The 71,791-nt window shown below is 50.2% G+C and overlaps 3 protein-coding genes across 3 annotated transcripts in view; 1 reads left to right on the forward strand and 2 right to left on the reverse strand.

The window, feature by feature from the left end:
• Positions 1-422: 422 nt before the first annotated feature.
• Positions 423-22,160, reverse strand: LOC119111460 (uncharacterized). Its single transcript, XM_037235277.1, has 6 exons — positions 22,046-22,160; positions 3,281-3,874; positions 3,102-3,237; positions 2,546-2,768; positions 1,137-1,799; positions 423-471 (listed from the first exon to the last, which is right to left on the reverse strand). The coding sequence occupies exons 1-6, from the start codon at positions 22,046-22,048 to the stop codon at positions 423-425; spliced, it is 1,668 nt and encodes a 555-aa protein (XP_037091172.1). The 5' UTR covers positions 22,049-22,160.
• Positions 22,161-35,190: 13,030 nt separating this feature from the next.
• On the reverse strand, positions 35,191-55,476 carry LOC119112361 (ATPase family AAA domain-containing protein 2). Its single transcript, XM_037236518.1, has 12 exons — positions 55,298-55,476; positions 54,256-54,711; positions 53,647-53,789; positions 52,937-53,085; positions 52,005-52,148; positions 50,947-51,051; positions 50,036-50,233; positions 49,425-49,609; positions 48,591-48,753; positions 47,224-47,518; positions 35,814-35,959; positions 35,191-35,485 (listed from the first exon to the last, which is right to left on the reverse strand). The coding sequence occupies exons 1-12, from the start codon at positions 55,375-55,377 to the stop codon at positions 35,444-35,446; spliced, it is 2,106 nt and encodes a 701-aa protein (XP_037092413.1). The 5' UTR covers positions 55,378-55,476; the 3' UTR covers positions 35,191-35,443.
• A 13,444-nt stretch (positions 55,477-68,920) lies between these two features.
• LOC119111461 (cytosolic carboxypeptidase 6-like) overlaps positions 68,921-71,791 on the forward strand; it is a 10,732-nt gene continuing 7,861 nt past the window's right edge. Inside the window, exons 1-3 of the mRNA XM_037235278.1 lie at positions 68,921-69,032; positions 70,514-70,636; positions 71,357-71,481. Of these exons, the coding sequence (XP_037091173.1) occupies positions 69,026-69,032; positions 70,514-70,636; positions 71,357-71,481 (255 nt within the window). The 5' untranslated portion in view covers positions 68,921-69,025. The remainder of the gene's footprint in view (positions 69,033-70,513; positions 70,637-71,356; positions 71,482-71,791) is intronic.

Raw genomic sequence — 71,791 nt, forward strand, 5'->3', positions numbered from 1 at the left:
TCAGACTATCGCCCTTCAGACTTGGACGTGGGCCCGTGCGCCGCCCTCATGGGGCGCCCTACTTTACCGTGGGTCTACTACCGCTAGCCGAACGCGTGGCAGTTACACGCGCGTTGATTGGTCGTGGAGGTAGATTGTTGTACGTGGCCTCTGCAGTCGACTGAAGTGGCCCTTTGGCTCAAATTAAGCCCCCCCCCCCCCCCGCTATGCAGTACTCTACGGATATATGTACAAGTCATCGTATGTACAGAAAAACTACCTGCTCTACGCAGCCATCGATCGATGAACGCGCACTAAAATAGCTGAAATGAACCCCTGAGATCGTTGAATATACCTAAGGAGCATCATCACATCACTCACCCGTACTCTCGATTCCCCTCGCATTGTCCTCTCTGCCGCCACCGTCGCCAGCTGACGGTCGCCTACGCCGGCAGTAGCGTCAGGCGCAGTTCGGTCTTTTCCCGAAGCTCCCTGAAGACGGGCAGCACCACGAAGGCGGGCGCGATCGGCGGCTGCTGCCCCCTCCGCCGGCGACGACTGCATCAGGAACGACTGCATCGTGTAGCGGTCGCTGCCGCCGTCGCCGACCGTCAGCGGCAGCGCGTACAGGTAGGGGCAGCGCGGCGCCGTCCGGGGCCGCGCCGGTGGTGGCGGCGGACGTGCCGGCCCGCACCAGACTGCGCATGCGCGAGCTGAAAGCCGCAACGCGTGCAACGATAGTTGCGGTTGAGGTAGCCGCGCAGCAGGCTAGCCGCGTACGGCAGGCGGCTGTGACCGTGCTTCTGGTGCCAGTGGCTCAGGTAGCGGTGACGCTGCGGGAAACTCAGGCGACATGGCTTGCAGCGGTACCGCCGGCCGCCGGCGGGCAGCCGAGGCGTGTTTCGCGGCAAGCGCCGGCGGCTGGCTGGTGCCGTGGCGGCGGCAGCGGCGGGCAGCGGCAGCGGCAGCGGCGGCGGCGGCAGCACCGGGTGGTGGAGGCGGCGGCTCAGCGTCGCCCTCCCGCCAGCGGACCCACCAGGCCAGCCAGCTGGCGCGACAGCAGACTGGGCGGCAGGTCGAGCGGCGGCGCCGCGAAGGGCGAGCGCGCCGGCTCCAGCAGCGGCCCGGCCAGCTGCGGCAGAAGGCTCATGACGCGCTCCGGCGGCAGGAACGGCGGGAACGGGCCGGCGAACGGGCCGAACGGGTGCCGCAGCAGCTTCTCGCCCAGCTGGGCCGGTTCCAGTGGCGTCTCTTCGCCCGCCGTGCCGTTGTTCTCGCCCTTCTGCTCCGGCAGCGGGTGGGCCTGCATCGCGTGCAGTCGCAGCGACAGCAGGTCAGGGAAGCAGCGGCCGCACAGGCTGCAGGTTACGCCGATGCCGGGTGCGCTCCGCGGCACCGAGCTGGACTTGGGCTTCTTCTCCTTCGGTGCGCCGTGTTCACTTGCCATGTGCGACTCCAGGAGCTTGGCCGTTTTGAACTTGCCGCTGCAGACAGTGCACACCTCCAGGCCTTCCTCGTCTTTGATGACGGCATCGCTTGCCTTCAGCGCCTTGTCGTCTTCCGGATCGTAGATACCATGTGTGTTTTGCTTATGGACCTTTAAAAAGTACTTACTGCAGAGCTCCTTCTGACAGACATCACACTTGACGCCACCTTGAATCTGGTGGTTCTCCATATTGATTCCATGCATCTTGATCATGTGGGTCTTCATAAAATACTTGTTGCAGAGTTCTTTGTTGCAGATCTCGCAGTAGCTACGGCTGGTGCTGGCTGGCTTTGGTCGCTCCAACTTCTTCTGGCCCTCCACCTCCAGTCGAATCCTCGCGAGAAATGCGGTCTCGTTCATTGGCGACGCTTGGATTCCGTGGGCCGCTTGCATGTGCTGCTGGAGGAAGAATTTAGCATAGAAGTCCTTCTTGCAAACGCTGCAAACCGTCTCTGAGCCTTGGGGTGGGGGGCTCGAGGCTTCTCTGGAGTCCTTGTTGCTCTGAGGTTTGGAAGATGATAATGAGGTCGGGCGGCTTTGGAATGATCAACTCTTCTTGGTTGTGGAACACGCCATGCTCATTCATCAAATGGGTTTGCAGGGCCTGCCTGTCGACGTTCTTGCCACACACGTGACACGCAACCGCCGCGTGTCCGCCTTTCTTGTCGTTTAGGCCTTTGATCATTCCCTGCAGCTTCTGCAGATCGTCACTGAAGTGCGCCTTCTTTTTATGGTCGGCGGACGGGGAATTCTTAGCCGGCGCGTTCCCAGGGAGCGTAGGTGGCATCGAGCCGTGGCTGTTCGGGTGTCCCGAACCGTGAAAGTAGTACCGATGCATCTGCACTAGGTAGCTGCTCTGGAAGGTTCTCTGGCAGAGGTCGCACTCCTTCGGCTCGGAGTCTCCTTCAGAGGCGCGTCCAGCAGCTTCTCCAGGGGCGGACAAGCCATGGAATCGTGCCCGCCGGACGCGCCGTTGTGCCTGTCCATCTCCGGAGGAGGCGACCCGATGGCGTGCTTCCTGTACTTGTGCACCTTCAGGAAATATTTGTTGCAAAACTCCTTCCAGCAACGTTGCAGAACGCGTCAACATTGACGACACCAATCTCGCGGAGTTGTTCCTTGGTGAAATTCTTCGGCGACTCGCCGTTCGTCGCCAGCCTTTCCATGAGCTCATGGATCACCTTCTGGTGGTCGTGGGTTTCGCCTGTGTTCAGCTGCTGCAGCAGCGTCGGCGACACCACCGGCTCCAACAACTGCTGCGCGTCGTACGGGTCGGCGGCACCCTGGCCGGCGGCGCCTGCCTCTGGCGGAGCCCCGGGCGGCGGCGGTGGCGGTGGCGGTGGTGGCTCGCGCCCCTCCACGGAGTGCACGCGCTGCTTATGTCGACGCAGGTAGTAAGCGTCGCAGAACTCCTTCTGACAGAGCTCACAGAAGGCGTCCGGGTGGGCTGCGCCGGCCGGCCGCACAGCCTCCGCCTCGCTCGAGGGCCTACCCGAGTCTCGAGAGTCCGCGCTTGGTGAGTGGTGAGCGCCGGGCGGCGGCGGCAGCGGCGGCGGCGGCGGCGGCGGTCCGCCCACCCCCGCCGGTGCCGGGCCGCCTCCACCGGCGCCGCCGCTCGCCGGCTCCGAATACACACCGTGCTTGTTGGCCTTGTGCGTCTTCAGGAAGTACTTGTTGCAGAACTCCTTGTTGCACAGCTCGCAGTACGCCTCAGGGTTAAAGATCTTCAGCGGCGACTCGCCCGGAGTCGGAGTCGGCGGCGCGGCGCCCGCCTGCTGCGAGAGGAACGACAGCAGGAAAGGCGGCGGCCCGTACTGCAGGAACTCGGGAGCGGGGGAACTTGTCCTGAAACGATGGAGGCAGTGGCATGGCCGGCGGCAGGCTGTGCTCTGACCTGTAATTCTCCGCCTGGTGCTTGCTCTCCTGACCCCGCAGCCCGTCATGTCTCGGACCGGAGGACAGGTTCAGAGGCAGCTCCCGACCGAAGATCACGCTCTCTGCGGGCGCGTCGTCCGCCAGCGCCCTCCTCACGTGCTCCACCTCGATGTGATACTTGAACTGGACCTGGTGCGGGAACGCCTGCGGGCAGTAGGGGCAGCGGAGGGGCGGCGGCAGCTCTGCCTCGCCCGGCGGCGGCACCTCCGGCTCTGCCTCGCCGCCCGGCCCGATCTTCACCGGGTGCGACTGCTTGCGGCGCTTCTTGGCGCCGCTCAAGAGCGTCTCGCAAGACAGACGCTTCTCGGAGCCGCTGCCGTCCAGGTAGCCATCCTCTGAGCGGCTGGCCGAGCTGTCCGGGTAGCCGCGGCTCGCCTGGTCGCCCTCCTCGTCGTCATCGGGCGGCGGCGGCGAGCCAGGCCCGGCCGACATCAGCCCGCCCAGCACCGCCAGCGAAGCCATACTGGGGGCCGACTGGAACGCACGAGGCCGCGGATCAGCAGGGGCAGCTCGGTACTGTGGGCTCGGCTCGACGCCCAGGCACCAACGCAATGTTTCACCTTGCTGTGCGGTACGACAGTGCTCAAATAACTTATTGGGATTTCGGAGGACCGCAATAGTTAGTTTTATAAAAGAGATAAAGAAGATGCCAGAAAGTCGCAAGATCCTCAGCAGCGATGGTTTATGTCATGCGCACTACATGACCTATGTAGGGAATCATTTCCACTTTCTCGCTTTTCAATTATCAACTTGGTGTTGTTAAAGAATTCGCTTTCAGTGAAAGGGATTTACATCCCAAATGTCAGTTTTTAAAATTTCGCTCCTACGCTCCGAAGTCCGCATGTAAAGCTTTGTTGACGTCACCATGGTTTCATTCACATGTCATCTTGAAGTATGGCATAAAATGTTTTTACGCGTCTAGGATAACCCGCATTGGTTCTTAGGTTATCGGAGCTGTATAATTGTTTAATGCCTCACTGTGTGTGACTGTTGGTCACTGTTGCACACTGGTCGAGACGAATTTTGAGACAAATGGCCATATTCGAGGTGCAAATGTACAATATAACTTAGCCAAATTCCATGACAACACGCAGCGTTAGTTTGCGGGCAAAATTGCGCACGGTTGAGCACCAAGTCAGTATTTGGCGATACCAGTTCAAAACCATAAACAAAAGTGGAGCATTCCTCCAAGCAGAGTTCAAACAGCTACACTGGCCTGTGGAAACTTTTTGCGTTAGGTTCAACGCTGTGAGGGCACATCAACTGCTGGAGGCCCACTCACTTAAGGAGGCAGAATTGTCACACACACACAGCCTAACAGCCTGACCGGTGCACGAGCGGCAGCTGCACACCAGCTGAGAGCCTGCACCGTCAGGCCTGCACCTCCTGTCGGATGACACCCACCCCACACACTGAGCGCACATCCCACACTTTAGGCTAGTCGACAGTGGCCATATGTGCCGAGCGGTGACGAGTCACTTCAACTTCGCAAAGCCACTTGCACCTGTGGAACGGCGCTGGTGAAAAGAATTTCTTCACAACGACACATGTGCACAGTGGCCGCTTATCAAAAGTTGAATAGATTTCGGACTCATCACACCTGTGCGGGGATGGTTGACATGTCAAACGAACAGGAACCTCGATGCTCTATTGTTGCAGGTGTTTGGAGCGCGCGGTTGCAGTGATGCATTCTCAGCATTGTTACCAACGCACAACTGATGACATTTGGACACCAACGGATTTTCGTCTTCACTAACTTTATGGCGCGCATGCGTGGTAGCTCTCGGCTAGCCTCGATGACTTCACTACCTTCACCATAAAAAGTTCCCTCTTGGCAATGAACAGGATGAAAGCCTCGAACATCTTTTAGAACTGTTATCTGGGCATTTCAGTTATCCCTGATCGTGAGCCCACCAGGCTGGGATATCTGAGGTCAAATCGTATTTTGCTCTCATCTCTACACAGTATTTCCTATGTCCGCACAGCGTAGGTGGTTCAGGTCAGGACAGCTACCACGTCGCACGCTCACTCCACTCCATAAGGTGAAGGTCCTGAGGAGCACCAGACAGGAAGATGTATCACGTAGAAGACTGTCCGGCACAGACGGCTTTTTCATATAAGCAATGCACTGAAGACACTCAAAGCCCCGGTCAATCATGGAAGATCGACGCTGGCAGCTATTGCGCTTATGCCACAGAATAGTTCGCGACTCGTTTCCCTGAACGTGATGAAGCGCGCTCGCTACAAGATTGCGAAGGTCAGGCATGCACGCAGGCTCTCCAAACGCGTTGGTTGGTCCGCTGCCGCTGCGCATATTGCATATGGAGCCTTTTCATTCAGCTGGTTCAGAGAAACGGCTCCAATGGGCTGACGACATCTGCAGCCAGTGGTAGAGTCGAGCGTTGGGCCGTTCTCCCCGAATAAGAGGAGCACTAAGCGACCATTGCACAATAAGCGGTTCAGTAGTTACAATAGTCCGAACAGCATAGCTCATCTGGTAATTCGCAAGATAGTTACTTGTGCTTAAAGGTAGATCAACGGCTATCGCCATCGATCACTGATCACTGTATGCAGTGAGTTCGCATCACGGTCAGATTTGTACTCGATTAAGCTCTACATGAAATATGTCTTTCCTGACTCAACATATTTGGTGTACGAATCAAGATGGGAATCCCACCTACTTTTCAAACTCATGACTTAAATCAATTGTTGTTTTTAAGCAAACTGGCATGACGATTCTGACTCTGATCTCCATTTAAGCATGAATTCATGGCCAGGATCGTGAATCGATTCCAATTATTCGAATCAAAGCTGATATTTCTAACGCAAGAACGTATAACAACGACATCAGGATTTCAGATATTGGTGACATCCAATGTCTCAGCTGTCATCAATTTTAGAACATCTCAATACGGTGCATTTAGCAAACGCTCTTAAGTATCTGCCGAATGGCCAGAAGACCCGTTGAGCTGTCCAGAACAGTCTAACTAATTAGACGGAGTGCGCTGCAATGGTCGCCCAGTGCTCCGCGTCTTGTTGGGGCAGAACGGCGCGACGTTCGGCTGTTGGGGTAGAACGGCGCGACGTTCGGCTGTTGGGGTAGAACGGCGCGACGTTCGGCTGTTGGGGTAGAACGGCGCGACGTTCGGCTCTACCACTGGCTATCACTCTACCACTAACTGGCTGTAGCGGCCAGAGTAGCGCTCATCGGCCATGGCACGGCCGGGGTTTGAACCCGGGCCGTGCCATGGGAACAGAAGGCGCTAAGGAACACGTGGGAACAGAAGGCGCTAACCGCTCGGTCGTCATGCTCGTTTCACCCGCCCCCGTGCGAGACGGGTTCTCGTCGTTGGAGTAAATAAGGCGGTCGCTGTAATTAGAATATGAATGTGCGGGTACACCGATATCTAGATGCATATGTTTCGCTGCCGATTTGCAATTCAGCCGGAAAAACTATCGGCTTTCAGAAATATTGCCGATGGTTTTTTAAATAAATAAATAAATATATATATATATAAAATATACTAATGCTCCGTCTCCAGCCATAATGCTATGTACCAAGCCCGGTTATATTAAATGTAGGCGCGCAGGTGAGATTGGCAACGTGTGACGTATACCACTAAACCACTCAGGGTAACTGTTTATAAAAGTTGCTTTCAGCTGTAATTAGAGAATACACTTAAAATCAAACGGTTCTTAATTCTGCAGCTTTTTTCTGCTTCCTACACCACGTCATCGATGTTCCATGCATTCGTCCGGGAGAAATGAGCTTGGCCCTCCCTCCCCCCCCCCCCTAGTGGGAAACGTTATGGAGATGCTTTAGATATTGGGTGATTTTTAGTGGTCTTCTTCTCCATTCATGGCATATCATGACAACCAATTTTTCATTTCACGTGATCATTTCACCACAAATGCAAACATTTCGGTGTTTGATTACCCAAATGCCGTCATTAATATCATGGAAAATGAGATGAAACGCTCTGGAAGTCTAGTTGGTTCCATGGCTATATGAGCAATAAGTTCCTTCCTCGCATAAGCCTGCTATATTGTTTTGAACTTGACACTCCGAAAGTGCCCAAAATCTCACCACCATGTGGAGCGCGTCCCTTGGTATCGCATCTTTCCTAACTTCACAACTTTGTCCGAACGAGTGCAATGTAAAGGGACAATTCCTTATAAATAAAAGCATGCTATTAATCAGGAAAGTGAGCTAATTTCTCGACAATAGCCAATAAACAACTTTTTGATCGGTCCCTTAAAATCTTCGGGCATAATCAACACACACCATCATAAGCTGCTGTGATCGGTCATTGCTGCGACAAGGAGGGAACTGTTCTGTCGCAGCGAAATGACCACTTCGGATACTTGTGACGCCCAACTTGGAAGCGAGGTCAGCTCAGACCATAAGCTCTCTGAGAGACCGGGTGCAATGACCTCGGAGTGGCTTTGCCATCATAGCGCCATCAAGAAGTGAATTTGCCATCATAACGCCCTCAAGAAGCGCCGTGTACGCAAATCCTCTGAGACGATCCCTCGCTGTTGCTGCCAACCTCTCCACACATTTGGTGTCTACCCGGTGTGAACAGCTGAACAGCGCAGCATGCACGGCCCGTCCCGTGCCAGCCCCTGGGGTTCGCTCCGTCCGACGGCAGCTGTGAAATTACCGATCTCTATTAATTCATCGGGGCGGCACGCCAGCTGGGCCATCTTCACCTACACGCTGTGTGCCGTCGAGTAACCCCTGAGGGAGCAACCGGAGCATACACAGGTACGGTGTCGTGCAGACCCGGACTGCGACGATTATGGCACTGATGGATACCTATTTTGAAGTTGCAGATAAATCGGGCAATTACTGTATATATATATAGTTAGATATATATATATATATATATATATATATATATATATATATATATGTATATATATAAACTGTGAGGAAGAACATCAACCAACGTTCAGAACACTGTCCCACTGATAAGAGAGCCAGGTCCGCCAGTTTCACCCCACTGGTCTGGTTTGACTCGCTGAAAGCCGCTGGTGCTGATCGTCAGTGACGTTCATTCCGGCGCAGTTTCAGGGCGAGCAATCCGACGTCACTTCTCTCTTGGCTCCAGCATGTCCAGCATGTTGAAAGCTGGCAGCCCTGTCCAGTGAAGGCGAGAAGAACGCCAGTCCGGAGAGCGTGAAAGGCTTGGTATGTATATGTGCATCATAGCTCTACAACAACGTTTAACAAGCCATCGAAATGAGCACCGTCCCAAATCTAGATCTCTGCCATATAGGCAAGGTGCAGAAATGCTACTCATAATGTAGCACATAATGGATAAGGATGTAGCACATAAATCGATAGGCTATATGCAATGGTTGCGCCAAAAACCGCGGGGAGGGCGTCGGGAAATCCCGGACCCAGTGGTCACTGAAGCCTTCTGTACAGACCCGACGCGTGGCGCCGGGTCCCGCCGCTGAAGTTACCATCCCGCCGCAGCCATTCCAAGCGAGTAGCAGCCATACCCAGCCAGCAGAAAATAGCGCCCCGCCACACGGCGCTCCGGGTCCGCTCGTCTGAAATCCGCCGCTCCCCAGCGCGCGAGTTAAATATAAACCGTATGTTTGCCGGCGCCGGCCCGAAGGTTTAAAGGATGTTAAACTTGAATAGGCCCGGTAAACAGAGCAGGAAGAGGGGTGCGGGTGCGGGGAGCGACGTGACAAACAACACATGGCATCGAGGTGGCGCGCCGACTGCGGTGCGCAGAAGCCCTGCAGCAGCGCGCCGCCGCGCCGTGCCACCCGTCCCGCGTGGGGTCGCCAGCTGCCCTGCGCGCCGGTGACACTGGTTGGATCGCAGTGACATGATCGCTCCAGACTCTGGCTGCTCGTCACGTTTTTACAAGAGCGGTTGGTGTTGTCCAGGTGTGGCTTCCGTGTAGGCGTGGGCACTTGCGAAAAACTCTGCACGGTTTTTCCACTGATGTATTCTGGATGGATGCTATGCTTTTCAGTTCATGAATAGAGCCATGATGTTCATGTCGTAAGGGAAGAAGCCACTTAAACTCGGTTGTGAAATGGGCTGCAAGGACAAGCGATGCAACAAAGTAAGTTGAACGTTAAGATGGAGCGAAAGGCCAACTAAAGTAACTTAAAAGAGGTTCAGATCACTCTAGCGTTTTTCGTCCCCTTTGAGAACGGGATAAACACCATGCGCCTAAAAGGTTCCTTTTCAACTCCAGCCAATGCAGAACATAGATATATTCGAACATTTACACTGTTTTCTTTGGCAACCTTAGCATGTCTGCAGTCTGCATGTCTGACGCACTCTGGACAGTCTGCAGGTCAGTCTGACGCACTCTGGACAGTCTGCAGGCCAGTCTGACGCCCTCTAGGCGGTCTGTAGGTCAGTCTGTACAGCTGCCAAGATGTAGTGAGTCGGATGTAGGCGTCTGCGAGTGTGTACTGGGGACAACAGTCATCAGAACATAACATGAAACAGTGAGAGTGATAGTTATTTTTGTGAAATTATCATCGCCAACTTTTGTCCACCGCTGAGTATAAGGATGACCGTATCGATCAAGGAAACTGTGGAATGCAGTTGGATTTAAAAATGCTTCGTGCGTGCACTAACATGCTTAATTACGTTTTGGCGTCCCATGGCAATTGGCTGCCTTGCTGGCATCGTGTCTGTGACCGGTTGATATGGCGATGAAACTTGCTGAGAATTCTGATTTGTTTTCAGTTTAATACGCAGTTTTATACATGAAACTGCTATCCACTGCATACATCTCTTCTCATTGCTGTGGAAATATCTGTATACACTCTATAATATGGTGTACTCAGCTGCGTACATTGTCCTGGTAAATCCAGGCGTCCCAAAAACTACAATTATTACCTTTCCCATGGTCATGCCACTTGTCTGATCTATGCGATGCTTTAGGCTGTGCTTCCAAATTTATCTTATGACTGCATAGTGCTCCTTCCAACACATACAACATAGGTTTGTAAAAAAACTGGCCCACAAGAGCTTAGCGTGCCGAGGCCATGACCTGGCAAAAAAGCTTGCATGTCTCGGCTGGTCAAAAGGTGCGAAGCCGATAAGCTGTTGGTATCCGGATTTCCACTTCAAGATTTTGCCATGGGGGCCTTTTGAACTTTGTACTATTTCTGATGATGGTTCAGTATCGCATTCCTTTTTGTAACGACCCTCTGCTATCCGAGCTTTTTTCCTGTGGCGACCACATGCTTGCTTCCTAACGCTTCACATCATGTGCACCTCATGAGGATCGCGTTTCTCTGTGTTGCAGCTTACTTTAACAGGCCAGGCTGTAGATCTGAGGTGTCATCTGACCTGTGTCACCTTCATCTGGAGCGGTGCGGTCCGGCTTGGGCTGACCATCCTAGTGCCACGCTTTTGTCGCCAGCTATCTGCACCAAAAATTCGAATTCCCGTGCAATTTCGGCAACAAGTCACAACATTCCTTTAAATTTGTGCCGCTGTTGGTTAAAAAACCTATGCAAGTAAGTTGTTTCGTCAAAAGTGAGTTTTCCATAGTATTTCCATATGGCCACACTCATACCAGGGCCAAGAAGTCGTGAACTAATACTAAACCGGAAACATAACGGTTTTCAGTGACGTCTGATCATAAGTGAAGCAGCACAGGGCTGACTGGCAAAGATCGCCACAAAACCAGGCTAGGCTGTGACGTTAAGGGAGTGAACCACGCCGCGTTCAGTGCCAGAAGATAAAGCATAACGTTGGTGACGACGACGCTAGAGTACGAACCAAAACGAAGATCCTACACCAAACAATACACGCCACGAGGTGGGCAAAAACGGTGTCTTTATCGTCAGTTGTCGGAATACAATGGATCAAGCACCAGAACGTGGCATCAAAGGGGAGCTACGGCTGAAGTCTGGCCGGCACCGCGACAGGGACCCAACCAACCCCTGAACGGCGACTCTTCCAGAGCTGACCCGACGCCGCGGGGGCGACCCCGTCCCGGCCTCCCTGGGACGGCGGCTCCTCCAGAGCTGACCCGACGCCGCGGGGGCGACCCCGCCCCGGCCTCCCTGGGACGGCGACTCCTCCAGAGCTGACCCGACGCCGCGGGGGCGACCCCACCCCGGCCTCCCTGGGACGGCGACTCCTCCAGAGCTGACCCGACGCCGCGGGGGCGACCCCGCCCCGGCCTCCCTGGGACGGCGGCTCCTCCAGAGCTGACCCGACGCCGCGGGGGCGACCCCACCCCGGCCTCCCTGGGACGGCGACTCCTCCAGAGCTGACCCGACGCCGCGGGGGCGACCCCACCCCGGCCTCCCTGGGACGGCGACTCTTCCAGAGCTGACCCGACGCCGCGGGGGCGACCCCACCCCGGCCTCCCTGGGACGGCGACTCCTCCAGAGCTGACCCGACGCCGCGGGGGCGACCCCGTCCCGGCCTCCCTGGGACGGCGGCTCCTCCAGAGCTGACCCGACGCCGCAGGGGCGACCCCGCCCCGGCCTCCCTGGGACGGCGGCTCCTCCAGAGCTGACCCGACGCCGCAGGGGCGACCCCACCCCGGTCGCTCTGGGACGGCGACTCGGTCACCTGTCGAGAGCTGAGTCTGCAGCAGCTGAGTCTCCAGAGCTGAGTCTGCAGCAGCTGAGCCTGCGGAGCTGAGCCTGCAGCAGCCCCGCAGCACCGACCACACGCCAGCCGCAACTGATGCCGCCGTCTAGCCGGCGCTGTCGCTCTTCTGGCAGCTCGCGGCTCCCAGACGTCATTAAAGTTGAAGCCCACGAGGCTTTTTACCGCAAGGTCCAGGCCTCCTACCCGCCGCAACCATCAGCAAATGAAGCCAATACGCCCGGCGAATGATTTCCAGCCGCCTTCTCGCTCTCTCTCAATGTCGCGGCCTGAGGGAATCTGTCGTGGTCGCCGCCTGCTGCGTCACCAATGACGCAGCTGCGCAGCACGCAAGCCATTTCTGTAATGAGCCAGCTGAGACGAGCGCTGCTTGGAGCTGACAGCAATACCCACCAGTTGTTAACCATTCTTCCGCGAAGACCTGGCGGGTGTCACGCACTCTATCGCTGGCGTTAAACATCAGTACGTGAACGACTGCTCCGAAAACCAGCGGGACATGCTGACTGAAACTGACCCGGTAGACCTTTTCCATATACAGGACAGATTGTCCACACCCGAACAGAACGGCTGTTCAGCGGAAATGGCGCTGCTCGGAAGCCCGTCCGGGCTGTTTCTGCCAGGTTCGAACGTATTCGGTCCAGCTGTACTGATCAGAGCTGCCTGCGCAACGTGCAGCGGGCGCTCGGACGCGTTCAGCTCGTGCCAGGAGAGCTCGCGCACCCCAAACGCGCTCTTCCCGCCAGCCGCCCACCTTGGATTGTTTGGTTGGTCGCTTAGCGATGCCTCGTTGAGATTAAGCTATTAGCGTCGGTTTTACGACCAGCTGCAAAAATACGCGTGGATAATTGTAGGCCGCGGAACATGCCCATCGCGCCGAGAGCGGATGAGGACCGCCTGGCGCGCCCCCGACCTAAGGTCATGAAGCGACCGGGTGGCCTGCCGATGCAGGAGCTGCACCCCGACAACACCCGCTCGGCGTCTCCAACGGCAGCAAGTGCCGCACAGTCAACGCCGGTTTCAGCAACTATTTGACCCACGTCAGCCTCGGTGATTGCGCAATTTTCGACGGCATTCGGTGACACACCTCAGTGACCCCGACGGCGCGCTATCACAACAAAGCGCTGCCGCTCTGTTGGAGACCACTCCGACACTACTGACACCCATTCAGCGTTATCAATTTGCTGATGGCATTGCAAGCACTGAGCCGGGCAGCAATGCGCTGAACGGCTTCCGTCCCACGCGTCTGGTACCGAGAAGCCACAATGTGGTAATGCTGCTGCTACAAGTTATGGACTTTTTCGGAACGAACTGATTCATCTTTCCGAACAGTTCGCATGGCCAGCATAGCAATCACTTTTGACCATCGGCCCGACCAGCGTTAAGAGCATGTGTCTCACGATGCTGAACATGTAATGTTTCGTTATTAACTGTATTGGCACTGATTAAGGATCACATGGTTTAGTGCATAGGCGATTTGAACGTGGGCCATGTAAGACTTTGTGCAGTCATCAGTGCGTGAGCGGAAGCCCATGAAATGTAATTAAAATTGTTGTCGAACGACGTTCAGTGTTTTAGTGAGACCATCATTTGCCGCCCACCCTTTCCAAGAAAAACCACGGATGGAGAAACAACACGATAAACGCGTGGTCTAGACTCAACCTTATCGCGTGTGCGATGTTGTGTAGTAAGGTAGCGCACAGGGAAAGGACAGACCCCCCCCCCCCCCAAATCTCGAGTCGCTGCTTCGATTTCCCCTAAAAAAGAGATGATTGATTCATCATATTGTAGGCTACATATCTAAATAAGTCATTACGAGGACCGTAAGTACAAATTTGCTCTTATTATTTATTTTATGGCTATTTATTACATATAATTTATGTCTGCCTTTATATAACTGTCATACAAATGCTGCGGTTCAATGGTTCGTGTGCTCCTGCTGTACAAGTTGTACGGAGTTTTTTAAAGAAATTCTGAGTGGGGAGGAGCCCCAACCATACGTCGACCCCAAACATGGATTCACCTGGCAACGATATCTGACGGTGCAAGAACTGGGTTATATCGTGGTTAGAACACCTGAAAGGGTGTGCGTGTGTGCGGGGGGGGGGTCATATCTGGTCAGTGGAAGGCATTTTTGAAGAGTTTGGGACCATAGACTCCAGACGAGTTTAGGTCTTAAGAAGAACATGGCTGTGAACTGCACCGAATGATCTTCAAAGTGTCTATTTCAGCTCAAATTGTCATATCAATGTGAAACACCCCCTTTAAATTATTCGAATCCCTTTCTCGTTGCCCTCATAACTACTACAACTGCCCCAATTTCTTTAATATGTAGCACAAACGTATTTCGTGTTAGAGACTTGGGCTCAACGCATTATATTAGTTGTTAGCTAACTGTTGTCCGTTTTAGCCACGCATCCTGCTGACGTGCGCCAGACGCAGATAATTAGATGGTCATATTTTTCTGGACTTTGCACGCCTCATGGCCATTGGGATGGGACTATTCACATAACGTTTCTATACCGTCATGCATGCATCAGTGGCCTTGAAAAGGTCTGCGCGAAATAGTCTGCGCAAGCTCGCGTTCGTCAAGCTCAGAAACAAGAGGGGTTGGAGTCTGAAAAGGCATGGCTGTGAATTACGTGCCGCTACACAACACATATTCCAGACCTCGATGTGTGCGGACGTGCTCCGTTGCGGCGAGTGCGACGCATCTCACCTGGATTGAACAAAACGCAGTGATCTCGGTAAGGTTTGTATTAAGAGTCTAATCACAAATATTTTCGGGTAAACAACTCGCCAAATCTAACGTAACTTAACCAAACCAGTCCACTGGGGGTTCAGAGGGGAGGTGGAGCAAGTCAAGGATCTCGTAGCTGATGCATCTGGAAAAGGAAAGGACCTATTTAAACGCGGTTCAGCTTCACTGAAAGGTGAAACTCTGAAACTGAAACGGTAAAACTCTGAGCCTCGTGAAATGGTAAAGGATCTGGAGGCTGCTATCCATGAGACGGAGCAATACTCCCGTAAGTCTTGTCTCATTCTGAGTGGAGGTGGCATCCCTGAGCCAAAGGCAGATGAGGCCGCTGAGGAGACCAGAACTGTTGCCCTCAAGGTCATAAAATAAAAAATCAGGGTAGACGTGGGGGTGGTGTCGTGGCGTGCCACCGGTAGAAAAATCACATTGCATGATCTTCGAAATGACAATCTCAGTTCAAACCCCCACACAGATGTGGAACACGTCCTTAGAACTTTCATGGAACAGCTTGACAGATACAGGAATTCTGGGGTCAGAAAAACATCAGTTGTTCATGGGGACTGGGTGGTCCAAAATCATTGAAAACTTTCCCATTACATCCCGCAGATGGTCAGAGGTACTGACGAGGAGTTTCGCGAAAGATGGCGCGAGAGGTGTGTCGGCGCATGCGCGTGGCTGCGCCAGTTGGGTGTAGCATCACATCCACCAAGATGGACGTCATCCCAGTGAAGGTCTGCTTAACTGCATAATCTTCAGAAACGTATTTAAAAGAACGGAATGATTGCACTTGTTTGTAAAATGTTTGTAAAATTTCACGATAATCACCAGTCAACTTTTACATCTCTGCTTATGCCGCTTTTGGTATGATGCCACATTGAAGCCTCAAGATACCACCCTCAACATCTCCCACAGCGTTACAGAACTCTCAGTAATTCCCATCCCGGAAAGGTCTTTGTCAAATGTTTCAGTCTGATAGATCTTAGTTCACACCTTATACAAACAAGTTCTATTAAGCCATAAACGGGCAAAATGGCAGTTATGATCACGTTAACACGCACATCGACGGGCAGACGGTAAATTTCAGCAATTTTCCCTATATACATCAAAACCTAGATCTGCCCAGACCAAAGTTCGTCTTCCAGAGTCCGCCGATGTAGGGGCGTCATATAGTTTCAAGAACCTGTGATAAGTCGTTCAGAAATGGCGAAGGAAAAAAAAACATGGGGGGGGGCAGAATCTCTCCCTCTTGCGCGCATCAGCATTAAACCACACATGTGTGTTATGAACAGTTTTGACATGGTTAGGCGGCTTATGTACCATGACTGGTGATCTTTGCTGCATGCACTGCAGTTGCAGTCATCAACAAAAATTTGTTGGTTTTTAACGTTTGGTTTCAGCAGTAGCATCAAGCTTTACCTCCTGCGAACATTGCAGCGAATAGTTTAAATGATCCATATCGTTCCTATTTTGATTGGAAAGTCATAATTGTGTGGCATATTGGCCACGTCAGTACGCTACACTGGTTCACATGTACTAGTTCGCATTCACGTAACTAGTTCACATGTCAGGAGATATATTTTCTTTCCTTTTACTTTTGCCCGCATGCCATTAATGCATTTCTAGCGACAAGAGAAGCACTTTTGAGGAGCAAGGGACAAGACCTCGTGAGCTAGCTAGCTAGAGGCAGGATGAGCAGGAAGCGCTTGCCACAAGAGGAGCACAGTCAGACATATTAGTCGATTACGGATTCACCACCGATCGGGTAGCATCACGTTAAAAAGTCCCACCAAAGCACGGATTAAGACAGGGCCGGATTTGAAAATTGCCCAGCCAACAAGGGTTGATTAGACTGAAAACCAAGGCAGTTTAACTTCTTAACAATGGTTACTTGCCATGATGAATGAAGACACTGGTTCAGAAAAATTTAAATCAACGAAATACATTAGGTTCAATGCTAAGTCACGCCAGGATTAGAGTTCACATAATTCATCCACACATTTCCCGCGGAGAGTTTCCAATGAACAGGGAGCACTGTCAGACTCGTACCAACATAAGAACGTTGAATACAAAAAAACAGCTGAAAGCCTTCATTGCTCGTCCCAACATATATTTCTCTATATGGTCTGGTTTTCACTCCTCTCGCCTCTTGCAACTAGCAAGGTCGACTTCGATTAGCGCGCGGCAGTCGACACTCTTCGCTGCTCTGCACAATTTAAAATGACAGGGCGACTCGTGTCGGCCCGAACGATCATTCCACAGGAAAATACACTCAAAATATTTGCCACAATTTTTTATAGCTGGCGCGGGATAATCTGATTCCTGCCCTATTCAGCGGTACGAATGGCGGACCAGTACTGCAGAGGGGCTCGGAAAAAGGAAGACGTAATGTCATTAACTCGCTTGCGGCAGATCTCGGCAGATGATGCAAAACTTGTGGGACAGGGTTGCTCGTACCGCACCACGCGCATTGGCCTGAGCCGGGCCGGCGTTTCTTCCTCCCGTCACTCGCCGATTCAGATAATATACCGTTTGGGTGTTTACCACCAACGGTTTTCCTGTCATAAACAGCGAAGAGGCAAGATTTTTTAAATTGAGTCACGGTAAAAACCAGCAAAAAGACATTACTTCCGGTACCGCACTTATGGCCGCCTTTGATTAAAGCGACTGTTCCACATCTCGATCGGATTTTGAACTGAAACAGCCATCTTGAAGATCGCTCGGTGCATTTTACAACCAGCCCTTCTTAAGACCTAAGCCTCCCTAGTTTCTAAGCTACATGCCCGCAAAGATGTTCAGGCCATTTCGTGTGGACTATTTCAAGGCCACCCCGACTTTCATGACGCCATATCATTCAAATCCTGCCAGTCCATTGGCCATGCGGTGATCAAGATCAAGAACAATATTGTTGTCAAACCGTTCATATCTGGCGTTCCCGAGCAGGATTTCCAAATACACTGGCTGCTAGTTGGCTCTAACTCAAATTGGTGCAAGATACAACGGGGCATTCAAACATTGACCCATTGAGAAGCATATTTTCTGAACACAAAAATTGTGTTGACTAGAGCAGCTTTTCCCATTTGAAAGCATACCAGTAGTTATAATTCAGATCATCTCATGATATCTAATGTTTGTTTCAACATCTTAAAATATAGAACGTTCGCTCTACATATGTACTCGTGTCCGTGCCAGTACCAGCAGTATAGCCAGAGGGCGCGTGAGTCGCATTCCGGGAGCCCGTAAAAACGTTACAGGGCAACGATATAACTTTTGGCCTCTTTGCTTAAGTTTAACATTGTCATCACATGTTGATTACTTATCGTTCTGTTCAGAACCGTCCTACGCAATGATCTATTCAGGACCGTCCTAACTTTGATCCTCAATCTCGCCAGTTACCGAAGAAGGTGGCTGTCATCTTGCATGATGTCAACTAGCATCACTTTTGCGACCCATTATTCTATAGCTCCATACATCACCACTCAAAAAATTCGCGATGGTATGGTATATGGTACGAAATTATACCAGAATGGCGAATTACGGTATAACATTATGGTACGGTGTTGATGGCTTAAATCCACCATTAAGTGTTCAGGACTGCGGTCAGACGAGATGGCAGATTTATTGTTTCATTGGACAACGTTTTAGAATCGATTACACATGTCAGTGCTGAAACGCAATGCACAAAAGAAATGGATCACGATGAAACCAAGGCTACTAGAGAGATGAAAGCAGATTTATGGCACACAGTAACAAGCATACCAGTCTTATAAAAGTCGTTTGGGGTGAGTAATTATTAACATTGGTTAGTTTCGTCTTAAGTAGTTTCTTTCCAGTCATAAATTAAGACACACAATGGTGCAGCATACAAGTTTAATTTTCCGTAAAAACGTGTGGGAAAACACCGTGCGAGCGAGCAAAAGCTAAGTGTATGTGGACCGTGGATTTTGGTATCGGTGAAATTCAAGGTTGCAGCAACTGTTTGTGTTCCAGACGAGATAAGTACCCGACATCATTTAGAAAATAAAGCAAGCCAAGTACCAAAAATAGACATGAATAATGATATTCTGGAGGCAAGAACATGATTGTTTGCTGTCACTAGCAGCGGGCGGAGGTTTTCTTCTCAATGGTGACAAATTCGCAGTGGGCTGGGCTCTGCCGCCATTAGGTAAACCCACACAAGTTGGTCCACAGCACATTGCTGAGATCTGTGCAAGCTATGAACCTCGCTAACGGGTTTAGTCTGAGCATATTATTGTGATATAAGAGCACGAGCAGCAGCAGGAGCAGGCGCGCAACGCCAGCTGCGCGACTGCTCATGGATCTTATTCTCCCTCCCCCCCCCCCCCCCCCCCGACTGTCAAAAAAGGTCTGCTGGTAAGTGGCCGGGCAGGGTCAACTTGGCACGTGCAGCAGTTTAGGAGCTCTGGCCGACTGAAGAATAACGGACAGCTAGCAACTGGTCAGACCCGTGCAGCCATGCGGAAGTGATTTACATACAGCACGAACAACTAGCGGGTGTCCTGTCCCGCAAATAAATTTCAGATGAAAATTTACCACATAAACTGGATCGAGTTGCTTCGGTTGGATCGGCAAAATTTGTCCGCAAACTCTTGGGAGAACGACTTATTGTTCCTCTTCGGTAAACATTTTACAACATTTTCAGGATTCTTCCTCAATAACAAGAAATAGGAAATCATGTTATGATTTCTAATTCCATAAATCATTTCTACATCACTAAAATATCTGTGACATCATAAATGTAAAACAATGCTACAAAATGTGAGTACCATAACATTATTTGTACTCCTAGTAATAACCAAATTCAAAACAAGCAACATAGAGCGAGCGAACCTGGTGAAAAAGCAAACACGCGAACCAATCCAATCAAACAGGTTCAGATGACTGATAGTCGATGGGTCAATGGGTGCTTTGGGTTTTCTCACATCAAAAAGGTTGTTTTACGTATTAAACCACTACATCTTCAGGGTGGCATAACCGGAAGGTAAATCGTCTTATACCATACAGCCTTGTCAGTAAATAACATGAGAAATATAGGTCAACCATTCCCACCCAGCTCAGTAAGCAGCGAGCATACACCCACGTACGAATTTTTAAGCAAATCCTCTCCTTGAGGAAAGTGTGAATTTGCTAGAAATTAAAACGCACTTAGCGGGAGATATCTTTTTGACCACTGGTGAACCACACGTTCAGACGTTTCCATTTACAAACGGCACACACATGCACGGCCAACACTTCCCAGAACCCAGCCTAGGGCGGCGCTGAAATGCCAGCCGCTGCGACCAGACAAATAACCGTTTACCCACTCACAAAAATACACGCTATATGACGCGTCCGTCAGGCACAGCGCGAGCTGCTCGGTAAAGACATGCTGTTCAAAAGCAAACGATAAAGACATGTTGTTCAAAAGCAAACGGTACAGACATGCTGTTCAAAAGCAAACGGTAAAGACATGCTGCTCAAAAGCAAACTACGTGCCAGAATGTGAATTGCGAAGCGTCTTTACCATGTACATCGAAATAAATTGGGTGCATTTTACTATGGCCATTATTATACTGCCTCTCGATAGCTCTGTTTACCTCACACTGAGCTTGACACAGATCTCAATGCACTCAGTTTGAAACGACACTTGGCAAAAAACACTCAATTATTTCGAAGCGATAACCAAAAGGAATACCGGCCACAGTCCTTGGTTCTTAACACCACGAAAATAAGAAGACCTCAGAAGATGCCAGAGGTTTTCCAAAATAAACCTTAGATTCACATCACACGCGATGGTTGAAGTGCCTTTAGCTTGGTTTGAACATTTTTTTTGCGTGACATCTTGGGTCTTAAGAACCATATTTGACGCAGCTTGCCACGGGGGGGGGGGGGGGGGGGAACTTGTCGACGTCGTGGATAAGGTTGGCGACAAAAATGTTCACTTTCACGTGACGCTTGGTGCCAGAAATGCTTTTGACCGGTGGTGTTGGTGACGGGCACGCCAAAATATTACAGCGCGCATTCCGCAACCTTACATGAGCAATTGTAACACATTTTATCCCGCAACACCAGTAAGCCTCGACGTAAATACCCTTTACCGTACCCTGCAGTCCCTTGGTGTCTTTCTTAAGATCCATCCCATCCCGCGACAAAAAATATCCCATCGTTTTCAATTGGTTGCTCACCTTGGTGACCGGCCGACGACAAATCAGTGTATTTGCTATAGTCCGGCCGGTCGGCCGATGCGCTGTTTTTTACCAGCCTACTCCCAGTGTCCCAAACTAGACAGCGACAAATACCGTGAAAGATCTAGATAGTGGCAGGTAGCAATTAAATGGCAGGTGGCAATTTAGTGTCAGGTTGGGCTGAAAAAGACGAGACGGTTGACTCAAGAAGAGACACAATACTACGATGAGCGTTGTCCCAAAGCTTTTAAATTCGTAGGTGAAAATTAGCTTCGATTGAGCTAAATCACAATATGATTTCATGCAACGGACATATGTTTCGCAAACCGCGCGAAAAAGCTCCTTTCATTTTTGCACTCTTAAGAACCGCATCAGTTTCAGTAGGAGTGAAACTGACCCTACAACCCTTCTACTAAACGGACAAGAGATCCACATCAGTTTCAAGGCGGCTTAAACGGACCCTGCAGCTCCGCTTCCTCCCTCGACCATCGGCCTCAATCATAAAGTTAATAAAAAATTAAGCACCGCAAAATCAAAAGCACAGCTGTGCGTATGCGGCCCCTCTGTGGACTGCGATTCAAGTCAAGTTGCCACCTGTCGAGGGTTAACGAAACATCTTCGGCTAATCTACAAGAAGGCATTGTGTACCTTACAGTATACTAGCTCTGTCTTGCATCTTTTTTGTTGTACAGCAACATTTAGATCGAATATTCTATAGTGTCATCTTTCCAAACCCATGTACATGACCGAAATGCTTCGGCTCGCTTTAAAAACGAAGTTGTCACTGTGCAGAAACATAACTTGTAATTCTCCAAGCTAATATAGATTTCATCGCTAAAAAATCAGCAAAAATTGGATAGTTGCATTGTTGCACTCAGACAACTAAGTTGTGGCCTTATTGTGAGCCATCTCTCATGTGGATATCGGGAAGTTGTAAAACGGTGCTAAACATGTCTCTAATCACTCCTTTGAAATCGACATTTAGCAAAATCAAATGCAACTTATCTTCACTCCACAAAAGAGCAAACAACACAAGTCCGCATCCGCCAACACCGGATATGACTTCCGCAAACATTGCACTGTGAACTCACCATGCGTTGTCAGCGCCGCTGCCTTTCACCGCCCGGCGTCATGGGCACGACTGTGACGGTGCTGATCGAAATCCAACACCCGCGGAAAAAATGGTACTCCGCGCCGCGCCGCAGGCCCCGCCCCTGAACTCCTGCCGGCGTCGGCGGCGGCGCGCGAGCGTCGGCGGCGCGCGACCGCCCCACACTCCCGGGCCCGGCCGCCCCACCCCACGGCCGCCACGGCGCGCCCCGAGCCCGCCTATTGATTGGTCGCTGCCGGCCGGCGCTGCAAACACGGATAAAAATTCAATTTTACAGCGCCACCGTACGGTGAATAATTGAGGAATGCGCATGCGCGGCGCGCCGGCCCGACCCCACGAGTATTGGAAATGTCGATTTCTCGGCGGCCCGACGGCAGCGGCGGCGCAGGCGACGTCTCGTCAGCCGACGAACCCTTTACAAAAACAACGCCAATATTGAACGCTTGGACCGGGCCGGCCGCGCGGAGGGAAATAAATTGGTGCGGCCAGAGCCCCGCGGAAAATGGTCGGAGATGGGACAGAGCTGCGGCGCTGGAGATGGGAAGGACTGCTGCGCTAGAGATTGGAGATGGAGGCAGAGCTGTGGCAATGGAAGCGGGAACATTGCTGCAGTATTGGGGATGGAGTGAGAGCTGCGGCGTTGGAGGGGAAGCGAGGACTGCGATGTTGAAGGTGGAGCGAGGGCTTTGGCGTTGGGAATGGAGACACAGCTATGACGGGGAGATGGGAGCATATCGACGATGGAGATGGGATGGAGTGGCGGCGTTGGAGATAGGAAACGGAACTATGGTGCTGAATATAGGGACAGAGCCGTGACGTTGGGGACGGGGACAAGGCTGCGACGTTGGGAATGGAAACAAAGCCTTGGCGATGAGGATGGGACAGACCTCTTACACTGAAAGCGGGAACAGAGTGGTGACGTTGCAGACGGTGACAGGGCCGAAGCAGTGAAGATGGCAACTGAGCTCTTGCCATGAAAACACGGATAAAGCTGTGGTAGTGAAGAGCCGCCCGTCCTGTTAGCTCAGTTGGTTAGAACGGCTGTCGTACAATTTGGCTGCTCGTGGCGGGACGGGTTCGAGTTACTTCAGGCGCTCGCTATTTGCCCTCGTCTGGTGTAACCTGCGACCGGTGGCAGAAACCGCGCTAAAGGTCAGGTGACGTCAGAGGGCAGGACGGACCGTGTCGAACATTGCGGAATGTAAACGGAAAGTTTTCGCCGCAAAATTCCGTCACGAAGGCAGAATTTCACGATCGGATGGTAGGACGAGCGCTCACATGACACGCACCGCTTAGCGTAGGGGCTGATCCCAAAAATCTACTCGATGAAACGGCTTGGACGAAGTCTTAAAGAAGATGGCGGATACAGTTGTGACGATCAGGATGCCATCAGTGCTGTGACGATGATGACAGTGATGGACGCCATGGGGACACATGTCATGGTGATGAGCATTGAGACAGCTTACTGAGTTGTTGAAGACAGGACAGAGCTATGACGACGAAGACGGTTATGAAGACAGCCATGCTGACGGCCATGACGCTGAAGATGACCGCGGAGACGGGCTCAGAGTTGTGACGATGGAAACTGTGGCGGAGAAGTGGCGACGGAAGTGGTGACGGAAGTGGTGACGGAAGTGGTGACGTAAGTGGTGACGGAAGTGTGACGTAAGTGGTGACGGAGGTAGTGACGGAAGTGATGACGGAAGTGATGACAGAAGTGGGACAAAGCTTCCCCGACGGAAGCCGAGAACGGGAACGGGAGCATTTGCTATACGGTAATTCCCGTAGCAATCCAGGCGTTTTTGGCGCGTTACGAGCATTACCCGGCTTGGAAGAATGCTTTCAAAAGGCTCAGAATATAATCAAAAACGGTTTCACATGTGCCATTATTTGTTGATGTTCAAAACCCGCAACTTTATAAGATGTGTCAGAAAGAACAAAATATGAGACATGAAGCAAGCATCTTTGACTGATGATTGTTTGGATCCATTGGGCATCCCATTCGCAACTTGTTCCTTTTCCAAGCCACGTGTACTTCCAACCAGGCATACTAAATGCGGAAAGTAGGGCCAGCTCCCGGCCACAGGCCAGTGCTAGACAGTGTCATACGGCTGTCGTGGCCTGAATAAGACATTGGCCGAGCTTCTGGGCGTTCCGAAGACATCAGACTGACTGTGTACACACGAGCGTGAGAAAAGACAGTCCTGCTCTCTCCCTACAATTATCGATAAGACTCGGATTGAGACGCCTCTGTCACACATGCATGCCGTTGATTTCAAACAAGGTTTTTTCTTCCCTAACCTTTGCAATGTTTCCACACGATGTATCGCAACGCGGTGTTGCCCGAGGCCCTCTGATTGTAACATTTGGCTTGGCGTTGTGTTTTGTTACTTCGACAGATGATAGGCACCATAGTGGCCTCAGAGCGCTGGTGACGTCATGATGCTCGGCGTTTATAACCTTGTCACGCGCTGCACAAGATGGACAATACTGGTTTTAGAAACTTAACGCAGATTCCCCATACAAGGAGCACAGATGCCGCTTTGCATTATACGAACGGGACCCTTTGACCTGCCATAATTCCTAGCGCCGCATTCGTAAACGGCCCAATTTTTGTGCAGCTTGCGGGGATACAAAGGCCTTAGAATCGTAAAAAGGGCAGTGAAGTCGAGCATGGGAAATTGATTAAACCCCTCGTTTAATAACATCACACGTTCTCCGAATATGTGGAAAAAGCAGAATGGAACAATGGTTTGAACACGCGTCCGGCAACACTCTCACGCGCCACTAAATCAGGCTTTATTGTGCGGAGAGAAGCATTAAATTGTCGACTGATGTGCCCCTTTGAAGGCATTATTTGAACTCGGGACAGCATTGTGCCCGGGTTTTCATCTTTGGCAGCAGTGAGGGCAGCATGCGTTGTGTCTCAGATGTCACCGAGTGCCTCATAAATTTTAATGTTTCCCGATTTATAGAAGCGGCGCGTGCCATGCCGGGCCGGGGCGTGAAGCGGATAATTGGTGGCATTCATTGGTCTAGGAACCCAACGGAACTGCAGATTGTTAAGCCAGCTTCCTGCTTTCCAATGTCAAATTAGCAGTATGGCGGTGAGCAGCGGGAATAAAGTGGACCGAAAACTATTCAAAGAATGGTATCTGCCATCATCAAATGTTCTTGGTAGAGCAGAAATGGTTCGTGCACTGAAGTAAACTAACACTTGCATTTGACCATGTTGATAGTTCCAGAAGGCTGAATACTACGGAAACCGCGGGCGCTGCGTGGATCTGGGTTGAGGTGCAAACTGGACCTGGGTTAATGTGTAAACTGGATTTAACAGCGCAGTGGCCACCGGCGCCGTCATATGGCATTCGATCCCGCTCATCAGATTTCACTTTTTGACGGACAGTTCGCTCCAAATCCAAAGAAAACTTATGTGTCGTAAATCTCGAAAACTCCTATTATGCTGGTCCAAGTTTGACTGGATAGGTCTCAAGCAGAACTGTGTGGCCTGAACCGATCTTTGCCATCCCGAAAGATCGTAAATCGTCGGCGACACACACGGAGCAAACGACAGTGGTAACAGACATACTGTGTGTCATTTGCGCAAAGCAAAGCAAAGCAGAATTCCTGTTTGGATTCAAATGATGTTACCATGGTAAACTTAGGGATATGCCTGTAATTTACCACGAATCGATGGCGATGCCAAATATTGAAATGCGACGGGGTGATGCTGACGTTTAATTTGACGTTGAAATTGACGAATGCAGGAGGGGCGTTTGATGTTAGGGAAAGTGTTGCATTACAGTTGGCAGTGCCCCTTTGGGTCACTTTATTATAGTCGTATCCACCTATAGCAAAATTCTAAAGCAGAAGCTATGTAGAAACACTGCATCACAAAATGTTTGATGCAGTGTTAAAATGAGTATAAACCGTAACAACTGCTGCATTTTCCTCCGTGTTCATGCGCCTGGCTTGACGCGTCTGTCTCTGTGACAAATGAACTGCTGCAGCCTGATTTTCATGGTTGTAATCAATGCACCGCATTTGGGGAGGAGCGGCTTTGGTGCTCGTGATGACCAGCTGAGTGAAAAATTAAAGCAAAATAGCGCTCATTCCCTCCTGCTTGAGGAAATGGTCTTCTCACCCAAGGCCGAAGACCTCGAGTGGGAAGATTCGTTCTGAAGGCAAAAAATGAAAAATAAAGTCGGCACATGATGCATTACACTTCTTACACACTGCGTTCATTTACTTTTCAGCCAGCTTGTGGTCGCGTTCTTGCACTTTCCACTTGTGGGAAAGAGCACCTCTCTTTTTTTTTGTTCTTAAGAATTGCGACATGTCGCGTGAACAATCGTATTTCTTTACATTTCTCTTGCATGCACATTGAACGCGTCACATAAGACGACAAAATAAGCAATCTCCAAAGCTCGTTCATCCTGACACCCTACGTATTGCAGTATGCTAAAGGGTGCCAAAAAACGGACGGCTGAGCCGCGGGGCCTCCGCTTTTTGCCCGTAATTCGTAGAGTGCAATCAAATGTAATAGCTTAAGCTACGAGCACCAGTGCTTACCCAAGGAACAATAAACCAGGATGCCTGCCAAGGAACACAATACCACAACCTCAACCTCATTACCTCATTACAAGTAGCCCATGACAAAAATTCACTTACTAGGAACATTATTGTGGTTATCCAAGCTCCCACAAACCTGATTCTATCTCCGTGCGGTGGGCTGCGCGGGACACAAAGGGCAAAGCCGAAAGTTTTATAGCCCGTACCGAGTACAAGTTCAGAAGGTCAACTACTTGAGGATGCTAGTGTTAAGAGCAACGACCAGTGAACTCCTTCTAAACGTGCCTCAAGAGTCATTCATCATCTGTTTGCAAGGGCAAGTTCGAAAATATGGTTTGTGACGTCATCGCATATGCTTATTCGCTTCTAATTTCTTACCGATGCGCCGCACGGCTTATAACTTGTAGAATCGTGTTTTGGTCGTGTGACTAATCCCCACACGTGTTTCCGTCAAATTTGAAGGCGATGCCGTTGATTTCACAAGTTGACTGGAAGACAATGCGGCACCCCCTTCAAATTTTACGAAAACTAGTGTATGTGTTAATTACACTGCCAGAGCACGATTCTGCAAGTTTCAGAGCTATACGGCGCACCGATGAGGTACCAGGAACATACAAATTTACGCGGTGACATCACTAACCTTATTTTTTAATTACTCTGGCAAAAATAACGTGCGGAGTATGATGTATAAGAGAGTACATCCAAAAGTTAAATGACTATCTTTCTATCAAACTTGGGCCAATGAAACATTCAAAGTGAACTAGGCACATATTGTGACCTATTTTCATATTTAACCTAATGTCATGAAGAGCCGAGTCTTCGTTTTCTTATAGCTGATATGCATTTGAAGACCATTTATGGCGGCTTCGACAAAAAGACTCCTAGATCGGTCGCAGATCGAAACTGAACATTGAAGGATCACATACGACGGCACGCCATGAGCCAACGAGCCGGCATCGGGTGGCTGGGCGCGATCGGTTCACAGCGCGGGGAACTGTGACCACGAAACCATTCGTTCCCATCTTAAAACCAGTCACTGCCTTTCTTCAGGAACTCTAAAGCGATGTCTGAATGAGCGCGTGTTAATCGACTTCACGCACCTGTCTTTCCTCACGAGTCCGTAGATTACAATGTCATGCGCTATGAGCCCCCATAGTACACCGTTAATCCTTGCGTAAAGTCGAGCTGGAGCTCAACCTGAGAAGGACGAACAACTGGCCTAAAGTTACATGATTCCTTTGTGATCCAGCCTGGAGCCGGAGTCAAGTGCTAGCCCAGCACGCACGGAACCGCACACATGAAGTTCGATACAGCACACATCTAATTCGACGCCGCCTCCGAGCAATCCACTGCGGTTCCGAAGGGGGGGGGGGGGGGGGCATTGAGTGCGGAGTCCCATTGCCGGGAGATCGTGGAAATGAAGACCTGCAGACTTGCTGCTTTCAGTAAGTGCCTCCATTGATTGCTCTTAAAAGGAATCAGTGGAAATGAGTCGAAGAAGATTGCAAAAATTGTTCGGGCGGCGCAGCGACATTACGGCAAGTGCGGTGCAAACCACTTAGCCTCGTCACGAACAAGATTTGTTAACTTGTTAAGCGGTTTCAAATATCCGAAATTTCCGTACCAAATTTAAGACAACTGTAGAGGCATTTCGCTGGAAGCACAAAGCAACCAGCAGTACACGCAAAATCCCGACGGCTTTCAGTTAAACCTTTCTCTAAAGGAGGTGGTAAAATTGGTGATAAATCGCGTACAGCTTGCTGGAAAAAGTAGTCATTTACAGTTTCAAAGATTGATGCAATCCTGTCAACGAGTGGGCAAGTCGGAGCTACAGAATCTAAAGACACAAGCCCCAAATCAAAGGCAAGATCGAGTTCAGACACGGAAGTGTGAGCTCGGATCGCGAGATCGTGATCCCGCGATTCATGATAGATTCATGACCTTGGTTCTTACGTTGATGATTATACGGTGCACCTTGAAGCAATTGCATACATTAGTTTCTAGGGCTCGAAAAATTGTCATCCGTTCATGTGAGAACAGCATTATTTTTTGTCCATGCAAATGCCCAAGAGGCGGGATGAGCCCCGCCACACGTCTGCGCGTGCTAATCGGTTTCAGCTATGATAATGCTGCCATCTGTGTACAACACTTTCTACACAAGAATTTAGAACAATTGCTTAACATATGTCCGGTTTATTTGGCAGGTTATTAACGACACCGCGCTCGTGAATGAATTGTTTGCCGTTACAGGAGACTGTTGAACACACTACGGCTCAAGAAGGGACGAAAGAAGTTAGATGCTACTCCGAAAGGCATGACGGAATGTTCGTCAATTTAACGCTGGGTTATCCAAAAAAGCTGTTTTATATAGAAAGGATGTTTTTATAAAAAGCTTAAAGACGCAAGACGTTCATGTATTACTCACAAAAAGCCGTTTTATTTAAAAAGCTTTAAGACGCAAGACCTACAGGTATACCAATGATAAAAAACCTCTTGAGCGGGTAGCAACTTAACCATAGACATCCATTCGTGGAATGCTTTGAAGCGACTTAATATGATCTCGTCGGCAAAATTATCTGCATCATTATTGAAAGTTATATTTATTCCGCAGCCGTAGTATACACGCGGCAGAAAAAGATACTACTCATGCTGAAAAGTTTCCGCCTGGAACAAACCAAATTCATTGCTTTGCCTTTTGCTGCCTAGCCCAGTATGAAACAAATATAACTTTCTCAACATGTGCTACCATACTGGGGATGTGGTCCTAAAATGCGTTTTGCACGTCCTCGCGACCTTTCATGGGAAATGCCCACGCATCGAAGTGTGTGGGGAGGGAGGAATGGACCATTCGACGCCTGACAGGATATACAGGATTCAACGCCTCTAATGCCCAGAACAAGATCAAATGCTGACGCTACATCTGTTTCACAGCTGCACCAACCACACTGATCGTTTGTGAACAGACAGATTATGAACGTATTTCGTTAATTGCCCTACGAGGCACAACGCGGAGAGGTAAAAATTTGTGCATTTAAATCATGAATTATTTATCAGGCATACACGCACACAGTATCTTTCTACGAGCCATTTTGTATTTTGTTTTGAAATTCTTGTAGTTAAGCTTAACTGTTTCGTGTTCACTCTTAGGCCTACTTCTCAACTATGTGAATGCTGATCCACAAACACAGCGACTCTTAGAACATAGGTTAAAAGCGCACGCATATTGAAAGAAACCCACAGCTACAGTCGTCATCAACCCTGGGAAACACGTCTGAATTGCAGTGACATCAAGAACATAACAGCTCGAACATCCAACGTAATTATGTGAGGGATAAATGCAGCGCCAAGCACTAATTGCAACGACATAGCTTTGACAAAACCTACGGTGCAGACAAAAAATATTCAGGGATTTCAGCCTACCTGTTCTACTTTGTTGTGTTCACATCAGCTGATATGAACATATGGTCAGTAGCATAGCTTGCTACCATCCACTATAAACGGCTTTTGAAGTGATGGCATATGGCTGCAAACCATGTTGTTGAAAAATGATTTGGCTCTCCATCTACGTGACTCATAATGGGTGACAGGAATGCAAGGTCGACGAAAATGTGTTATTCATTTATACAGCTGCCACAGCTCCCGACGGAGCGAGCCGATCGCGTCCGGTGACCCGATACAGGCCCTCCGGCTCATGGCGTGCCGCCGTGCATGATCCGCTGGTGTCCTAATTGGATTTGTGGCCAATCTAAAGGTCATATCATAAATTCATTATCTTTCTGAAAAGCAATAAGGTGGTCTTCAATTACATATGGGTGTAAAGAAAATTGATATGCCGTGTGTTTCGGAAAATGAGGTCAAATATTAAGCTAGACCACTCTATGCAAGTCGTTGACCTTTAATACTGTATTCACCCAGGTTAAGTGAAATACAGGTATCTAGCTTTCTGGTGTAGTTTTCCAAAACATTATACCCGCAAACTGCTTTCGTCGGAATACGTTAGGACTCACTCCCTTTAAAGGGAGATTGTGCAGGCAAATTGGGACTTTTTGTGCACACATAGCATTGAAATATATTTTATTTACATCGATTGGTATCCCTTGTTTCTAATAATTCACTTCTATTGACCACATGTTTCAAGTGCCCCAGATTTTTGCTGGCAGCACAAAGTTATCCGGTGACCTCAAAACGTTTCACTTCTAATTCACCGCTCATGTCGCGAAAGTCTAGTTGGCGTCAGTAAATGGTCTTCCAAAAACGGAGCTCGTCAGCACTGACAGCAAATTTCAAACACTCCGACCGCGGCCATTGTGCAAACGCGTATTTGTATACAGTTTTAAGGAAGGATTGAGAAGAGGTATTAGAGCCACGGATGGAGTAATTGTTCCGACGGTCGTGCTCGTTTGATGTGTTAATTTGTTTAATCGAATGGGCCAGACGGGGATGATGATCAGAACAATTATTCCATCCAGAACGCATCTGCTTACACTCAGTTTGAAGTGCGCACTGCGCTCCTTCGGTAGCTGATCTTGGGGAATTGTCCCAAAATGCATCATGTTTTTCGGAATAGCATTTGACGCTGGGAACACGGAGAACTGTAGCAGAAAATTTTCCTGGCCGAGCGTAAATATCGGATAATTTTCAGAGCTTGGTGAAGATTTGGAACCTTTTCTTCACCATTCCTAGGACCATTTACTCTGCATGGCGACCCGCGAAAAAAGTAGTGGATAACTTCAGGACCCGCCGAACGTGATTAGATAATTATCGGTTGATTACTATTGGAGGGATAATTACTCGTTACGTAGTTTTATCGCAGTCAGCTGTAGCCCTTACCAGATTCGTTATGGCTTTGGGGGTCGTACTAGTGGGCTGAATTTACTTCTTTCCTTTTCAAGTGATGTACTTTTTGCTAAAAACGTATACACGGTTTTCGAAGATTTTGCTGCAGTTGACTGTACTTTAAAAAATGTTTTACTTATCATGCATGTGAAACAATTTTTACATTGTCTACGTGTGACCCCTGTAGCAATGTTTGCCTTATTTGCAAGTTACGTTTAAGGTAGGCAGCCATTACTGGTCATGAGTAAGGAACTTAATGCAGGCCTTAGTTTGGCCCATTTGGTCCATGATAGCATGGCTGGTGTAGATGATTACTATTACTTGTAGAAAGAATGGTAAGGCAACCTGATATATTTCCTATTGCCTTCGCTTACCTGCCTGGGCACTATCACCGTAATATATACACAATTGTCGATGCTCAGGGCACCCCGATTGATCTCAAGCGGCATCTGTATCAGCAGACTTTGTAATGCTAATGGATTGCATTTTTGAGAATGTGAGTGCGACAAACTTGAAAGCCATATGAAAACTTCGAGCTCAATGAAATTGAATTCATAGCGCAGCCCTTTTCCATATTATTTCCATGTCTTTCAGACAAGATGAATCACGCAAGAATGCTAAGTGGAATATACGCATACTAAGACAGTCAAGGCAAAACGCTTTGTCGCCGGTGATCGCATGGGCACTTACTATTGCAGTTGATGCTGGGCTACTTACCTATTACTCAACGTTTCCACAGCATTTTCTTGCCTTCATTTTTAAACCGTTTCTGTAATAGTGTTCGCATAGGGTCGTCATGTGCAGTATATTACAAGACATTACATCATCCGTAGTTATCAATGCTGGAGCCTCCAGTTTCCTAAAGAATTACGTTCATTTGCACTAAGGTGAAATGTTTGTACGCACGTGTCAATGTGGTGGTGGCCACACCCCATCTGATATGTTTTCCAGTGTCATGCCTGATGTTCTTATCTATTTTTGCTGAAATATAATGATCATGTGTTGAATGTTGATGTTTCAAGCCTGTAGTATTACTTATGCTGCATTTTATGATAAGTTTTGCATTCGTAGCTCTTCACCTATAGCGTTAATGAAAGGTAGCAAGAAACTGATCATAAGATTAGTCATTATTTCAAACGTGTGCGTCCAGAAAGCATTATAATTCTTGCTGACCTCTGCACCATGCCTACAACTTCAATGAATATTGTTTGATGCCGGTTGTGGCCAATGGCTGGACAAGTTGCAAGGTGCATGGGCTGGTGGTCCTACATCCAATAATGGTTGAATAAGACAACGCTCTGTTTATGTCAAACAAGGCCTAATTTTTGTATTGAATGAAAATAAGGATGCACCTTAGCCACTTTTAAAGTTTTGCAGTTATGTAACATGTATGCATTTTTCCGTATGTTTTGAGGACCAATCCTCAACTCTTTAATCTAATTTACAAAACATAAGGCAAGTCACATAAGTCAGACATATGGGAGCATGCCCTTAGAACGTTCGCAAGGTGACATGCATTTAAATTCAATGCTTGTCATTCACTGCCAGTCTTAGTCATTATTCCATAATGTAGAGGGTTCACAAACTGGATATGAGTTACGTGCAAGGAAAGACGGTTTTATTAGTGTATGCGAATTCAAGTTGAAACCAAGGCACATCTAAGTATAATGCACAGCACTCATTTGAAACAATAACATTTCAAACCCATACAAAACCCCTGCCATACTACAGACTCGTGAAAGCAGTCTGCTAACTTCAAAGGATGAAAACATTTGACAAATGGAATGATGATCGAAGGCAGATTGAGTTAAAGACGGTGCATTTTACATATGACAGCAATTAAGCAGTTTGCAAGAAATGATTTGCATATCGAAGGCATGCTGTAAGTTTTTTGATCAATATTCATTGTCGGTGGAAGCAAATCTTTGATGTTGTGGATACTCATAAAATCAGTATTACATGTTCATAAAGTGTCATATAGCAGTGGTATAGGCATTCAGCTTAAAGTGGTGGCACATATATGCGTGTAGTGGTTTGGAAACGATGCCACCTTGTCATGCTTTGGAGCTTAACACCCTAAGTGTAACTTTTAAATCATTTCATTGTCTCTGCTGCGCATTCTTAACTTATTTACCTGCAGACATGTATAAGAACGTACATAAATAAGCATTGGTATTTCTTTATCCAACACGTCTAATTATCAAACAAGTGTCATATCCCTTCACGATTTTAATGCCATCAGCCTCTCTCTGGTGCACCTCATATTCTCACAAAGGTTTATCCCACAATTGTCCTTTGACGGATGACACTCTTTCAAGATTTCTGTACTGATCGAATTCCAGCGTACTTCCGAGTTTTCAATCACGGAGCTCAAGGCATTTCTCGCTCATAATGAGAGCACATTTTACGAAGTCACATCTCTTCTCAAATAAGGGTAGCGCGTGTCGTTATTTTACCCATCACTGTGATGTAATGTAATTTTATTTGCCGGCGGTTAGGTAAAAAAAGCTCACACCAAAGCAACGGCCTTTGGTTGGCAGGCTATTGAAGCATGATTTTCGCGTGGGTTCAGTTTGTGCCGGACGCATCATTAATTGTTACACTTACTTGCCGTTTCCATCCCGTTCATTGGTGCGATTCTTTGCCTGAAAGAGCTGTGTTCGCACTCGTAAAGCGCACACAGCCATCGACACCTCGGGTGAGAGAAATAATTTTATAGAATGATCACTGTTAAAAGCCTGAAATGGCCTTTTCATCGCTGCCGATATCAATGGCTCGGTTCAGATAGCTGCAGGGGCGTCTTTTTGACGAAAATCCTAAGACTAGACACATTCCCTTGAAGTAAAATGACTGACGGCACACGTGCGTCTGTGGTAGGTCGCCAGCGCCAAATCGTCTCACAGCCGGCGGGCCACGGCGGCCACCAAACACATTACCTGGCTTTTTCGCTTGTTATCCCGGACCGATATCCAGGCAACCACGGGTAAAACGGCTTGGGAGTAGCACGCTCCGATAGGGAATCGCATGCCATTAAATCTTAAGCCGCACGTGCCACGTGTCACACGCCCGCGAGATGGCAAGATCCCTTTGGCTGTGTTTGTTTTTGCCCGTGTCGCGCTACATCTTGGCACCAAGAGCAGATAGAATCCAACTTGAGAGCGTCCGCTAATGTACGGTCAGCGACTTCAGCTCACACCACTTTGTACGACGCAGGCTCCGCTGGAAATCGCCGCGAAAGTAAGGAATATCGGCATTTCGGAAAACGCCGGCGCCCATAACACGGGCGAATAAAATTTTCGACAGATCGGCGCCCAGCCGACTGGGCGCGCCATCCTGGAAATATTAGTCGTCAACGACGGGCCACAGGAACTCGGAAGTAGCTCAGTTCGATAGATAATTCAACTGGCAATCGCGTGATGTAACGTGTTGCATCCCACGTGCCACGGATGAGCGCTCGCGAGCTAGGAATATAAATTTTACCTTTTTCGGCTGTTTTCACGTTTTCCGCCATACCTCGACACCCAGGGCACGGAGCGACTCGAGATTGTAATGCTTCGGTTAGGGAACCCAACAGCGAACCACATGATGTCTTGTGCATGGTCTCAAGGGTCACGTGACACGCTGACAAGATCTGGAACGATGTATTTTGATATTTCCAACGGTGTGTGTGGGGAAAAGAAAGCAGTTTGTAAAAAATGTTTTATTAGCAAAACGTTTTGACTTACAAATCGTATAACAAAACGGACGTTTAGCTTCGATCAGATCCACGAACAGAAACAAATGGCACCGCTGCGTTCTGTCCCATACGTCATATGAACAAGAGTACCACAGCACACACGCGCATTTTGTGCGAGTTACACGCGGCGTTAGTGTGACGACAGCCGTTGGTCCAGCGACGGACGGAAGTGACAGATAGAAGTCGCCTGCGGCCCAAGCCTGCAGTAAATGCCTGCTGATTGGCTTCGTAGGCTCACGCTCGCTTGCTGACTAGTTCCCGCTCGATGGTCAGCTCCTGCCAAATGCAACAGCTCAAGAATGCTGCCACTTGCAAGAACAACACTGATCGGTGCTGGGCATCTGTAAGACATCTATTACTCTGGTGCTGAGGTCATAAATAGCCGGTGGTGCCCGTCAAAAGCCAACTGTGATAAGGCAAGCCATATGTAATTTGATATTACAGAGCCCCAGGCTAAACAGGTCGATCCAGGCTGCACCAGCTGATGCTCACGCCGCTGTGGTGAGCGTGACCCCACATCGGACCCTGACTCCGGCCTCACGGTCGCTGCCGCTGCTGGGCGCCGCCAGCTGGTCAGCGGAACCGGCACCCGGCCGGCACTCGCCTTGATCAGGCTGGCGACGGAGGGCGTGTGTTTGCTCTCGGAGCGGATCTGCGAGACGCGCACGCTCAGCTGGCCCAGCTCCTGGACGCTCCAGCCGCGCGTCAGCTGCACCAGCTGGTCAATGCTGCGCTCCGACAGACCCCGACCTGCGGCAGGCACCGCCCGGCCCCGTCAGCGACGACAGACCCCGACCTGCGGCAGGCACCGGCCTACCCCGTCAGCGACGACAGACCCCGACCTGCGGCAGGCCCCCGGCCAACCCCGTCAGCGGCCACTCCCAGCAACAGACCCCGACCTGCGGCAGGCACCGCCCGGCCCCGTCAGCGGCCGCTCCCAGCAACAGACCCCGACCCGCGGCAGGCACCGGCCTGCCCCGTCAGCGGCGACAGACCCCGACCTGCGGCAGGCACCGCCCGGCCCCGCCAGCGGCCACTCCTAGAGACAGGCCCCGACCTGCGGCAGGCACCGGCCGGCCCCGTCAGCGGCCACTCCCAGCAACAGACCCCGACCTGCGGCAGGTACGGCCCGGCCCCGTCAGCGACGACAGACCCCGACCTGCGGCAGGCACCGGCCTACCCCGTCAGCGGCCACTCCCGACGACAGACCATGACCTGCTGCAGGCACCGGCATCGAACAAAACAGCATGTTGTTGCGCTTCAAACTCCATTATGATGCCAACAAAAATAAGGTTCAAGGTCAGGTCAGGTCAGGGTGATGTCGCATCCGTGGAACTCATTACCATACTCCTCCATTTCACACGTGTAAGCCATCGGTCTGGAAATCTGCAAAGTCCTCTTTATTATAAACGGTCATAACTTATCACTGGGTGAACACCTGCGAGGTGACTTCGCTAACTACTGCCGGTGTCATGAATGACCTCAAGTGATTTAATCACCCTGACTGGCGTACAGTCAGGTCGGTCGATGAATTACGTGAGATCAACTGAAATAAGACAAAAGATCAAAAGAAATAATCAAATCATAAAAATAAAGATCAAATAAAATAAAGATCAAAAGAAATAATATATATATATATATATATATATATATATATATATATATATATAAAGAACTCATCTTTTGAGCATGAGTACAGCACAGCAGGTGGGCTTAAGTATCTCAGAGATGTTTCTTCAATAGACGTCTCACAGATTTCGAACATGTGATATGATTTCTGATCTTGTTTTCGTTCAATGACGGATTAGTTGCTGGATACAAACCAACCACTAAGTGGTCACGGCACCTCCCTGTCAAAGTCAATAACGCACGTGCACAAAAATGGTGGTGCTTGAAGGCTGCACCAGGAGGCTACAGGAAGGCAACAATCTTGAGTAGCTGTTGTGCTCTTCCCGGAATTAACAGCCATTGGGGCTAAAAACGATATTTCAATGAATGATACGATGACAACACTCCTGGACTGTTGAAATTTGATTATCTTGATCTTCTATCCGTAATCGAACAATACTGTGCAGACAGGGTTGGATCCAGAGAGGATAAGGGGCGTGGGGCATGCTCTTCATCACCTTGGGCCATTTGTAAGATTTTAGCGCCCCTTGGTAGCACAAAAACCCCACGGTAAAGGGATATCAAAGTCTTCGTTTTGGTACATACGATATTTATTTTCTGGAGGCGCGAGTTTCAAGCACGCCACTCAAAGTGTTCCAAAGCAGTAATTTTTAAGGGATGCCACGTTTTTCGGCTTTACGCCCCGACCAAATCCTGTACCGGCTCTTCGGCGAACAGGCATAAAAAGCTTTATTGCTGAGCATCACAACACTTATTTTAAGTTTCACCAGGGTGCGCCACAAAAGGCCCCAAATCGTTCAATTTTAACCGGCAACAAATTGCAGGCGGCACTGTTGTGCTTGCACCTGCCCAACTGACACATTTCGGGATCGGTCCATTCGGCGATGGCTCACCAAACCATTCATCTTAGGGCACCGTATTCTTTGTTTTCAATATGCACTTAATCCAAACGGGCCATTCAAACCAACCGCATTTTTATTTCCAACCGGCACCAAAATCAGGAGCAGTACAATGTCTGTGCCTTCCCCTTTGGCGATTTCCTGGGACGGCTCCTTCGGAGGCGCTATATATATATATATATATATATATATATATATATATATATATATATATATATATATATATACATATATGCATACTTATATACATCGGGCATCATATCGGGGAGAGATGCCCTAAGCCTTCATTTTGGGTATCATGGCCTGTGTTTTCAGGAGACTGGCAATTCTACAGAGGCAGCACAAAGGGCTGTAAAACTCTTCATTTCAAATAGCGTCAAATTCCAGGATATCAAAAATTGCCCAAAAATCTTTAATTTTGCAAGGAACCAAGCGGGCCACTATTTGTAAAACAGAGGCGCATGCCTGACCCTAGGTCCTTAGGTCCCGCGGGGGCGGCGGTCAAGAGTCCGAGCGGAGGGTCCGAAGGACAGGCCGGGAGGTATATGAAGGGATCCCAGTCAGAGGCCGGACTGTCAAAAATCAGTCGGAGGGCCTCTTTCACCAATCGAGGGCCCTGGGACAGTGAGGGCCTTACGCTGCTCTGCTGACCGAGACCACCAAAACTGAACAGTCGTCTTCGCGCCAGTCTGGGCCCTGGGGCCTCTTAGCCAAGTATGTGTTTTCTGGTGCTCATTTAGAATTTATTCATAACAGGAATCGTATTACACATCTTCCATGGACTTCTTAGAGGTCAGAATAGGTCATTCACCTGAAATGACCCAGGTCGCCATTTTTTTAGGGACATACTGTCTGGCGTAATCCTTGTCGCTTATTCAAATGCAAAACCCAGAGCAATCTTGTATAATTTTTGTCACCATGACCTTCAAGAGGTCAAAAAAGGTCACTGGCCTTAACTGAGCATGTGATATTTTGCTTAGAAACAGTTATCTAGGTTATGCGGGCACTTTGGAGGCCAGCCTGGGATTTGACTTTGTTTGACCTTATTTGACCTGAAGATCATGACCTAGGGACCTGAAACTTTGACCTAAGTGGGCTCACGTACAGGTTCAAACACCCTGTAAATTTGGTGTTTCTAGCTTTCTTAGTGTCCAAGGTCTCAGGGCATCAAATTAACCCCCCAACCCGGGCGAAGGGTACCTAGCCGGCCACCCGGGCGCGTGTTAATGGTGCTGTTCAGTACAGTTCGATACAGTTTACAGATGGTACAACGGGCTATCCTCTGAGGCCAGTTATGCGTCGTTATGTTGCCGCCTGCTTAGTTGGAAAACTGCAATCATGCACGGCGCTGACGACAAAGGAAGCCGGCTTTAGCCGAGTGTGCTGCAACGATGGCCTCAGCGACTGGCCCTTAATCATGCACATGGCACTGAAACAAGTCATGTATCTAGACATTTATCATACTTAGTGTTGGCTTTTAACATTAAGGTAATAACCTTTTGTCATGCACTCCATATTTATTCTCATTACAAGAAGTACGTGTTTTACATTCTGCAAGCTTACGTAAGCTGTTCAGTGCATTAACGAGGAGCATTGCTCACATAGATAAGACAGTAGTATTAGCCTTATTCCTCGGAGAAAAGCCACGAGAATCCGTATCTCCATTTTCCTGATTTTTATCTGAAGAATACGGCTAATACTTCTGTCTTATCTATTCTGAAAGTTCATTTGGCGTGTTTGTGTGCGAATCCTTTGATGGATTGAATGGATGCAATAATTGTTCGGACTGACGTCCGCGTCTGGTGAGTTGGCATGTACACAACGTTTCATACAATGGGCCTTCTCTTGTGTGAAACTTTTCTCGTCTTGAAGTTGTCTTGTCTAAAGGCAGGACATGTCCTTCCCGGGCAGCTCGAGCACGATAGTCCGAACAACTATTCCATCCGTGATACTAATCCCTCCTTTTCATCCTTCCGTGAAACTGTGCAAATCCTTCCATGGGAGCTCCGTGTCGCTACGGCTCAAGCTTTTCGCAACAGATGTGTTCCATGGCATTTGAATATATCATAGTGCCTCAGGAAAATTGCCCCCAATCGAACATCTAATATGCATATGTACTTAAGCGTATACGAGATGTGCCCATGCGCAAATACACACACATATATATATATATATATATATATATATATATATATATATATATATATATATATATATATATGTATATATATATGCGTGTGTGTGTGTGTGTGTGTGTGTGTGTGTGTGTGTGTGTGTGTGTGTGTGTGTGTGTGTGTGTGTGTGTGTGTGTGTGTGTGTGTGTGTGTGTGTGTGTGTGTGTGTGTGTGTGTGTGTGTGTGTGTGTGTGTGTGTGTGTATTTTCTTGTTGCCAAATAGTTATGGAATCGTGTCGAAGACTGCAGAGTAATAAGTTTGGAAAAGCTTGAACTTGGCGACACCACGGCCAGCTGGACCACTCAGGTTTGAGTCTTCCCCAAAGTTCAAGTAGCACTCGTTCGGAGTTGTCACGCGTGTATACGTAGTGGTAGTGGTGGTGGTGATATATCTAGTGTTTTCACGTGGTGCGTGCATACGTGCCAGTGAATACGGCTAGCGCATTATTGAAGAAACCATCGCAAGCCAGTGCCAATGTTTACCTGATTCCGGCGCGTGCGTCTGTCTGTCTGCCTGCCTGTCCGTATTACGTGACACAGAGCGCAGGCGACTGCGCGGGTTGCCGAGATATTCGCGAGTGCGACGGGGTTAACCCTCGTGACGATTTGCCACATCAATTACCGCTGTCCGATACCAGTTCCGCTCAGAGCGTGTGTGAGAGCGTTGGCAGGCTTTGACGTTTAGCAGAGGGGATTTTTCCTGAATGCAGGAGGAACAAGCTGCGCAAAGATTGAGCCGTCGAAAACATACCGCAAAGCTCGAGCAACAATGCGCATAGCGTTCACACACGCAAGGGACTGCCCAGTGACGCAGGCACTGCGATCTTAAAAACGAATTAAGACATGCTGTACGTCACTGAGATGTAAGCCATCGCTATGTGGCCGGAGACTGCACTACACCAAGGTCAAACACACCGGCTCTTCGCGCAGCAAAGCAAGCGTAAAGCACAACTGTATGATATTTATTGGATTGGATATTTAACGGAATACACGGCTCAGACCGCATGTCAACATCCTGTCACTCGGATACCGCAGACTCATGTCACTGGGATACCGCAGACTCATACCACTGGGATACCGCAGACTCATGTCACTGGGATACCGCAGACTCATGCCACTGGGATACCGCAGACTCATGTCACTGGGATACCGCAGACTCATGCCACTGGGATACCGCACTCATGCCACTGCTTATGCCAGAATCCGGCGCTGACCGGTGTGTCCGGGAAGCTATCGCACACGCTGCACGCGCCGCGCGCAGGCGTGCCCGGCTGCCCGGCGGTGGGCTTTCCAACCTGACTGAGAAATGTGAACGGTCCAGCGACCTTTGTCGATGTCACCACGCCGAGAGCTCCCTCGGCCTTTCGGTTCCGCACGCGTGATGGTCAGCTCTGAATCGCATGTGTTTTCCGACCCGAAACGAAAGAGCATGACCGAGGTGATGCATACACTGCCAGGTACCAGCAGCGTTCAGCACCGGACGGTGTGATGGATGTCCCAGACATGCCGATCGATGTGGAACAAGACCCGAGCCGTGTTAATTACCAGGCTGTTGTTGCTGGGCGCTGAGGTCTACACCGCCGGTAACACGGACGGCGCGCCAGCCAAGGTGCATAGGTACATGACGCACTGGTGAGTCGCTCAAAGACGTGCCCTTGGCCATTGTTTACCTGGTTTGGGCTCGTAATGAAATCATCCCGTCGATTAACGACGCGTTTGACGTCTATGGTACCTAGCGTCATCATGTTACTTACCTACTGCCGTCGGAGATGCCAACCGCTCCCAGGCGGCGCGCTGTGCGCTCCAGTGTGGTATATGAATCCATTTTGAGTTGTGCTCCCCCATTGCCATACAGCCCTGCTAGCCAGTGTAAGTCATTGGAAATGGAGATTTTCCCAAAAGGAGGAGTTTTTTTTCATTTATGGCTAATCGGGCACCTGCAGCGGATCGCCCTCTTGTCCAGGGAGAGACGGCCCGGCATCTCGTGGCCAAAAGCGTCGACGGCTGAGTAGGCGATCAACGTCACACTATGCGCTTGTCGACGGCACGGCGGGCCGAAAACTGAACGGTCGCTCGCGCACAAGCCAGACACAACGGAACTCCGCACTGGGGGTTCCGACCTAAGTGCGCTCCGGTCTGGCAGTTCCGACCTAGGTGCGCTCTGTCTGGCAGTTCCGACCCAGGTGCGCTCCGGTCTGGCAGTTCCAACCTAGGTGCGCTCCGGTGTGGCAGTTCTAACCTAGGCGCGTTCCGGCCTTGTGTGGGGGGGGGGGGCTCCGACCTAGGTGTGTTCCAGCGTTCAACCCGATTTGATCCCACCATGAATTCGAATTCTGAAGTGACAGGACTTGTTTTCATGTTACATTTTCATGGTGTATCCCAGTTTATGTGTAACTGGAGCCTTACGACACGCTCAGCTGCTGAGGCTATATGGCGTCGCCTGCCGTTCACCCTGGCAAAACGGACGGGCACGGATATCAGGTCAGCAAGGAGTACAACAGATTATTATTTTTATAGGGACCTAACGCGCAGTAACGCATAGTTCTTTCCGTGTGCAACGGACCGCAGCAGAAGCATTCCTGGCCGTCCATAGATGGACGGCGGATAATTAGTAGCCAGGACAAACACCAGGAAGCAAACAACACAAGGCAAAAAACGAAAGTAACGTGTCTGTGATGGTGCGCTAGCAGAAACACAGTGCGTACCGACAACATGCCTGCTTACACCTCGCTTAGCGTATGTCTCAGTGGGCAAAACGCCCGGGGCGCTCTGGTCCGCGTTTAGGAGGCGCACTATCCCACATTGTCCATTTAAACAATGTTCATTGAACAAACATTGTCGCTTTTTTGCTTGTTTTTGTTACGAGACGGTGAACATGTGGTTTTTTTAACACGCGTTAGGTGGTGGGGTCAATTTGACCAGCTCCCAAGGCTTTTCAGAAATAACTTCCGGGCGGTGCGGTGTAGCCGAGTCGATGTTTCTTAAGTTACAGTCAATTAAAGATGAAATCTTATGAGCGAAAAAAATTGACGCGCCTTGTGAGGTAGCTAGCCAATGTCAGGTCAAGGTCAGATCACGGCTGTCAGGGGAGGCAATTCCTGAAGAGCCGCTTAATCTGACGCACCAATAAAGTGTCAGACGAAGCCATGCATCTTTGAGATGGATTCGTAGACAATTAGGCATCTGAATTTAGGATAACGACTGCTTCCACTGACTTTGGATCAGGTGTGAAGGTCAGACTCAAGTTATCAACGAACACCTTTTTTACTAAAGCTCTTCATTCCTTGGGTAGTTTTGGATGCTCAGTTTGAATTTCTTGTAAACCGGGACGTCCATACACATCTTTTTTGGACTTCATGAAAGTTAGAATAGAACGCTGACCTGCAATGAGCCCAACCAATATTTTGTGTTATGGAACATGCGGCCTAGCGTAGACCGTGATGTGACGCGACGATTTCAATTCAAATATCAAAACGATCTCGAAGGTTTTTGGTCACCTGGACTGCGTGAAGGCCAAATAAGGTCTGCTTGATATTAACGCCAGTGAACTTTTGCTTATAAGAGGTAAATAGGATGCAGTTGGTTGTATGGTAACTCTGAGGGCGCTTTGGACACCAGTCTGGGTTTTGACTTTATTTGACCTTATTTCACCTAACGGTCAAAATATGCAAATCTCCAAGTTTGAACTAAGCCAGTTCACACATAGGTCTACCCACCCTGCGAATTATGTTCATCTAGACCTCTTGAATTTTGATATCCTAGGGTGTCAACTTGACCCCCGCCCAACCGAGCGCGTCACATACAGCCCTCCACCCCGACGCTCGCGAACTGATCTGGTGTGTTCTGTTAATAACGCTGCAACGCACAGTGCACGCCACACCTTAGCTTAAGGAAACATCACTTAGTGCAGATCTAAATTCAGTTTGTCCTGGAACAGCAACAAAGTGCTGTGTTGCTATCTTCCGCTCTTCCACTCCGCCTTGCTAGATGACGTCGCCGCAACGCAGTGGTCCAACAGGCTAACACGTTTCGTAGCACGCCGATGACTCGTCTTTCACAGACCATGGCAGAAATGTACTGTATTAACCTGGAGGAAACACCGGAGTATCTACATATTTAACTAGATGGCCCTGGGTGGACCCAGTCCTTGTCTTGTGATGCCCCTTTTTAAATGTATAGCGTCACTAATTTAGGAGCCAGTTCCCCCACATCGCTGTTGTGCCCCGTGCGCCACCGTGTACCTTGGCGCGATTCTGTTGGACTCCGGTGGGACGGCTCAGATTCAGACGCAACTGTGGAACGTCGTGTGTGTGATCCGGAACTGGGAATGCGCGAACGAACAGATAACAAGGCAATCATAGGCAAAGTTACCCTCCAACTAACACTGACTCAGACACTGAGTACATCGTCAAAGAGGACTGTCCAAATATCTCGGATCACTAACGGCTCTCAAAACCTCGAATACGAACAACACGGGAGAGCCCAAAGAAAACACTAAGGGCAAATGATGAGCAGTGACCTGCACACTCGTTGTCATCCAAGGACGGCATTGGTCACCTTTATAACTCCACTGTGCTACCTTGTTGAGGACAAGCAGCCGGTAATTTTCCTCATGACAAATGTTGCCATGCTTTTTTATGACGGGCCTGATTGTCGATATTGGCTTTTAGGTTAATAGCATCCTCACAAATGCAGGCACAGGGGACCCCAGAAAACAAAGATTTTATTTTGAGAAAGCAAAACCTTGTGGTAGTATAACCTGCTAAATTTCCCGTGGTAGTATGGGAATACGCGACGTGCGACAGCGATGTGAATTTGAAATGAATCGGCTTTAAAAATTATTAGTCCGTCCCCTCTTAGAACGTTTCATTGACGCTGCGGTTCCGCACGGCATTGCAGAAGGTTTTGGGTAGATGTGTATGCTAGTGGTCCCTGGTTTGCCAGTTACTACGTCTCGCGGCGTTACAACGGCACGGGCCGCAGGGTCTTCCTTCACTAGACATCTAGCGGGTAATACATAAACTATAACCTTGATATTTCACCACGCCGCATACTGCTTAGAGTCTATCGCGTTTACTACCAAGGTCGATCACCCCTACCCGAAGCGGTGGTGAAGGGAGGGGGTCACAAGGGGCCCGTGCCTCTCCCTTAAGTCCCGAGAGGCCTGAAGGTTCCGTGAAGGTAGACTATTAGGTGCCCGCTTTGAGGGCCTCGAAGGAACAGCACGGCTGTACGGAGGTCGTACTAGGGACCCAGCCTGCGGGGCCGGGCCCTCAAGTACCTGTCAGAAAACACTTAATGCCGATTGAGGGTCCCCTGGGTCTATGGAGGCCTTAATATTGGTCAGGTATCACCAGTTCCAAACAGCCGGGTCCGTGATGGTCTCGGTCTCAGAGCTCATTCCAAGCAGAGACAATGCCTGGGATCACGATTTACATTGGTCGGGCCCCTAAGTCACTGTCGGCCCATTGTGTGGTCAGGGTCCACAATACCTAATGGGGGTCCTGTGCCGACAAGGGGCCCTGGGTGGGCCTCCGGCAGTGTTCGAAGGGCCGAAGAGGGGTTCGAAAGGTCCCTGGTAACTGACAATCAAGGGCCTATTTCAGCCCCGAAGGGCCCGAAAGGCTGGCTGTAGGTCACATTAAGTGCCTGGCCGTAGGGCCGGGAAATGTCATACAGAGTGCCCCTTGCGTCAGTTGGGGACCCCTTGGAACAATGTGGGCCTCTATTTCAGCCAGAGACCACCAACAACGACCACCAACAACAACGACCACCAACAGTCGGTTCCGTGTCGGCCTGAGCCCCTAAGAGCCCTTTTCGACCAGAAGAAACGGGCCAAGACCTGAGCCTGCAATTCCATTGATCGCCCCCCCCCCCCCCAAACAAGGGTTCGGCTGCGTCGGTCAGCGGCCCTCATTGCCTGGCAGGGGCCTTGTGTCGGCAAGAGCACCGTGTCGGCAGGGAAACATTTGGTGAGCAGGGACAGGGACGGCGAAGAAGAAAAGGGACGGGACCCCAAATGCCAGAGGCCATCTTGTACTGGTTCGCACCATGTCGGTCTGAGCCTGGGGGGCCATTTCCGCTCCGTGACACTCTCTGACAATGAAAACCTATGACGCCGACAGTGTGAAAACTTATGATGAGAGTTAACAATGCGTCAATGTAAGGCCCTGTGTCAGTCAGGGTTTCCAGTATCGAAAAAAGGATCCTCCACCCCAGGTCAGCCGAGGGCCCATCAAGCCAAAGTGGAGTCTCTATGCCAATTATTGGATCACCCACGGCGATAAGGGATCTTTTTTTGTGTCAATGAGAACCCCTGCGTTGATCCGTAGTCTACTGCCCAGGTCAGAGGCTCTCCCTCATGAGGGAGGGGGCCAATATAGGATACCATTCCTCTAAGGGCTTCCGGATGGACCAGGGGACCCCACTTCCGTGTCGCAGAATAGCAGTCGGTAGGCACCCCGCACTGGGACAGAATGGCCTCTCAGTCCCTGGCCGGGAACGGTTACATGCTCCTCGTGTTCTTTCCACCGAGCCCTTGCCTGAAAGAAATGCAAGGGGTCTCAGCCGTGTCAATAGAGTTGATCCAAATGAGGTCAAAAACGAAAAATGGCTAACTCATGCTTGTCTGAAGAGGTCCATCCTTTTGCAGAATCGACTAACGAAATAAAGACCATAAAAAGTCTTGAGCCTGCGCACTCACAAGCCAAGACACAAGAACACCGATGGCCGGGTTGCAGTTTCCGTCAAACTGAACAGCGCTGGCTGCTAAAGACAGCGCCAAGCGGCGGGGGCCGCGCACGCGAGAACGACTGTCGTGAAATAATGCTTTCAAAAGCCCTACAAAATCGGTTGGTACCGTTCAAAGGTTAGACTGAGGCGTATAATTTACTTGCATAGTTTTGAGACTGTCTTCTGAGCAGATGAACAGCTACAGCAACACAAAAAACGAAGATTAGTCCTTCGTTCTTCCAGCTTCACCACCAGATTCCAGTACCAGTTATGATGCTCTACATGCCAATCCGTTCATTTTGTCGAGCTATTAATAAAACAAAGCAAAATCTTATCTTACGGTAGTTTCCGGCTTTTGTTCCAGTTAAAAAACGTAAAATGAAAGTTAAACGAAGAGAATCATACCCCCAAATTAGCTGGGCCATGTCCGGTGATTTCTTTTGCAGCGGGGAGGGGGGGGGGGCGGTCTTTCACCATAAGCGGACACTTTGTCAACCCTGTGACTCCTCCCCTTGCCAATATTTTACCTGTATCCCCGATCGACAGCCCCCGAGGTCGGCCTCGCCGGAGGACGGCTCACCGTGGTCCAGCAGGGTGGAGAAGAAGGCGTACCGCTGCGGCTGGTCCGGCCGCACCGCCTTGTGGAGGTGCGCCGTGGCCAACGCCGTCTGGTGGTGCTCGGCCAGCCCGGCGTACGGCTGTACGCTGGTCAGCACGACCAGCAGCGGCGCCCAGCGCGGCAGCATGCCCAGCAGACGGTCCAGGCCGGTGCCGACGCGCAGCTGGAGTGCCTCCTCCAGCTCCTCGAGCCGTGGCATGTAAAGCACGGTTGGCGACCGGTGTCGGCCTACGTCATGGATGCGCTCCGAGAGCAGCTGCCGACACAGACTGACGGTCATAGAGCAGCTGCCGACACAGACCGACGGCGACAGAGCAGCTGCCGACACAGGCCGACGGTCATAGAGCAGCAACCGACACAGACCGACGGCGACAGAGCGGCTGCCGACACAGGCCGACGACGATAGAGCAGCTGCTGACACAGACTGACGGTCATAGAGCAGCTGTCGACACAGACCGACGGCGATAGAGCAGCTGCCGACACAGACCGACGGTCATAGAGCAGCTGCCGACACAGACCGACGGCGACAGAGCAGCTGCCGACACAGGCCGACGACGATAGAGCAGCTGCTGACACAGACCGACGGTCATAGAGCAGCTGGCGACACAGGCCGACGGCGATAGAGCAGCTGATGACACAGACCGACGGTCATAGAGCAGCTGCCGACACAGGCTGACGGCGATAGAGCAGCTGCCGACACAGACCGAAAGCAATAGAGCGGCTGCCGACACAAGCACACGGTCATAGAGCAGCTGCCGACACAGACCGACGGCGACAGAGCAGCTGCCGACACAGACCGACGGTCAAGGCGCAGCTGCCAACACAGACCGAAAGCAATAGAGCAGCTGCCGACACAAGCACACGGTCATAGAGCAGCTGCCGACACAGGCCGACGGCAATAGAGCAGCACACAGATCGACAGCGATAGAGCAACTGCCGACATATGCCTACGGCGATAGAACAGCTGCCGGCCACGACCGGCGTCCGCTCATATCACAGATCGGTGCCGGGAGCAGCCTTCGCCACGACCGGCGGCCGTAGAGTGGAGACGAGACAGGGCGCTTACCCGGCCAGGAAATAGATTTGATCCGGCACCTCAGCTGTCCGCGCGGGAAAACATGACTGCCAAAGACGCAGTACGCTATCCGCCACAGGCGTGTTCTATGTTAAACATTCAGTCGACATTGGAACTGGATAAACCGTCAGCCGGCTTCGCAATTAGTAGGGCTTTATCATTTCCCTCAGCGTGATACAAGCTGACATCGCCGAGATGGCAGGGAGCCCGAGCCACCTCGCAGCTGGGACGCGCGAGCCGTCGGGTGTCGTACCTGCATAACGTCCACGCACGTCAGCGACATGACGTACGCGTCGTCCATGGTCCAGATGTTGCAGTCGGCGAAGGCGGCCAGCACGGACTTGCTCACGTACTCGGCGTCCTCCGGGTACCGCTCGTCCGGGCAGATGAGGACTCGCATTTGTGAGCAGATCTCCCTGCGGCGCAGAGTCCTCCGTGTTTGTCCGGCGTCGCATGTTTAGTATCATGCCCGTCATGCGGGGGTTAGAAATATAAAGAAAGCTGACATTGTACCATTTGATGCCACGACATTTTCTGGTAATCCTACGGTGTTCCTTTGATGAAGGCTGAGCTATGGAGGAGGCGCATCTAGCCGACTGATCTGACCTGACACCATGTGGTATCTGGATCTGACGGGCGCCGTGCAAACTGGCAAGAACACATATCAAGTAAAAAAACCTACAAATGAACATATGTTGGAATAAGCCGACAGATCCGCCTTCAACAAAGCCCCAGCCCTCCACACGCGAGAGGCACTGCGTCCCGCAGCAATCAGCGAGCTCATCAACCGACATGTGACAGAGCACGTATACTGCCCCTCACCCGCCCCTCCCCCCTCTGCCGCAGCGCGTCTGCAGTCGGCGGTCCAGACGCACCCTCCCCTCCTTCCTCTGCCGCAGCGCGTCTACAGTCGGCGGTCCAGACGCACCCGCCCCTTCCTCCTCTGCCGCAGCGTGTCTACAGTCGGCGGTCCAGGCGCACCCGCCCCTTCCTCCTCTGCCGCAGCGCGTCTGCAGTCGGCGGTCCAGGGGCACCCGCCCCTGCCTCCTCTGCCGGAGCGCGTCTACAGTCGGCGGACCGGACGCACCCGCGCTTCACTTTGTTGGGCAGCAGCCAGGGGCAGCGTCTGGAGATGACCTCCACCAGCCGGCAGCGGTCCTGATCGATGAGCGGCTTCAGGATGTCGGGCACCACCTCGCGCCACTCCTGCATGCTGCGCCCGCCCGACGGACGAAAGCTGGCCAGTGCCGTCTCGTAATGTCGCTTCAGTACCTGCGAGCCGCGAGCGGTCGGCGGAGCTGGCGGCGCTGGATGCGTCCCCCCCCTCTCCCCCAGCCGGCACGGGGTGGTGGCTGGCAGTCGTGTGTGCTTTAGGTCAGTTTCAACCTCGGGTCGACATCGTCACCGCTTACTGAACTGGAGCACCAAACACGGGAACTAAGCTGAACGGTCACGTGGTGTCCAGTGACCTGAAATGAACAGCTAGGTATATGCGTATGTATCCTATTGATGATCAGCCTCGGACAGGACTGGGGATAAGGACCACGCATGAATCTTTAAAACAAATACTTCTATACCTTGGATGTCAATATTAGCGGTAAATCGCATTGGTTCTAACGCATCCTGCTCGGCGTTTAGGCGCCGGGAATTGACACGATGGATCCTTCAGCTGAACATGACGCAGCCGCCACCACCCACCTTAACCGTCGGGTCGATGTCGACCCTGACAGCCGTGTTGTAGATGGCCGGGTAGGCCTCCTTGACTGCCGACAGGAACGCCTCGCGGATGAGGAGCGCGATGTCGGCGCCGCAGAAGCCGGACGTGCGCTCTGCCAGCCACGTCACCAGCTCGGTGCAGCCGTCCACGGCGCTGATACGCAGGATCTCCCGCCGGGCCTGCCGGCCGCCGGCGCCCACCGTCACACCCCGCCCCGCCGCCGGCCCGGTCTGCTCGGAGCAGCCGTCCACGGCGCTGATACGCAGGATTTCACGCCGGGCCTGCCGGCCGCCGGCGCTCACCGTCAGACCCGCCCCGCCGCCGGCCGGTCTGCTGGAGCTGGTGCAGACAGCAGGCATGCCGAGGCCACAAATATTGGCTCGTCTTCCGTTGTCATGCTTATCGATTTTATGGCGATTTCGTACCAGAAATGTCAATAGAAACAGAAAGTGATCGAGGTACAACGGAGCGAATACCGTCAGAAGTGAGACAATGGACGCACGTCTTAAAGGCGATAAGCTCGATTTACGCTCTCGTTCCCTGCTAAATTTTACAGCACAGCGACCAAAGCAAGGCTAACGCACTAGTTATGCACTGAACTGACATGCCAATTTTTTCAACAAGAATATATTTGAGCTTTGTGACAAACCGAGCCAAAACAGATTTGGCCAGACCTACCCCAGTAAAACAGGACAGCTCCCACACTGACAGGAGACAATCTAGTCTCCGTTCGGGGACATCCAGACACCAGAATGACCCCCTTTGCGCCATGCACCCCGGCATGTGCTCAGCTCAATATTAGAGTGAAGCCGCCGCAGCTTACACTCGTGGAGTTCGGCTTAAGCCGTCACTGGCCTACGCTCCAGCAGCCATGGCCAGCAGGCCTTCTCACCTCCAGGTTGGGAGGCGGGAAGAAGAGCTCGCGGTCGAACCTGCCGGGCCGGCGCAGCGCGCTGTCCAGGGCATCGGGCCGATTCGTCGCCCCAATCACCACCACCTGCCGGCCGAGGGGCACCGCCGCTGACACTGACAGCGGCCGCGCTCGACGCCGCACCGCCCGGCCACCAGGGTCGGCCAGCTCCACCAGTGTCACGGCCGCACTGCGAGCCAACAGCCGAGCCTCCGACTACCACAGCGTCAATATCGGGACATGGCCGCTCAGTGAAAAAAGAACAGCAGCTCCCGCCGCTTAGATCACGGCCATTGCATGGTTACACGTAGGCCCGCCACTTTCGTGACCCAAGATACATGAAGATGTAAACAGTCCATGTCAGTATTCAGGCCGTGCGGTGAACACTCGTTGCCCTATTTATTCACTCATTCGTGGCACTCACTAATTCGGACACGCCTCAAAGGTACGTACATTATCTATGTACTGTCACGCCAAAGGCACAAATAGATTATCTGTCTCATGTTATCACAGCAGAGCAATTAGTGGTCAAAATATCAACGTTTGGTACAGAGTGTTTTGCCTGTAAATGCACGCAATGCCAAAACTTTGGCTTCATTGTTGATAAAAACCGGAGATGCTGCCAGCGGCGCTCGGAACTGTCGATAGCCCAGACCAGCGGGCGATCTGAGGAGATGATGCCAGCGGCGCTCGGAACTGTCAATAGCCCAGACCAGCGGGCGATCTGAGGAGATGCTGCCAGCAGCGCACGGAACTGTCGATAGCCCAGACCAGCAGGCGGTCTGAAGAGATGCTGCCAGCAGCGCTCGGAACTGCCAACAGCCCAGACCAGCGGGCGATCTGAGGAAATGCTGCCAGCGGCGCTCGGAACTGTCGATAGCCCAGACCAGCGAGCGATCTGAGGAGATGATGCCAGCGGCACTCGGAATTGTCAATAGCCCAGACCAGCGGGCGATCTGAGGAGATGCTGCCAGCGGCGCTCGGAACTGTCGATAGCCCAGACCAGCGGGCGATCTGAGCAAGCATGTGACATTGCTGACCTGTTGCCGGTCTTCCAGTCCGTCGAGCAGGGTCAGCAAGGCACCCACGATGGTCGTATATACGTGGTCCTGTTGAGAGTTCCGTGCAGGGGCCAGAGCGTCCAGCTCGTCGAAGAAGATCACCGACGGCTGGTTCGCCTTCGCCTGACCGGGTCAGGTTTAGAGGTTGGTGACACGGGAACAGTCTGCACGCGAGGCAGTGATGAGGTGACTAGCAGGAGCGAGACAGGCGTGGTGGGTGGCCCGAGTGGAAACATGGAATCGATGCGCACTTTGGGCGAGACGTTAGCGCATCCATGCAACTTGTATTTGCACGCTGTGTATTATACGTTCCGGTGGATGGGGCTGTTAGTAGCCATCTTATGCAGAAACCAGCCACCTCATTAACATGGTGCCACTCGCGTGATAGCTTCTAGCTAAGAGTCGGATAACATGTCACTTGGAACACGATTTCCAGATTTGTCCTAATAACCCAATGTTGCAGCATCAATTTTAAATTGAATTCATAAATTTAAAGAGTTCTCAAACTGCAGGCACGCAACTGGGCCTCTTATATGAGCGTGTCTGATTATCAAAGCTAGAAAGCCTTCAGTTCCAGTTTCCGCAGCCTCTGTTTGTCCAGTTTCAGGTAAAAAGATTCCCATCCATTGTTTTCTCTGATTTTCTCAAACCTGCATATTAGCATATTTGACTGTCCTAAGAGGTGAGATCACAGAGGTCAAGCAGCGTACGCTGCCAATGACCACAGCCAGCCGTAGCGTTCTGCAGCTTTGCTTGCTAGCATGTCAGCGACATACAGCGGGGTGGGCTGAATTGACCTCTCACTGCGACATAACTAGCAATCAATTTTACGTCAGCTGGTTTGTTGTCGTTAGTTGTTCCATCATTTTCAAATAAACGAAGCTTGCGGCTCGTCGGTAATGACGACTTACCGCCTCAAAAAGGTCCCGAAGATTGGATTCGCTCTCGCCAAACCACTTGGAAAGAATATCTGAACCGCTTCGGGAGTAAAATGTGACCTTCTGTGCACCCTTGCTCAACTCGTGCACCAGCGCCCGAGCCACCAGCGTTTTCCCGGTGCCTGCAAACGACGCGTGCGATAACAGGGTGCAGACAAGTGGCCTCGTGCGTCTCTCCGCCTGCAGAGGCATCCTGCTGAGTCATTGTCATTTCCTCTGCTCTGCTCTAAAAGTTGCATTATATAAACCAGTTATGCACTAGCATATTGGTGATGAGTCGATCGAGCTTAGGCGCCATGGCATTTAACAGCATTTCATCTTGGCTCATTACCCTGCAAGCACGATAGCCTCGACGCAGGAAATTTACATTTTCGTGACCATCAGTGTGTTGCACAAGATACGATTAACAGATCAGCTGTCCTCAATGAAAAGTCTCTGATTAAAATCTCACATACGAAACATTTCTCCAGCTGATAAACAGCGGCCCGTGCGTGGTGCGAGTGGAGATCAAAGAACATCAAGCTTTCCCTGGTCTCTGTTCTTCCGCGGTAAGCCAAATGGTTGTGGTTGTCTATATTTCACTTTGCGTGCGAAGGACCATAACGATGAGCGCGGGCCGTGGTTCTCACACACCAGACAGGAACGACGATGGAAGCGGTACAGATGTCTCACCGAACCGTTACCTGGGGGCCCGTAAAACAGAACTCCTCGAGGACAGCCGAACTTTTTGAATACTTCCGGATACCGAAATGGAAAGACGATCATCTCTTTCAGTTTCTCAACGTTTTCATGCAGTCCACCAACATCCTTGAAGTCCACGCCAGTGCTGAAATACAGTGGTTCATTGGTTATGATCACATGGATTGAAAGCACACCTCTTGAAGCATTCTGCAAGCTGCCTACCACTCTTGAGCTTGAAAGGTCAAGTTGATGTTTCAACATTACCATTAAAGTACCTGCTGTACCGCACAGTAATTTGATAGAAACAAAAACACATTCGCCGCTGGGATCACTTTTCTTTAACGCTGGTGCAATCTCGGCTCGGCACACTGCAGCGTTGTTATGACCATCTTTTCTAAATGAGAATGCCATTTATAAGATGCCATGCAGCACTTAACCACCTACTGTTCACCACCGTCTCTGGTCTGGAAACTGCCTGACATGAAATCAGGCCTCATCAGCAGTCAACAGCTGCAGGCGCTGTCAGGCCATGCAGTCCGGAGCCCCTACCCCGTGCCTGTGCCGGCGCCTCGCCGCCCTGCTGACGGCCTGCCGGGAGGCGGCACACTCACTCGGTCGTGACAGGCTGCACGGTTCTCGGCGGCTGCTCGTCGGTGTCGTCGCGCTGGCTCGGGCCGGCCACCGAGCCCTGCTGACGAGCCTCCGACCGGCTGCGGCTGCGCTTCTTGCTGGACCAGCCGTGGCTCCTCCGTCGCCGGCGGCTCTTCTTGGCGCCGGGCAGTGAGTTGAGCGGCGCCACGGACGGGTACGAGGATGGGTGAGGACTGCAGGAGGCGATCCGCGTGCTGCTCCGACACCGAGCCCGGCCCCGGCTCAAGTCTGTGGCGCTCTTACTGACCGCAGGATGCTCCGGTGGTTTCTTAGAGATTGTCGGCTTCTTTTTCTTTTTTGAACTTGATTGGTGTTTGGTGTGGCAGCGCGTTTTTTGGTGTTTCTTTTGATTTTGGGGCGCATTTTTGCCGCCGTCCAACTTCAGCTGTTTGGAGGCACTCTTCAGATCTGCTCGTCTGAAACATGAGTGACATTTTCCCAATAAGGACATTGCACGCCTCACCACCTGGTTACCATTGGTTGCAACATATCACACGCATGAAACTTTATGGCTTATATAATTTACCAGTTGTAGCCGTTTAACCCAGACTTGAAAACTTAGAACACTTGAGCCATTGATGCCAAGCATGAAGGCCACGATCCTGATCCGAAGGCCCTGATTATCGTCGTTAGTGCTCGCACAATGTGACTAAAGACGACACAACAAAGCTCACGATCGACACAAGTACAGCTCGGAATTAATCAGAGCAACAAAATGTCATTATTAGCAAATCGTTATAGTCCTGGATATACATATACGTTACATTTACACATGTTTACGTGCTCAGAACTGCGTTATTTGGGCTGATAGATGGTTTGAGTAAATCACGGTCCTCAGTTTTAGATAGCTAGGAAAAAACTAAGAGCCATAACGTGCAACAGAAAAAAACGAGCGCAATATTTTCCAAGGATACATTGTAATTTTGTTAAGAAAAAAGGTTAACACTGGTCTAGTTAGAGATTACCCATGAAACAGACCACATGACGAGTTAAGAACATTACCTCCCGCGCCGAGATCTGGTCGAACCAAGGATATTTGCTTCGTTTACATTTGGATCTATGTCCTTGTAATGTGAGGGCATTTTGTTGCACAAAAATCAGATCATTCCACCGTAAGACAACTTAAATGAAACTTGAATTTTCCATAAGTTTCCGAAACCATCACATGGTGCCAACCTTGGTAAGTCACACAGCTGTTAAAATGTTTATCTGAAAAATCGACCTCGAGCGCGAAGGCATGCGCTTTCAATTTCGTGAATCCCTCCTCAAAAACAAAACAAAATGGTAGGAGATAATTCACTGAAGATATTTGTTTGCAGCGGTTTCGAGAAACATCTTCAGGAGAGTCATTATATCATCTCCAATTGTTGCATCTTACTTTACGTTAGAGTGCTGCACTAACAGTAATTACAAAGCTTGTATTTTCCGTAGCTGCAGACAAACTTCATGAGGCCGCTGTCAGACAGAAACATCTTTGTTCGGCGCTGTGTGGTGTCAGCACGCAATGTGCTGCATGTTGTTAACAGCTTCCCCAGCGAGGTCAAAATGAAATGCCTTGGGTGGCAAAATCTGCCCTGCTCCCGCTCTAATCGCCTTAAGTAACTCTAGGGCCACGACGTTTTCAGGTTATGATGCCTAGGTGCTGGCCTCTTATGTGGCGGGTCTCATTAGCCATATATCAGGTATGCAGGGGTCAAACAAGGTCAGCATTCAAAAGTCCAATCCGGTCGACAATCACAAACGAAAGTGCTAAATGTCAGATACCAAAATTTGTACGCGGACCAACGATCAGCTCTTCGGAAAGTAACGCTTGAAGTGTGCATAGTACTGCATAATTTTAAGGTAACATATCGCCATTATTATTTTACATAGGCCATTTGTGTTAACAAATAAAGTGAACAATTGATATAATGATTGGCATGGAATGACTTCAAACTGAATTCTTAACGATGATGGATTTTAAATACGAGGGAGATTTACAAGGGAGAATTAAATATAAGAGAGACACTTGAATCGCGACGAATTCCTTATACATTTCCCTCCGATGGAGTCAAATTTTTCAGATACCGACGTCTGAGGTCAAGCCCATAGACTGCCATGGTTTTCCCCTTTGTTTCCGTCCCCGCATGCTGTCGTGGATATCAGCGCCCCTGGAATACGGCGGTTGAGCGAATCTTGGCGGATGCATAACGATTACGGACCTTTGGAGGGCGTCCAATCTCCAAATTAGCGGAGAGTCAGTTCACTGACAAACCATTTCCTAAGAATAAGACCAGAAATAGACGTTGCTTCTCGATCGCGTGCCTCAATTCCACAGCAACTGTGCCACACCGCGAGCATCTGCTCGTCGGTGCGGCCGGCCGGCGGTCCCCACGAGCAGATCTGCTGACTTTGCCTGGCTGTAACTCAAAAGGCCGCTGACCAATTGTGCTGGCTTTATATCAACCCGACTTCCCGCTATCTCGTTAGGTAAGATGCTGAACAGGCTTAAGAGCTGATTTTGATGTTACTGAGATGCTATTTGATGTTACGTTTTGACGTATATGGAAGTGGGATAGCTTTGACCTCCACTATCTTCCAGTTCGCATCCTACGTACAAGGGATTATGCAGGACAAATTTGCCCTGCTGGACGCAAAATGTGTCTGGGTTCCAAACATCTATGAAGGATATTTGTTTCGCGCATGTATAGACAAGTTCACCCCGCGCAGGACAATCGCATACGAGACGTAAACTGAATAAGATCTATGAAGTGGTAAGCGCTGGTGAGGCTTATGTCCTGATGTTCGGTGCGGAGCCGCCTGTGGTCCTCACATCCACTAGACGCTGATTTAAAGATCTTCTACCAAAGCGGGTGACGCCAGACCAGTGGACGTTTGCCAGGGACATGCTAATGATAGCCTTCGCTACGACGGCCGCGTTCCTATCAAGCGCATGCGTTTCCCTCAACACATTTTCCGATCACAAGCGTTGCTAACGGATAGCAGGCCTCCCTTCCGGTGCATGGGTTGGCTCGGTCCGACAGCCCGGCGTGGCGACGAGAGGATGGGCGAGACTGCCTGCTCCTCTGTCGCTGAGCTGAGGCGGGTGGAGCGGAGAGAGCGTGGGAGCACGCGGCGCGGCTCGGCTTTATCGATGACGCGGCCGGACAGCAGGCGGGGCAGGCGGCAGATCTGGCGGCCGGCATGCAGTTTGATATAGGTATGTATCATGACGAGCACCAATACGGGAGCGGCGTCCGCTGTCCTCTGCCGAGGACGTGCCGTGCGACATGACACCCTGTCGTCTCGGCGTCCATGTATACGTTGTTTATAACGGCGTGTTTCATTCTCGGTGCATGTGTACTTCCGCCTGAGCGGAACGCGTTACATGGCGTGCTGCATGCCGAGGTGGATGAGATCTTCGTTATACACGCTTTGCGTGCTTGATCTGTTCCCATGGGGCATTAGGAACATCGTGTGCTTAGAATGTGTGAAGGTAGTTTTCACATCAAAGGTCCCAGAAGGTCCCAGGAGGTCCTGGGAGCTAAAGTGGTGATGTAGACATTTCATTACATAACTTAAGGTGATGGCCGTGCAGGTATTTTCCAAAAGAGTTTTGGAACGAATGGCTACGATGAATAGTTAAGTGTGCCGTTTGTCCAATCATCTTTTAAGTTCGTCAGTCCTGAGAAACTTGTCAGATGATATAAAATTATATCAGACTACCTTGCTTTGAACACGACACTAAAAATGACAGGTGTTTAAGATGAAATACGGACTTGCTTGCCTTGCAACAAAGGTACAAAACAGTCTTTCCCGAAGGGTGACCTGTTGCTTAGATATGCATATCATATAATGATCATGCAGACAGTATTTAACAGCCAATTGATTTCGATACGCCCTGTTATGCCCAGCGCAGTATATTCATAAAATCGCATATCGTAGTAAATTTTTGTAAGTTTGGCTTAAATTATACGCATTTGCACTATCACATCATGAAGTGCAATATGTAGAGTGAGAACGTTCAGCGACAAATACGTGTGCGAAGTTCGTATTTAGTGACGCTGGTGTGGAATATTTTCAAGGCATCGGCGTAAACCGCTTTCGTTGCGCGCATTTGTAAAAAAAGATAGATGCACATAACATTGTGTGCTAGGGCTGCCAACTAACAACAGTCTGATTCTTGTGAAAATAAGTCTAGTTGGGTTTTATAACCGTACCTTAATCTAACAAAAACCACGCTTTCTGTGAGTACCGTCTGCAAGCATCCTCGCTTTCATTGCGCAGCTATATCACACGCGGTCTAGCCACATGTGCAGGGCTCATATAAGAAAATGCAAACTGTCCCCAGGTGATCTTACATGTCGTCTGCAGCCGATGTTGGTAGTCAGCATTCGGGGCCTAAAATGCGAGGCCTATCGGTAGCTTGAAAATAACTTATTCTTGACTGGTTCGCCTTTCCAAAAAAGCTTGAAAATGATGCATCCAGTTTCTTTTACCAGCTTAACATTAGGCAGAAAGCTATCAAATGATATGATTATTGGGAGCCGGTTTAGGAAATGACCAGGTGAATCCATCCCAAGGACATGAGGGATATTCGCAGTCTGTGATTAAATTTATTCTTGGGATTGCCGATCGTTTGACGATTCAATTACAGTCAGCAAGACAATTTGTGCAGTGTAGGATGCGCAAAGTGAGAGATGTCGATGCAGTGATGTGGATGATATGACAACCGAAGCAATTGCACCCAGACACCTTTGGAGACATATACAACTGAGCTGGAGTTAAATACTCATACTTCAGGCGACCGTAAGGTGACTTCCGTAGCCACTTACGTGCTTGAAGACTGTGGCCGAAGTGTCGAGAAAAACGAAAACGTTTTGTCGATGGGTCCTGGTGATGCTGAACGCTGACGGAAAACGGTCGCAGCAGCCGGCGAGCCATAAACATCACTGATAACCGTCGGTCTCATTCGCCTGGACCATACACCCGTGCAGTTCGCCTCACCCAGCCTCCCTCGGTCTAGGGCACAGCGCGCCGCACGCGATACCGGTGTCGAAAGGGCGGGAGGGACGCTTGTTGCTCAATCACAGGAGCACAGGCGCTGTTGCAGTTGTCTGAGACGGCGCTGGGACAATGGCCTGTAGCCATACACTAGCGCACACCATGCCGTGTTTCTCATCTTTTCTGGTTTCAGTGGCGTATATGTGACGTTATTCTTTAAAAAAAAAGGTCGATTCGGGGTCTGCGTTCGAGCGCGCGTGGCTGGTCGCGCACATCGACCCAGACATTTGTCAGCACGATTATCCGTTCTGTCCTCGGTCAAGCAGTGCTGGTGCCCTGCTGATGCAAAGCCGGTTCGTCAGGACGTGGGGCCTGTTCGAACCCGTGTCGTGCCGCTTCTCGCAATCACCTAATGTTCACGACGACGTGCATCATGACCAACTAAACACTGCAATATGTGTACTGTGCCCATTGAATGGGGAGTGCACATTTCACTCACATGGCAATGCTGCATGCAGTTCACGTCCCATCGAACAGTTTGTGCTCCATTGCGTTTGAACGTCTACAGCCAGCTTCTAGGGGACTGCATCTGCGATCGCTGGTAGCCATATCCCGAAATACGCTGTGGCCAGCGGTTGGAACAATATTGGATGGCAGGAAGCATGACAGCCGGCCGGGCTGCATGACATGACAGACGGGCCGGGCCGGGCCGGTCCGTATGACATGATGGACGTCCGGGTCGGTACACATGACATGACAGACGGTCGGGCCGGACCCGTCCGCATGACATGACAGACGGCGGGTCGGCCCCGGTCCCGGTCCGCATGACATGACAGACGCATAACTGAAACACTCGTTATGTTTCTGTGTTGTTTGTTAACACTTTCAGATATTGGCAGCTACGATTGCGTGGCACCAATGTTCTTGCGTGACGGGTGTTCGGGTATTATCACAAAATATTACTACAATTTATATGTGGGAATAGCTGCATTGAGCACATTGACTTCGTAGTCGCATCGACACCCATCTACATTGATGTTCAAGTTTCGAGTTTGCTATGGCTACGTCGTCAATGGCATCCGTGCTTTGTATCACTCTTCACGACACAAGCCAACTGAGGATTATAAAGCATTTACGTGCTTGGGCTGAACTTCTTCACTTCAGGGGATCACGTCTCTTTATTTCACTACGCTGGTGCAGCAGGAACGCTAACTGCTCCAAATGAAGCAAGTTTGAAAATTTGCCCCGGTTATGTGTTTGCCGGCTTTCATTAAAACGCCGCCATGACACAGTTATGGACGATTGATATGGGGTATTGGTGCGGCGAACGACACCCAAACTTCGTGAGCACCCATTGTTCGAAAGAGTTGGATTTGAAAGCCTGCCATCAGGAAGAATAACAATCGGTTAGAATAAAATGGTCGGACATCGGCCTCAGCCGCTGAATTACCGCCAGCATGGCCTGGTGATTGGCACCAATTCTAGAAGCAGTTTCTATTTTTGGCTGTATAGACATTGGGACGTACAGTCTCTAAAACACACGCGGGACCGGCCAACTTATGACCGTCATCGATCACGGCAGCGTATAGAGTGTTGACTGGACATGTTTCCAAGTACAAAGACGACCAGTGAGTAACGGTTCGCGTGACCAGTTATTCAAGGCGCTGTTGCACGAGGTGTAACGCGGCTCTGTTGCTCACGCCGGTGGAGACTGTACGGCTAAGTGGTCTGATCGAAACCGGCAGTTTGGGTCTTCAGTATTTGCATTGAGCTGAAATGACCGAATGCCATTAAGTTGGGAACGGCGGCGCGGTCTGGCGATGGCCAGAGCCGTCGCGAAGGCGAGCAGTTCTGCGGTGGCGGCGGTGCCCGTTAGGTGATCCCGTTCCCCGCCTGCACCCCACCGCGACCGCCACCATGGCCTGCGACGCATACGACCCCCTGGAGCATACCAACATGTTCAGCCGCCGCGAGGGTGAGCGAGGCGCAGGGGCGGACCGAAGGTGACAGCTCTGCGGCCGGATAGCGACGGCGGGGTGAGGGGGGGGGGGGGGGGGTTGAGGTGGAAGCATAGCTTATTATCGGTACTTGTACGGTTGCCGGCACAGTAATGAATCCGACCCTGACCGAGATTTTTCTTGTCACGATTAAACTGTTAAAGGCTTGAATTTATGGCAATGTCTTCATTGGGCTTCAACTGTCATTGTGGCACCTTTCCTCTCGAGCACAATTGGCTACTTTAAGCTGTTCTGTTTGTCGTTTGCTCTGGACCAATGGAAAACAGATGGAAACGTCGTTTGCTGTAACTGAGTCGCGGTCAAATTTGTTTAACATGTCCTCAACTACTTTCTCATCCTTTTGATGCGATGCCATGCATGCCCCATGCCTGCCTTCTTCAACGAACAGCAATTTTACCGTTGCCAATTAACTCCACTCCTTCCGCATCCATGTTTGTTTGCTTCGCAATCCGTAGCCAGCGCGGAAAGCACACCTCCACCAGGGAACTACTACACAACAAAGACCGCTGATTTATATGTCGAGGATGCTCTTCTAACATACCCAAAATGTGCAGTTTGAAAAAGAAAAGGCAGCAGCCGTAAGCATCTACGCAATCCAGTTCTCATTTCGTACAATGCAAGCACTTTTCCTCACCAGCATTTGTCTGCATAACCACACAGGTCAGCAGCAGTGGCAATAATACATCCAAAGCACGAAAAGGAATAGGAGTACAGTGCGGTGCATGTAGCTGCCAATGCTGTGATGTTGTCCATCGACTCCATCACAGAATGCGTGGCTCTGACAAAGGCCGCTTTACAGATTCTAAGCCACAGATTCTAAGCCACTCACAGCGAAAATATTGCAGAAAATGTGGGCACACGTGCACACCGAACTTCAGTAATATGCACAGCATATACAGCGCGCTCTCTTGGCCACAGGTTAGCAGAAAAAAGACAGACGAACGCAGTTTAGCGGGAAGCCCGATCACACTGTAGCACTACGTGACAACTGTAAGCGGTTGGGCCCTGAGTCATCAGCTCCTCATTGAGCGCAGGCTCGCCCAATAATATTACGTGAAATACACACAATCATTTATTGCCTGTAGTCGAGACAGCTTATATTGCCCGCATATATAGGATGGTGCCGATTCGATGACATAGCGAAAGCACTTCACAATAGAGACAGCATCATTTGTACTGCCCGATGTATCTACACTGCAGTAAATTGTATGTGTTTTGGTATCCCACATGCGTAAAATTGGCCACATACATATCAACCTTACAAGTCCCTCGGAAATTCATCTTAAGGGGAATGCTTCACATCTGAAGTTATTGAAGGAAGCATCGGATATGATCAAACAATGCCGCTTGTAACTATGGGTGCACTTTTAAGTGGAAAAGGCTGTTCATCACAACATAATTTCTGTGTTAAGTAAATATGCTCCTCAATACGTCATTGTTTGACGGCGTCATCGTACCTTACACAACATTGATTGACGGGCATTACATCTGGAAATCAAGCTAACGAACGCCAAATATGGACGACTCGACATTTATATTTTTCTTGGCCTTGGTCGCTTTATGGCTAATCGAGTTGCAGAACCGGAACGATGTATCATGACGTCATGTATGCCTGCTTGATCTTGAAATGGTTTCCCCGTAACAGTCTGCACATCTTGGCAGGTGTGTAGCTAAAAAACTAGAGGGGCCTAGGTCTCAGGAAAGGCAGGACTGTCAAGTGCGTCGAATAATCTCCGATATGGCTATTTCCCTTCAAAACCATATTCCAAAGGCCTATCTTGGCTCAAAACTTGATGGAAATGTGGAACACTACTTTTGTTTAACTCTTGGAATGGAGCAAAAACAAGAATACAAGAGACATATTACGTAATGCCGTTTCTTCATCTACAACATTTACATCACACTTTTAGGAAATTTTTCAAGAATATATCACTCAATATCAGACTGCAGATAACGTGAATGCATTATTCGTTAACTCACTTTGGAACAAATTACATGGCGTTAGCACCATTGCTGAGCGAATTTTGAACATGCAGGAAGTATGCCATCGGCAATATGTAGGTAATATGACGTCTGTTCAGCAAGAAATGCCCACACACCAGCATCCACACTAGCCACTATGAACAGACACAATTCCTGTTAGAATTTCTACAATCCATACCGGTGCACATCTTTTTTAATCTGCGCAATCACTCATGCATAGGTGACCACGAGTGCCGCGGCGATGCATGTCCATCCGCGGCAAAAATGCGTCTGACCTTGATCCCCAGTCCAAACCATATATCAGCGCACTCTCGATCCGTGTGTTCTTGTTTCAATGGGGAAGGGGGTCAGGCTGGAGCTTTGGTTTGCATGGATCATTTCGGAGCAGCAAAATCGCCGAGAGAGAGGTTAAAAGTTGCTCACCAGTGCTACCAACCAGCCCGCTTCAATCAAGGGAGGTAGGAAGTGGCGCGGCAGCATTACCAACCAGCCTGCTTCAAGTAAGAGAGGCAGGAAGTGACGCGCCAGTATTACCAGCCAGCCTGCTTCAATTAAGAAAGTTAGAAAGTGACGCGCCAGTGTTACCAGCCAACCGGCTTCAATTAATAGAGGTAGGATGTGGCGCGCCAGTTTTATCAACCAGCCCGCTTCAATTAAGATAGGTAGGAAGTGGCGCGCCAGTTTTACCAACCAGCCTGCTTCAATTGCAAGCTCTGCAGGATCTACGCCACGCACAAACCCGCCATAGACCACGTGGTGCCTTACAGGCGACGAGTGGAGCTTGCAGCGGGCGTCCAGTCCGACACTATCATTATCTCCGGGGATGGCTGTCATGCACCGCGCCGTGTCAAGCGTGCTGTGCAGGCTTTGAAACAGAGGCCTCTCAGGGCACACTTGCATGAGGCTTGTGTCCGACACTGGTCGGGCCGCTGCACGGTACCTGGCTTGTGTGTGGTCCGATCAACCCGTGTTACCGTCAGCCATCGAGAGCGGACCGGTGCGATGCTCGGGCCGAGGCTGGGATCTCATCGACCCGCCATAGGGGTTAGCTCTCACCAACAGGATTTTTGATGGAATGTCTAGGGAGCTACGGCACTTGCTGGTTCATGTGATTATCTTTCTGCTAGCCGTCCGTTCTTGAAGCTGCACTTCTGACAGATAGCTCTAAACTCGTGAAATCGAGTAGGATAGCAAGCCTGGATTTTAGACCTGCTTAAGAACAGGCGTCAGAGAATCGGTGTTGAGGTTGAAATCTCCGTATGGACGAGCGTGGATGGTGGTATCACCCGAGGGTTAAAAATGCCCCCCCCCCCCCACTCCCATCTGCTTTCGTGTTTTTTTATTGAGGGGATGTTGGACGACGGTATCCCCAGCGGTCATTTCTGGCCCCGTGCTGTTTTGTGTCTTTGAGCGGCATCTTCTTCATGGCTACCGCACCAATCAGATGTCTACAGACAACGCGAGAGCTGAGAGCTGGCGAGGCGGGCACCGCAAGAAACGAGGTGGAACTGAGAAAGGCTAGTAGCCATTGCCGAATGGGCTTCTTTCTGGCAGATACCGTTAAACGTGTCGAAATGCCAAAAATGTCACCTAGTTTACCGCAACATTAAGCAAATGTTTCACATATTGTAGAATGCTGTCTTGGGAACATTATAGGAAGCCTTTTTCCCATACAGGCATCGCCAACGGTACGACTGAAGGTACATAGTATGCGAGACCTTTTTATGAGCAGTCATCGAAGGCTGAAACACAGGATTTGAGCCCAGGGGCAAAGTACAAGGATATCAGGGGCAGTAACATCATTTTTACGTCTTACATTGTTTCATATCTTTGGACGATTGTGCACGCTATCATTCTTTCTCATTGCAAACTATTTAAAGCGTATGGTCAAAAATCTGCGCTATGCAACCGCAGTTTTCCTCTGTCTAAATCTGAGCAACTAGAGACCATTTAAGCTCACCCAAGTTATCGAATTATTCGCGTTCTAAGCATCAGGCTCATGTTTGGATTTGACGAAACTGGATTTGATTTTGTGCTGTCGTTGCGACGTGCTAATATTCTACATGCACATTTTATCTGCTCATGAATGTAAGTGGGCAGAGCGCCACTTTAGTGCCTCTTATGAGCCCAGGTGTACCTTAATACAACTGTAGCCTGTAATCTGAAGCCAGAAAGCTCGGAGCTTTGACTGCCACCCAGTCCACGAGCGGGCCGTTTCCACCAAAACGACTGAAAAGTGGGCTTGCAGATGACACCAGCACATATGAATTTGTAATGCCCCCAATATGAGGTTGCGTGCGTGACGGATCTGCACCGAGCATGCGGAAAAGGGGGAAGAATCCATGATATTCAAACACAAAAGCGTGGCACTGATGACGGAAACCGAGTACAGCAAAAGTGAATGAAGAGTGTTCTGAAATTGTCTCAAGTTACGAAACGGCGTTATTTCACCAACATTAGTCGGTTCGCAACAAAGATCTGACCGGACCGATAGCTCAGTTGGCTAGGCGGCCTGCCTTTCGATCCACTCACCCATGGTGGGGTGGATTCGAGTCGCTTCAGGCGCTCCTTATTTGTCCTTGACAGCTATGACCTGTGGCCGGTGACAGCTATCGCGCTAAAACTCGAGGGAGATTAGAAAGCAGAACAGACCTACCGCGCCGGGCATTGCAGCACGTTAAACTTTCACCACCAGATGGTGCCTACCTGGAATTGGACGATTGGGTGGGTCAGGGTTCACGCTGCAAGCACTATTAATCGCGAGCTCTAATGCTATAAATTAATCCGTACAAAAGGTTCAGATTCTATCTTCGGATTGAGAAAAAACACAGAGCAAAACAGTGAAACATCTCTGGTCGAATGTCGCTAGTGTTGTGACGACTGTCATTTCAGCGCGGCGGCGAAGAGCCACGACCAGCTGGGGGTGCATTAGTTGGTCGATCAATCCGGTCTCACAAAATACTGTGTGTATCAACGGCCAGGACTGGCTGGTCGAGTCCGTCAGGACGCGGCGCGGGCGGGTCAGCAGCCGACTTGTTTGGTGGGTAGTCACCATGTGACGTAGGTAAACTTGGTATGTCGCCCGGGAGAACTCGGAGTTGACTGAGAAACCAATGAAATTTGTGTTGAGTCAAGGGTGATCGATTTCGCAGGGACATTTGGCTAAGTCTTAATTAGAGTTGGGTAAATTCTATCCGCTGATTGACTACACTCAATCTCAAGTACCATCGGAACTAAACAATGGTCCAAGCATAGATATTAAGAACAAATATTTTCATTCTGAGAATTTACATGAGCGACCACTGAGACAATAACCCATGTATTGCGCTTCAATATTGAAATATATGTGACCGATAGGCTCATCGTGCAAGACATAGTGTGTATTATATTCTCAACCACTCTGGACAGAGTTTGAACTCCTGCCGGATTAATTCCGGCATTGATCTGCATGAGCTTCAGCTGGAATCGGGCGAAAATATCACCCATGCACTCACGTAAAGTACCTCAACTCGCCGAGAGATGGCAGTGTCGGTGCTGGAAGTGTTCGCTGCGCCAAATATCGTTGTGTTCTCGTGCTTTGGCTCTTTCTCGTGGTGTTCTTGCATAGCTATTGCTGAGTCTAAGATGTTTACTTGTATGGACATGCTCGATCGGTGTTTCTATTTGTTCTTATTCTATTCGCTATTGTCAAATTATTCAATTACGGGTCATATTTTTGCAAAGAATAGCAATCAGGTAAAACTTCCTTTAACAAGCAGCGCAAAACGTGATTCGTGATTGAAGATCCGATCCTCTTATCCTCTTTTTTGCCTCATTCTGCATCCTCGCGACGCCCATGCTTATTCGAGACAGACTATATGCGTCAGCCACGAATGGGAGGGGGACCCCGACCGGCCGCCCAGCGCACGTTCCTAAGGATCTCTGCGCGGGTTCAAGCTCGGCGGCTAGTCCCCCAAGCGCACAGTCCTACCCCACCGTTATCAGTCACCTTCATCCCATAGCCCTGAAAGGATCAATTCCGGTAGAAAGGACTCTAATCCAAACATCGAAACAGCCAATTGTGGTTAAAACTTACACAGCATGTTTAACATTGACTTAAAGCCATTTGGCGTCCACTTTATTTTAAAATTGTGCTCACAGACGCCAGATCTGGACGACTCGACAAAAATATTTTTCTTGACCTTGAACGCCACATAGCCTTAGGGCGGCGGGATTTGAATGCCACTTCTAAGGCGTCGTACTTGCCCTAACTGCATCGACATAGTCTGAACGAAAAAGTCTGCACATCTTTGCAAGCGTATAGCCCAGAACTAGTGGGTTTTAGGTGTTAAGAAGGACAAGGTTGTGAACTGCACCAAATGGTCTTCAAAAAGCTATTTCAACTCAAAACCCCATACAAATGTAGAATACTTCATTTAAAGGCGGGGACTTTTACTCACTTAAAGTAGTTTTGAGAATAGGAAGCGCTCCTTATTTGTAAAGATACATGCTTCATGGCAAGTTTTATTATGTAAATAAGCAGCAGTGACGTCCAGTCAAAGTACTTCAGAAAAAGTAGTCGGAGCTAGTTTCCGAATAAAACTCAAAACAAAACGATAAGGATAGGCGCTAAAAAAACAAAACAAAAAACAATGCAACAGTGACACTTTTAGGGGCGACGCGCCTTGTCTCTTTTGTATCATCCCGGCATCAACGATATTACCAACACACTCGCTTCGGCAGATGGTGTTAATTACAATGCGAATTATACAGAAACATAACTGAAACGTTATGAAGAAAAATTAGGACAAAGGAAAAACAAAAAACAGACAAGGGATGAAAATCAACGCAAATGTCATTTAAATGGCAGACGATTTGGATCCCCCCCCCCCCACTCCTCCCCCACCAAATCCTGCCGAGCGGCGTCGCAATCAAAATATCTCACATATGTGCGCAACTAATGGACATACGTAATCTCCACGTTTCTGTGGCGGGTTGAGGGAAGTGTTGATTTGTAGTCGAACTGTCATGCCATATTTTTTTGACAACGGCAGCCGGGGTTAGTTCGTCAGCTCGTTGCGACGCGCTGTAGCCGGTAGCCGACTGACTCGGCGACCAGCCGCGATTTGCATTGGACCTCGACGGTTGACCAGTTTGCCGATGGAATCAGTGTGTGCTGTAGGCCTCAGCAGCTACACTGCGCTGCCGAGCCGGTGCAGTGTGTGTGTGTGGGGGGGGGGGGGGGAACGTAGGCCACCGGCCGGGTGGGGAGTCGTCGCCACCAGCACGTGCCGCGCCGATTATGCCGATCGACCAGCGCCCCGGGCAATGGGCGATTAGAAGGATGGCGCCGTCGCGTTCGACCCCGCGAAACCGATGCCTCGCCTGCGGCACGCGCCGCTCCCCCCCCCCCCCCCCCCGTTCCCCGCCTGACATGGCCTGCCGCCGCGCCGCCGCTGTGGGGAGGGCGGAGGCGGGATGGGGTTGGTACCGGGCCGCACCAGCCACTCCAGTGGGTACCTACTGGCGACGGCGTGCGCGCCAGCTGCAGCCAGAGCGCTGCCCCGAGTCTGCCGCCTCTCTCGCCGCACGCTTTGGCTCCAGCCGGCGAGTGCGGGCCCGTGGTCAGTCGACGGGTATACCACCCAGTGGCCGTCATGGTGGTGAAGCTCCTGTATTTGAGCGAAGTTTGCTGCAGCTGGGATCTCGGAAGCTTAGAACCTTTTGGCGTGTGATTTAAGCCAGCTGCCGCTGTAGCCCAGCCGTCATGCCAGGTATTTACAGACATTACAGCTGAAAGGGTCTCGTGTTCGTAAACAATACGGCAATTAAGTCACACGCCCATCGCAGTGCATACTCGATGATTGGCACAGGCGACGGAGAGGTTCCCTTTGATTGGAAATAATGTTTGTTTTCTAAAAAAAGCCCACCGTACACAACGTCTGTGCTGTATTGATCATGGATACGGACGTCATGATGATGTGAATATGCTCATGCATGCCTTATTGACCCTAATAGACCTTAATTACCAAGCACGTCGAGGCCCCTTCGAATGTGACTATTACCAGGGCGAACGCGTGACACACTGCGCACGATAATAATACACGGCTTGTTTCATTAGCCTCTCAAGTTCGCTCGGCACCTCATAAATGTATAACTTGCTAAGTATACAGATGAATTATACCTGGGCCTTATTTCATTGCAATTAATGTGTACGCACCAAAGACCGACGTTTTTTGTCACCAAACATTTTCAGAATTTCGTGCGCAACATTTTCATTCCGGTGAGGTTGGATACTAGAAATAACTGCATTTGGTTTAATTGTCAGAGTGCTATTCCATCGTGACGTATTATATTTTAACTCATTTTTTGCGTTTTGATGCTTTTACGCTCTTCCCCGAATATGCCTTCACTCATTTTAAGATTCTTGAACGTCTTGCATATATTAAAACCTCTATGGGGTCGTATGTCGAATAAGCTCTGGCCATGTATGATTCAAATTCAAAAGTGATCCTCGTATCAAGCCCGCTCCCAACTGAGATTGCATTGGGACTTGATGTTGGTATCTGCGTGGTTAAGACGTTTTGCGTAAAATAAAGATGCTTTAATTCGACCTTGGAAGCCAAGACGAATCTTTACCTAGCCCCAGTTTCACGTTAAGTTATCTTTCGGTTCAATACACATCATATAGTCCAATCATTACTTCCTTGGCACAATTAGCATAGCTCAAAATCAAGTTACACAGTGTTTCTTACGAGTTATCATGCCGAAAATAACCGACCTTCAATGTTCCGAGAGGTACTGGTAATAGACCATACCAAGCAGTCATTAGTGCATATTACGAGACCATTCGAGGAATCACTGCAGTCAGGTGCCACCATGGACACCTCGGTAATGCCATCGTCGTTAAGCCAGGCGAAATTCTGCACACAATGATAAACCACAACATATATGCACTGTGGATTTCGAACAAGGAACCAGTTTGATGCCAACAGCTACGAAGACTATCCCTCGAGAAAGCTCCACACAGGCGGGTGTTTACGATGCCGGGATGAGGGAAGACACGCAAAATCAGCTGATTTACAGTAGGTTAGATTAAGCTCCCTATGAAGCTGTCGGATACGTCAGCCACCGTTCGGGATTGTTATCTACGTACGAGGGACGCTGCCAGCCTTCTGGCCGTGCGCTTTGATGTCTTTTACTCCTTGACGTGACTCAGTGGTGGGCTGTGTTCCATGCGTTGTCTTTGCTGCAGACTCGGACGACAGCGACAATGAGGGCGGCCTGGGGAATGTCAACAGGGCAGTCATGAGACCACCCGGCCACTCCGGCAAGGCCAAGCGCGGTCACCTCTGCTTCGACGCCTCGTTTGAAACAGGTCAGCGCAGTCGGCATACACGTGACGCGCGACACTTCCTCGCGGACAGACGCTTGACGCAGACACGTGACGCGCGACACTTTCTCGCGGACAGACGCTTGACCCAGACACGCGACGCGTGACACTTCCTCGCGGACAGACGCTTGACCCAGACACGTGACGCGCGACACTGTCGCACGGGCCGGCGCTTGGCGCAGACACGTGACGCGCGACACTGTCGCACAGGCCGACGCTTGGCGCAGACACGTGACGCGCGACACTGTCGCACAGACCGACGCTTGCCACCGGTTTAGTTTCCGCTCGGCGCTGGCAGGTGGGGTGTGGGAACAGCGGGCGGTGCTCTGCGCAGCTGAGAAACACGCCCCACCGTCAGACATGGAACGGATGGCGGTGAGACTGCAACTGCAGCCGTCAGTGGTACGAAGGGCATCTTGTAGCCGTCAGGGCAAAATAGGGCCCGCCACGTGCATAAAGAGTAAATGGGTACGCGTGGGGTGAATCGACCAGTGTTGAGTGTGTCGAGTCTTGTTCTCACTTTTGTTTGTTTATGCATGCACAGGTCAGACAGATGGCTGTCATTACTCGTATGTGAGAACCGAGCGGCATGCCATGCGGTATTCCCAGTAATCACCTGAGCCTGAGCAGCCCGCCGTCTTTCCTCGATGTTCTTTTCCTGGGATATATATGTAAGCAGGCTGGCACATTTACCCGCTCCACCAGGGAACTTGGGTCGCGTGGACTACATCAGTGAGTACGAATACGACCTCTTCATACGGCCAGATGTGTGCAATCCTCGCTACCGCATCTGGTTCAACTTCGTGGTGGACAATGTGCGGCAGGATCAGGTAGGTAACGTAAGGATGGAGGACTGTCAAGAAAACGGCGGGACGAAGCGACACACGTTGAAAACGCCGTATTACTCGCATTTTTCATGGGTGATTACGGAACTGTCGGTTTTGAATTGTAGTAGAAGTATTGTATTGTTGTGGGCATTCAAACAAACCCACGAAGCATTGGTTGGTACCATTATCAGTAGTAAAGACAGGCTAAATGTTGCTTTATTTGACTGGTCAAAAATATGGTGAGTCAGCTGCTGTGACAATTTGCGATAGTCACATAATTGATAGACGGGAGGCATGCCTGTCCCTGAAGACC

The sequence above is a fragment of the Pollicipes pollicipes genome, unplaced genomic scaffold, assembly GCF_011947565.3.
Source record: "Pollicipes pollicipes isolate AB1234 unplaced genomic scaffold, Ppol_2.1 Scaffold_7261;HRSCAF=8764_pilon_pilon_pilon, whole genome shotgun sequence".
Taxonomy (NCBI): Eukaryota; Metazoa; Arthropoda; class Thecostraca; order Pollicipedomorpha; family Pollicipedidae; genus Pollicipes; species Pollicipes pollicipes.

What these genes read in the sequence shown, in the direction of transcription:
- LOC119111460 (XM_037235277.1), bottom strand. An exon ending in GCACAAGGCCAACAAGCACG is followed by an intron (nt 2,769 to 3,101) that starts GTGTGTATTCGG and finishes GGGCTCCGCCAG; the next exon opens with AGGCAGGCGCCGCCGGCCAG. An exon ending in GGTGTCGTCAATGTTGACGC is followed by an intron (nt 1,800 to 2,545) that starts GTTCTGCAACGT and finishes ATTTCTCGCGAG; the next exon opens with GATTCGACTGGAGGTGGAGG.
- LOC119112361 (XM_037236518.1), bottom strand. Translation starts at nt 55,377, where the DNA reads ATGCCCTCACATTACAAGGACATAGATCCAAATGTAAACGAAGCAAAT. An exon ending in ACCAGATCTCGGCGCGGGAG is followed by an intron (nt 54,712 to 55,297) that starts GTAATGTTCTTA and finishes CTCATGTTTCAG; the next exon opens with ACGAGCAGATCTGAAGAGTG. An exon ending in TTCGGGACCTTTTTGAGGCG is followed by an intron (nt 52,149 to 52,936) that starts GTAAGTCGTCAT and finishes TGACCCGGTCAG; the next exon opens with GCGAAGGCGAACCAGCCGTC.